This window comes from Mustela nivalis (genome assembly GCF_964662115.1).
Source record: "Mustela nivalis genome assembly, chromosome: 5".
Taxonomy (NCBI): Eukaryota; Metazoa; Chordata; class Mammalia; order Carnivora; family Mustelidae; genus Mustela; species Mustela nivalis.
Window position 1 is genome coordinate 89,091,426 of NC_139024.1, and position 72,089 is coordinate 89,163,514.

Genomic DNA, 72,089 nt, shown 5'->3' on the forward strand with positions numbered 1-72,089 from the left:
GCAGTGAGGATCGTGTGGGATGGTACTCCAGCTTCCTGCTCCCCTGAGCACAGATGTGGCAGAAAGAAGCTCCAGTGCTGTCCCCCAGCTTCAGCATTGTGCCCTGTGTTACCCAGCTCCTCGGGATGGTGGTAATGGGTTGTCAGGATCCTGCAGGAGGGTCCTCCCGGTGGGGCCTGGAAGCTGGTGTAAACAAGACCCCACTTAAGTCGCATGAGGAACATATGAGTTAAGGTATTCATTTGAGAGAGTAATTTTGGGGCACCTGGGAAGCTCAGTCAGTTAAGTGTCTGCCCTCCATTCAGGTCACGATCCCAGAGTCCTGGGATGAAGCCCTGCATCGGGCTCCCTGCTTGGTGGGAAGCCTGCTTCTTCCTCTCCCACTCCCCCTGCTTGTGTTCCCTCCCTCCATCTCTCTCTCTCTCTGTTAAATAAATAAATAAAGGAAGGAAGAGTAACTTTGGTTTTCCAAAAAGGACAATGGCAACCGTCAACTTTAGTATGAAGCTAATCGCTACTTAAGAAACAAGCATGCGTCTCCCCTTCTCCCAGGAGCTGGAGCAGGTGTGCTGGCCTTAGGTGGGAGGTGCCTTCTTATCCCCAGCTGACAATACTTCTCCACTCTGGCTCCACGAGACCCAAAGTTTTGAAATCAGCATCTGAGTCAGTCATGCAGCTTGTCACAGAATGTCAGTGTTTGGAGAAAGCAGCAGGTACATTGGGTGCAATGTCACATCCATGTCAGGATGAGAGGTAAAACTTCTCTTTAACCCCAAACCTCCTGGGCTTTTCTCTTGTCTCTAGTGGAGCCACAAAGTCAAAATGAAGCAGCTGTCAGCAATTTAGAGTGGGTTCAAGAGTTCCTTAGTTTCCCTGGAGGTAGAACACGGCAGAGGATCCCATTTTCTGTTCCTTTCTGGCTTATGAAGGTATTTGGAACATCTCTTTCTTAGGCAATCACTTTGATTAAAAAGAGGTGAGATTTACTCAGTGTATGTTTTTAACATAGAATGTGTTCCTTATTTCTAACAGTGTTTATTCCACTGGGTCTAGGCTGTGGTGGAATGGCTAGCATCTACAGTTAGGTGCCTTTTTGATCAAATAGAGACTTGGATGATGTTTTGTCCCTTGTCAAAGGTGATGTCTCATAATTGATTAGTATTTTCATGCAAAGAGTTAAAATGAGGGCAAATGGAAAATTCAAAATGATTCCAAGGAGCCTTTGATGACTTTTTAAAAAAGATTTTATTTATTTATTTATTTGACAGACAGAGATCATAAGTGGAAAGAGAGGCAGGCAGAGAGAGGAGGAAGCAGGCTCCCTGCCGAGCAGAGAGCCTGATGTGGGACTCCATCCCATGACTCTGGGATCATGATCTGAGCCAAAGGCAGAGGCTCTAACCCACTGAGTCACCCAGGCACCCCACTTTGATGATTTAAAAGGGAAGTTTGACTTTCTAGTTTCACTAAATGGATCATCTAGATAGTTGGACATTGCCACATTTTCTCTGTGGTTACATTGGTGGTGGAGTCAGAAGGAGAGTCTTTGGAAATTCTCCTGGATAGAGGCACGCTGGTGGCTTCAAGGGGCATGGTGTTTGGAACCCTGGGGTGAATTTCTGGAACTGCTTGCCTGACTCTGGGTGAGTCAGGTTATCCCACAGGTTTTCCATTTCTTTCTTAGAAAATTGCTGGTAGGTAATGTTGTGCTTAAAGCGGAACCCTCCTGCACTGTTGGCAGACATGCAGGCTGCTGCAGCCACTCTGGAACAGAGTGTAGCAGTTCCTCCAAAAGCCAAGAATTGAACAACCCTAGGATCCAGCAATTGCACTCCTAGGTGTTTACCCAAAGGACACAAAAGCGCACATTGAATGGGGCACAAACACCGTGATGTTTATAGCAGCATTATTAACCATAGCAAAACTATGGAGGGAGTCCCAGTGTCCATTCACTGAAGAATGGAGAAAGAAGATGTGGGAGATAGATACACAGTGGGATAGGACACAGCTTCACAAAGAATGAAATCTTACCATCTACAAGGATGTGGATGGATCTAGAGTGGATTAAGCTCAGCAAAATCTGTAAGGAAAGACAAATATCCACTGACTTCACTCTTGTGGAACTTCAGAAAGAACGCAGATGAACATAGTGAGGGGAGAAAGATAGGCCAATGAGGAAACAGACTCAACCTTAGAGCATAAACTGAGGGTTGCTGGAGGGCAGGGGTGTGGGAGAAGAGTTCAATAGGTGATGGCTATTAGGGAGGGCACTTGCTGTGATGAGCTCCAGTTGCTCTACACAGGTGAGGAATCACTAAATCCTACCCCTGAAGCAAAGGAATTACCACCGCATGGAAGTGAATTGGAATTGAAGTCAATGAAAAAAAAGAAGACCATGTTCTGCTTCATGAAGAGTGAGGTAAAAATGGAATGATTTGGGATGCCTGGGTGGCTCAGTGGGTTAAAGCCTTCAGCTCAGCTCATGATCCCAGGGTCCTGGAATCGAGCCCCACATAGGGCTCTCTGCTCCACAGGGAGCCTGCTTCCTCCTCTCTCTCTGCCTGCCTCTCTGTCTACTTGTGATCTCTGTCTGCCAAATAAATAAAATCTTTAAAAAAAGAATGGAGTGATTTTCACTTTCCTATTCTGTAGGTGATCATTTTCAATCACGCTGTGGTAGGATATGCTAGTTTCTTACTGCATAAGGAGTCTTCAGAAAGCTGCAATGAAAGATTCAGATCTCAGATCATGTATATGTTCCATTGATACGTTCCTTACAGTTTGCCCAGGTACAAAGGCAAGTGCTGAGAAATATGACAAGAGGAAAGGAGGTGTTAACCATTCAGGAGTAGCCTTCCCCTTTCTCATGAAAGCCTTGGGCCAGGGTAATTTTGGAGGAGGGGGGATCCTGGAGCTTTGCCGCAGACAGGGGAGTTCCAGGTCTGGAGAGAGCTGACATGGGTCCTGGAGGAGAGCAGAGTGCATTCTGCAGGAGGGTGTGGGCAGGGCTGGCTCCAGGGGTGGGTGTGTATCCCCCGTGTGACAGTTGTGACAGATCAGGACTGTGAGCAGGTTCCTGGCTGAGGACAGGGGAGGCCCAGGTGGAGAGTTGGCAGGGCACCTTCTTGTGTGCCACCAGCCTCAGTCAACACACACAAGCTCTTTGTCTGTCCCTGTCCCTCCAGTTGAGACCTCTCCGTGTTGCCAGATGTTGGTTTGGGCTTCTTTCTCTGAGTGTGTGAAGTTTCAAAACCTGGATGATGAAATGACAGGTCATCAGAATATCTGTTCTCTTCTATTTCCTGCTCTTCTTTCAATCACTGAAGTGGATCAGACCTGCTAGTGGAAGGGGCAATCTGTAGTTTTCTTTCCCATTAAACAATGGGAAAACAGTCTTCTGAAATTGTCAAAGAATTCTTTTCCTTGTCAAAGAATCCAAGTTTTTCTGTTCTGTGAACCACCTTCTGATATTCAAAATTATTTTTGAGGGGCACCTGGGTGGCTCAGTTGTTCGGCATCTGTCTTTGGCTCAGGTCATGATCTCCTGGTTCTGGGATGGAGCTATGTATTGGGCTTGCTGCTCTGCAGGGGGCCTGCTTCTCCCTCTCCCACTCCCCCTGCTTGTGTTCCCTCTCTTGCTGTCTCTCCATCTGTCAAACAAATAAATAAATAAATGAATCTTAAAAAAAAATATTTTCTAAAGTAAAGCACAGCTTCAGAGCTGTAACAGGGTGCAGTGCCCTCTGAGAGAGGGACAAATGGAGGAGGAGTGTAGGTTGTTTAGGAGCCTGGGGGAATGGCTCATTGTGCTCCCAATGGAACACAAGCCCCTTTTAGGCTTCCTTGGCAGTGGTGATGGGGTGGCCCATCCTGGGCTCTGAAACCTGACCTAGTGAGTCTCTTGCAACTTGAACTGGGGAATTTATGAAGAAAATGGAATGAACCCTGGCAGGTGCTGACATCCTTTGCACTTGGACAACTCCATGGAGCAAAGGAGCTCATCACCCATGAGGAAGTCTGGATCCCTGAGGGTGTGGGCTTTGCTTCCTGGGAAGAGGTTGTGTCTTCCTCCTTATCTGAACCTGAGCCAAGTTGTCTGGTTATGGAGATTCAGACCTTTATGTGACCACATCATTATTCTCGTTATTTAAAGGAAGCAATCTCATTTCTTTACACCAACAACAAAGACAGAAGAAAGAGAAATTAAGGAGTCAGCCCTATTTACAATTGCACCCCAAACCATAAGATATCTAGGAATAAACCCAACCAAAGAGGCAAAGAATCTATACTCAGAAAACTATAAAGAACTCATGAAAGAAATTGAGGAAGACACAAAGAAATGGAAAAATGTTCAAGCTCATGGATTGGAAGAATAAATATTGTGAAAATGTCTATGCTACCTAAAGCAATCTACACATTTAATGCAATCCCCTTCAAAATCCCATCTATTTCTTTAAAAAAAAATAGAACAAATAATCCTAAAATTTATAGGGAACCAGAAAAGACCTCGAATAGTCAGAGGAATAATGAAAAAGAAAGCCAAAGTTGGTGGCATCACAATTCCAGACTTCAAACTATTACAAAGCTGTCATCCTCAAGACAGTATGGTACTGGCACAAAAATAGACACATAGATCAATGGGACAGAATAGAGGGCCCAGAAATAGACCCTCAACTCTATGGTCAACTAATCTTTGACAAAGCAGGAAAAGATGTCCAGTGGAAAAATGACAGACTCTTCAACAAATGGTGTTGGGAAAATTGGACAGCCACATGCAGAAAAATGAAACTGGACCATTTCCTTACACCACACACGAAAATAGACTCAAAATGGATGAATGATCTCAATGTGAGAAAGGAATCTTTCAAAATCCCTGAGGAGAACACAGGCAGCAACCTCTTTGACCTCAGCCGCAGCAACTTCTTCCTAGAAACATCACCAAAAGCAAGGGAAGCAAGGGCAAAAATGAACTATTGGGACTTTGTCAAGATCCAAAGCTTTTGTACAGCAAAGGAAACAGTCAACAAAACCAAAAGTCGACTGACAGAGTGGGAGAAAATATTTGCAAATGACATATCAGATAAAGGGCTAGTATCCAAAATGTATAAAGAGTTTATCAAACTCAACACCCAAATAACAAATAATCCAATCAAGAAATGGGCAGAGGACATGAACAGACATTTCTGCAAAGAAGACATCCAGATGGCCAACAGACACATGAAAAAGTGCTCCACATCACTCAGCATCAGGGAAATACAAATCAAAACCACAATGAGATACCATCTCACACCAGTCAGAATGGCTAAAATTAACAAGTCAGGAAATGACAGATGGTGACGAGGATGCAGAGAAAGGGGAACCCTCCTACACTGTTGGTGGGAATGCAAGCTGGTGCAACCACTCTGGAAAACAGCATGGAGGTTCATCAAAAAGTTGAAAATAGAGTTACCCTATGACCCAACAATTGCACTACTGGGTATTTACCCTAAAGATACAAACGTAGTGATCCAAAGGAGCACGTGCATCTGAATGTTTATAGTAGCAGTGTCTACAATAGCCAAACTATGGAAAGAACCTAGATGTTCATCAACAGATAAATGGATAAAGAAGAAGTGGTATATATATACAATGGAATACTATGCAGCCATCAAAAGAAATGAAATCCTGCCATTTGCGATGACATGGATGGAACTAGAGGGTATTATGCTTAGTGAAATAAGTCAATCAGAGAAAGACAACTATCATATGATCTCCCTGATATGAGAAAGTGGAGAGGCAACATGGGGGTTTTGGGGGGTAAGAAAAGAATAAGTGAAACAGATGGGATCGTGAGGGAGACAAACCATAAGAGACTCAATCTCACAAAATAAACTGAGGGTTGCGGGGGAAGGTGGGTAGGGAGAAGGTGGTGGGGTTATGGACATTGGGGGGGGGTATGTGCTACGGTGAGTGCTGTGAAGTGTGTAAACCTGGTGATTCACAGACCTTTACCTCTGGGGCTAATAATATATGTTTATAAAATTTTTTAAAAAAATTATTAAAAAATAAATAAAGGACATAATCTAGACATTGACTTCAAGATCCGTTTATCAAAAGGAATAACACAAGGTCCAATATATATATGAGGATGGAACTTGTGGTGCCACTCATTAGTATGGGCAGTGTCGGGCTGCTGGCATGAGAAAGAACACAGAATTCTATTTGGATGGAAGTGTGCTGTGCACAGGCAGTGTTTTATTCTATCCTTTTTCTTACTTCTCTGGAGGGAAAATAGAGTGGTGACAGGAGCTTAGTTTCTGATTTGAAGGAATGGGAGACAAGATATTTGAAAGAGCAGTGTTCATGCTGACGTGGTGCTTCATGCCCAGGGAGTGAGGGTTTGAAGCTTGGACTTGGAAGCATTGGTGTTCAGGGAGGGTGTTGTCTGAGTTTCCTACACACAGAGCCACTCGGGTGTCTGCCTAAATGGACCCATTCCTGGCTTTTGAAGGGCAGCTTAAAGGTGCCTTGAAACCCTAGGGCACTGGATGATCTGGAAGGGACACCTGAGTGGGCCAGTGTAGACAAAGCCAGGGAATTCCAGAGCTAACGATGAACACCTTTCTGAGGCAGGAGTTGGCTTCTTTGTGAGCAGCATTGAGCTGGGGAGGAAAGCAGTCTCTGGGTCTTAGGAGTCACCGTGTCAGCAGGTGTGAGCCTGACAGTGGAGTTAGATCAGATAGCTGGGAGACTCTGAGACCATGGTGGTGGCCTTCACTCTTGATGCATAGGCCAGCTTGCTCCAGGGACAGGGCTCTGCTCCCCAGCCAGCCCTCCTGCTGCAGATGTGGTAGGAAACTTGCTTCCTGTTGGGTTCTCCAGCCCTCGTCTCAGCAGGGGGCTTGGTGGGAAGCAGCTGCAGGCAGCATTATGGACTCTTGTCCAGTGTGCCCCTTGCTTCCTTGGACGAGGCACCACAGGTGTCCTCTGCCTGGTGTCTGTGAACTCAGCCAGCAGAAGCACTTCTTCCAGAGCCATACCCCTGAGAAATCCTCTGCTCCTCTGTGCTCTGTGGAAGAGGCCAGTTTTCATTTGGAACTGAAATCTCAGCCATGAGGTTCCAAGGTCACATGGCACACCAGTCTCCTTGAAGCTCTAGTTCCACATGGAGCCTGATGTGCAAGACTGAGAGCGAACCTGGGCGGCCTGCTGTTGCTGCTGCTGCTGCTGCTGCTGCTGCTGCTGCTGCTGCTGGTTCCTTCCTGAAAAGTGTGCAGCAAAGCCTGGTTTGTGATGTTGTCCCAGGAAAGAGGGACAGGTGCACCATTCTGCCCCAGCACAGGAGATGCCAGATGTCAACCACGGGTGGCTGGTGCAGGGAGGAGAGATGTCTGTTTCCCAGGACCTTGGCCAGAGGGAGATTTGGACCCTGGGATGCTTCTGTGCTCAGCTTTCTCAGGTGAGCACATCAGACAAGGGGAGGACGTGTGTGTGCTCACCTGAAATTGAGCAAGGTGTCTGGTTTCAGGTTTCATGTGCAAGTGGATTCCTCTTATGGCTCATTTTCCTGATGGTCTTCAGGTTGCTATAGGGGGACCCATTGTCCTGGACATCCTGGCTGTGCAAGAGCTCTGGTCACCTTTTCCCCTGAGGCTCCAGACTAGGAGATTGGAGGAGTCAGTGGTGAAACCATCCAAGTAGGCCTCTGTTTCTCCCTTGCTGGGATGGCCTGGTGACTGTGATAAATGCTCTGGAAATAGAAAGCAAGAGACAGGGCTGGGGAGCTGAAGGGGGGTTGGTGGTGGTGCTTGCTATTCACATGGGGCCATGTGGGTCTTCACTAGGAAGGTGATGCTTGAGTCAAGTTCTCTCTTTTTTTTTTTTAATTAAATTTAATTTTTTTCAGTGTTCCAAGATTCATTATTTATGCACCACACCCAGTCCTCCATGCACTTGATGAGGTCCCAAAAGTTCATTTTCGCTTTTGTGTCCTTTGCCTTTGGAGACATGTCTTGAAAGAAGTTCCTGTGACCGATGTTGAAGAGGTTACTGCCTATGCTCTCCTCTAGGATTTTGATAGATTCCTGCCTCACGTTGAGGTCTTTTATCCATTTCAAGTTTATCTTTGTGTATGGTGTAAGAGAATGGTCAAGTTTCATTCTTTTATACATAGCTGTTCAATTTCCCCAGCACCATTTATTGAAGAGACTGTCTTTTTTCCACTAGATATTTTTTCCTGTTTTGTTGAAGATTATTTGACCATAGAGTTGCGGGTCCATATCTGGGCTCTCTACTCTGTTCCACTGGCCTATGTGTCTGATTTTTGCCAGTGCCATGCTGTCTTGGTGATCATAGCTTTGTAGAAAAGCTTGAAATCAGGCAACATGATGCCCACAGTTTTGTTTTTCTTTTTCAACATTTCCTTAGCAATTTGGGGTCTCTTCTGGTTCTATACAAATTTTAAGATTGTTTGTTCCAGCACTTTGAAAAATGCCAGCAGAGTTTTGATCAGGATGGCATTGAAAGTATAGATTGCTCTGGGCAGTATGAACATTTTAACAGTGTTTACTCTTCTGATCCATGAGCATGAAATGCTTTTCCATCTTTTCATGTCTTCTTCAATTTCTTTCACGAGTGTTCTGTAGTTCCTCAAGTACAGATCCTTTACCTCTTTAGTTAGGTTTATTCCCAGGTATCTTATGGTTCTTGGTGTTATAGTAAATGGACTCAATTATCTAATTTCCCTTTCTGTATTTTCAGTGTTAGTGTATAAGAAGCCACTGTACATTTCTGTACATCGATTTTGTATCCTGCCACATTACTGAATTGCTGTATGAACTCTAGTAGTTTGGGGGTAGAGTATTCTGGTTTTCCATATAAAGTATCATGTCATCTGCGAGGAGAGTTTGACTTCTTCATTGCCAGTTTGATTACCTTTTATTTCTCTTTGTTGTCTGATTGCTGTTGCTAGGACTTTTAATACTATGTTGCACAAGAGTGGGGAGAGTGGGCATCCTTATCTTCTGATCTCAAAGGGAAGGCTGTCAGCTTTTCCCCACTGAGGATGACATTCCCTGTGGGTTTTTCATAGACAGATTTTATTAAGTTGAGAATGTTCCCTCTATTCCTATACTTTGAAGCATTTTAATCAGGAACAGATGCTGGATTTTGCCAAATGCTTTTTCTGCATCAATTGAGAGAACCATGTGGTTCTTCTCTCTTCTCTTATTGATTTGTTCTATCACATTGATTGATTTGTGAATGTTGAACCACCCTTGCAACCCAGGGATAAATCCCACCTGGTCATGATGGATAATCTTTTTAATGTACTGTTGAATCCTATTAGCTAGGATCTTGCTGAGAATCTTGGCATCCATATTCATCAAGGATATTGGTTTGAAATTTTCCTTTTTGATGGGGTCTTTGCCTGGTTTGGTGATCAGGATAATGCTAGTTTCATAGAAAGAGTCCGGAAGTTTTCCTTCTGTTTCTATTTTTTGAAACCGCTTCAGGAGAATAGGTATTATTTCTTCTTTGAGTGTTTGGTAGATTCCCCAGGGAATCTGTCAGGTCCTGGGCTCTTGTTTTTTGGGAGATTTTTGATCACAGCTTCAATCTCATTACTAGATATTGGCCTCTTCAGGTTGTCAATTTCTTCCTATTTCAGTCTTGGAACTTTATAGGTTTCCAGGAATACATCCATTTCTTCTAGGTTGCTTAACTTATTGGCACATAACTGTTGATGATCATTTCTATTTCCTTGGTGTTAGTCTTTTCTTCTGGATTCATTGTCAGTGGTTTATTGATTTTTTTAAAGGATTTTATTTATTTATTTGATAGACAGATAGGCAGAGAGGCAGGCAGAGAGAGAGAGAGGAGGAAGCAGACTCCCTGCTGAGCAGAGAGCCTGATGTGGGGCTCCATCCCAGGACCCTAGGATCATGACCTGAGCTGAAGGCAGAGGTTTAACCCACTGAGCCACCCAGGCACCCCAGTTTATCAATCCTAATGACAGAATTAGCACCTAATCTCTGAATCTGCCCATACCTTTACATAATACGTGGTTATAATTTTCAGAGAGGACATCTCTGCTAGGTCCTACCTTAGATGTTGACATACTAGATTGTTGATATTAGGCATGCATTTGTCCTCTGCATCACTGAAAAGACTGGAGTTTAAAATATCTAGAATGTTTTTTTTAAATTTTTTAATTTTAAAGATTTTTATTTATTTGAGAGGGACAGACAGCATGAGATGGGGCAGGGGACACTGGGATCATGACCCGAGCTGAAGGCAGATGCTTAACTAACTGAGCCACCCAGGTACCCCTTTAGAATGTTTTCTAATGATAATTCTATTGAGATTTTAAGTCCTTGGGCAAGGGTAACAGTAATATTTTCTTTTTAAAGCATTTTTATATATAAATTAAGAATTCATATGCCATATAGAGTTTATTGGTTTCCATTTATTCTTCCTTAAAACCTTATTATTAGTTAGCCCCTTTCTTAAAAAAGAAAAAAAAATTGTTTAATGTGGCTGTCTGTCGCTACCTTCATATTTCACTTTTCTTTTATTCCAAACTTCCAAAGTAAGTGGTTTATACCAGCTTCCTCCTTTTCTGCATTATCTTTCCTTTCTCACTTTTTACCAGAAATCAGGAAGCTGGAAGGAAGTGGACACCGAGCATTAGGCTGCATCTTGCTCTTGGCACTCTTCCCTGGTCAGGACACTTAATCTTTAAATCTAGGTTGCCAGGTGTCCAGTACTGAACCCACATAGTCTGATATTGTAGTTTCTTGTTTGGAAGAATGAAACTTATAAACAAAAATGTCCCTTGTTTTTTGTATTTTTTTGGGGGGTGGGGTGGGGTTCCTTAATGGGTTGTTTATGGCTCAGGATTCTCTGAGACCAGACCTTGGTGTTACTAAACATTGGTTAAAAAAAAAAAAAAAAAAAAAAAAAAAAGGTGCCAGGAATTTGCTCCTGGAGGTGCTAAGGATAGAAACCTGTCTGTGTGGGTGCCAGCCCTGCCCAAGAGAGCTTGCTCTTCTAGGTCTTAGGGTCCTGGAGATGGATGCCCAGTGCTCACACTCCAGATATAGCTGGGGTCTCTACTGCCACAACAGAAGACTCTCCATCTAAAACCAGTTGCAAAGTGGCTGTGCCATTGTGCATTCCTACCAGTAAGGAATGGGAGTTTCCATCGCTCCATATTTTCAGCATTTGGTGGTGTCAGTTTCCTGGATTTTAGCCATTTTGATACGTGTGTAGTGGTGTCTTGTTTTACCTTGCAGTAGTATATGATGTGAAGCATCTTTTCACATACTTATTTACCATCTGTATTCTTTTTTGATAAGGTGTCTGTTTAGATCTTTGTTCATATTTTAATTGAGTTTGTTTTCTTTTTGTTTCAATGGTTCTTTATGTATATTTTGAATACAAGTTCTTTATTGGATATGTGCGTTGTAGATATTTTATCCCAAGCTAGCTTGTCTTCTCATTATTTTAAGAGTGTTCTTTACAGACAAGTTTTTAATTTTAGAGAGGGAGGAGGAGGGACAGAGGAAGACAAAATTTTAAGCAGGCTCTATACCCAGTGCAGAGTCCCACATGGGACTCATTCTCACAACCCCAAGATTATGACCTTATGACCTGAGCTGAAATCAAGAGTTAGGTTCTTAACCAACTGAGCCACCCAGGTGCCCCACAAACTGGTTTTCAATTTTAATGAAGTTCAGCTTACCAGTTTTTTCTTTCATGGATCATGCCTTTGATGTTGTCTCCAAAAACTTACTGCTAAACCAAGGTCATATACATTTTCTCTGATGTTCTTAGAATTTTATAGTTTTTCATTTTGCATTTAAGTCTATGATAGATTTTGAGTATAATTTTTGTGAAGGTGAAAGGTCAGTGATAGGATCACATAATTTCCCTTTTCTTCTTTAGCTTGTTGATGTGATGAATTGCCTTGATTGACTTTTGAATGTTGAACCAGTCTTGCATACACAGAACAAGTTCCACTGGTCATGGTGTATAATTCTTTTCATACATTACTAGAAATGGTTTGTTAATACCTTGTTGAGGATTTTTGCATCTCTCTTTATGAGGAATACTGGTTCATAGTTTTTCTTTCTTGCTGTACCTTTTAAAAAAGATTTTATTTATTCATTTGAGAGAGTGGGAACATGATCTGGGGGGCAGGGAGGAAGAGAGACAAGCAGACTCCCCACTGAGTGTGAAGCCCAGTGTGGGACTCCATCCCAGGACCCTGAGATTGTGACTTGAACCAAAGTCAGATGCTTAATCAACTGAGCTAACCAGGCACCCCTTTCTTGCTATATCTTTATCTGTTTTGGTATTAGGTTAATGGTGGCCTCATAGAATAAATTAGAAAGTGTTCCCTTTGCTACTATTTCCTGGAACAGATTGTAGAGAACTGGTATCATTTCTCCAAATATGTAAATATTTTGTAGAATATACCAGTGAAACCATCTGGGCCTGTTGATTTCTGTGTTTGGATGATTGTTAATTGTTGATTTGATTCCTTTATCAGACATAGGCCTATTCAGATTATCTATTTCTTGTGTGTGTTTTGATAGATTGTGTCTTTCAAGAACTTCATTTGTTTTATCTAAGTTATCAAATTTGTGGCATAAAGTTTATATTCTTTTAATGTTTAGGAGGTCAGAAGTGATGCTACTCTTTCATTTCTGATATTAGTACAGGTTTGGTTCTAGATATTGTGGGTTTGGTTCTAGACCACCACAATAAAGTCAGTCAAATAAATTTTTTGGTTTTGCAATGCATATGAAAGTAATGCTTATACTGTACTTTGGTCTGTTAAGTGTACAGTAGCATAATGTCTTTAAAAAAGTACGTACATTAGTTTAAAAGTATTTCTTTTAAAAAATGCTAACCATCATGTGAACTTTCAGTGAGTTGTAATCTTTTTGCTGGTGGAGGGTTTTGCTTGATGTTGATGGCTGCTGACTGATCAGGGGGGTGGCTACGAAGGTTGGGGTGGTTGTGGCAAGTTCTTCTTAAAATAAGGCAACAGTGAAACTTGCCACATCAATGAATTCTTTCACAAGTGATTTTTCTGTGGCATGTAGTGCTCTTTGATAGCATTTTACCTACAGTAGAACCTCTTTCAAAATTGAAGCCAATCCTTCAAACCCTGCTCCTCCTTGGTCAACTTAGTTTATGCAATATTCTAAATCCTTTGTTGTCATTTTAACAGTCTTCACAGCATCTTCCCCAGGAGTGAATTCCATCTCAAGAAACCACTCTTTGCTCATTCACAAGAAGCAGATCTTCATCCATTCAGAGTTTATCACAAGACTGCAGCAATTCATTCCCACTTTCACATTCTACTCCTGATTCCACTTCTCTTGGTGTCTCCACTACATCTCAGTGACTTCTTCCAAGCTCCTGTTAATGGTATTTTGACCTTTTCCCATGAATCACAAATATTCTTCGTGGTATTTAAGAGGGTGAATCCTTTCCAGAAGGTTTTCAATTTACATTGCCTAGATCTATTGAAGGAATCACTGTTTATGGCAGTAATAACCTTATGAAATATATTTCTTAAATTATAAGACTTGAAAGTTGAAATGACTCCTTGATCTATGGGCTGCAGAACAGATGTTGAGCAAGGAGGCAGGAAAACAGCATTAATCTCAAGGTACCTATCAGAGCTCCTGCAAAACCAGATGCCTTGTCAATGAACAGTAATATTTTGAAAGGAACCTTTTTCTCTGAGCAGTAGATTTCAACAGTAGGCTTAAAATACTCAGTAAACCATAGTGTAAATAGATGTGCTGTCATCCAGGCTTTGTCATTGCATTTTCAGAACACAAGCAGAGTTGACTTAGCATAATTCTTAAGGGCCTTAGGATTTGGGGAATGGTAAATGAGCATTGGCTTCAACATAGTTACCAGCTACATTAGCCCCTGACAAGAAAGTCAGACTGTCCTTTGAAGTTTTGAAGCCAGGGACTGACATCTCCTCTTTAGCTATGAAGATCCCAAAAGTCCTAAATGGCATCTTTCTTTTAATATTAGGCTATTTCATCTACACTGAAAATCTATTGTTTAGCCTAGCCACCTTCATGAATGATCTGCCAGATCTTCTGGATAACTTGCTCAGCTTCTGTATCAGCACTTGTATTTCTACATCACTGTGTACTTTTATGTTATAGAAAGAGCTTCTTTGCTTAAACTTCATGAGCCAACCCATGCTAGCTTCTAACTTTTCTTCTGCAGCTTCCTCACCTCTCAGCCTTCATGGGCTTGGGGAGAGTTAAGGCCTTGCCGTGGATTGGGTTTTTGCTAGGGGAATGTTGTGACTAGTTTGATTTTTTATCTAGACCACTAAAACTGTCTCCATATCAGCAGTCAGATTGTTTTGCTTTCTTATAATTTGCTCACTGGAGTGGAACTTTCATTTTATTTTTAATTTTATTTTTTCAGTGGCACTTTTAATTTCCTTCAAAAACCTTCCCTTTGCATTCACCACTCAGCTAACTGTTGTGGTGCAAGAGGGGCCTTACTTTCAGCCTATCTTGGCTTTTGACATGCCTTTCTTACTAAACTTAATCACATCTAGTTGTGTTTTTTTTTTTAAGATTTTATTTATTTGACAGACAGAGATCACAAGTAGGCAGAGAGGCAGGCAGAGAGAGAGGAAGAAGCAGGCTCCCTGCCAAGCAGAGAACCCCATGTGGGGCTCGATCCCAGGACCCCATGACCTGAGCGGAAGGCAGAGGCTTAACCCACTGAGCCACGCAGGCACCCCGCCCCTAGTTTTTTATTTAAAGTAAGAGATGCATGAATCTTCTTTTCACTTGAACACTTTAAGGCCACTATAGGGTTATTAATTAGCCTAATGTCAATATTGTCTATCTCAGGGTATAGGGAAGCCTGAGGAGAGGAAATGAGGCAGGGGAGCTCTTGGTTCGTGGACTAGTGAGAGCACATTTAATAAGTTTGCAGTCTTACATGGGTGAGGTTCATGGTGCCCCAGAACAATTATAATAGTAACCAAAGATCATTGGTCACAGATCACCATAACAAATATAATACTAATATTTTATAAAGTTTTTATAAAACTTTATAAAAGCTTTAAAACTTTATAAAAGTTTAAACACTTTTATACAGTTTGAGTACTTTTGAGAGTCACCAAAATATGGGTCACAAAGTGAGCAAATGATGTTGGAATATGGCACCAATAGACTTACTTTACATGGGGTTGTCACAGACCTTCCAATTTATAAAAAATGCAATATCTGGAAGGTGTGATAGGGCAGAGCATAATAAAACAAGTTATTCTTATTATTGTGTCTTCTCTCTTTTTCTCTAGGTCAGCCCAGCAGGAGGTTTACCAGAAGTATTTTAAAGAGCTAGCTTTTGATTTCACTGACTGTTCTTTATTGTTTTCCTGTTTTCATTTGTTTGTGCTCTAATTTTTATTAGTTCTCTTCTTCTGCTTGCTTTAAGTTGTTCTTTCTCTGGTTTCCTAAATTGGAAGCTCAGATTACTGACTTTACATCTTTCTTTCCTAATATACACATTGAATGCTATAAATTCCCCTCTAAATACTGTTTTTGCTGTATTGCACAAATTTTGGTGTGTTATATTTTCATTCAAATAATTTTACATTTCTCTTGATTTTCTCTTTAACCCCTGTGTTACTTACAAGTATGTTGTTTCATCTCCAAATATGTTGGGATTTTTTTCAGCTAGCTTCCTATTACTGATTTTTAGTTTGATCCCATCATGGTCTGGGGGGGCATTCTTTGTACGATTTCCATTTTTCTAAATTTGCTGAGGTATGTTTTATGACCCAGAATGCGGTATGTCCTAGCAAATGTTTTGTGTGAGCTTAAAGAGAATGCATGTGTGATGAGCACTGGGTATGATATGCAACTAATGAACTAATGAACACTACATCAAAAATTAAGGATGTACTACATGTTAGCTAACTGACTGTTAAAAAAAAAAGAATGTGGGGTGCCTGGGTGGCTCAGTGGGTTAAAGCTTCTGCCTTCGGCTCAAGTCATGATCCCAGGGTCCTGGGATCGAGCCCCACATCAAGCTCTCTGCCCAGCAGGGAGCCTGCTTCCTTTCCTCTATCTCTGCCTGTCTCTCTGCCTACTTGTGATCTCTGTCTGTCAAATAAATAAATAAAAATCTTTAATAAAAAAAAAAGAATGTACATTCTTCTGTTAGGTGAAGTATTCTGTAGTTTAGAACCAGTTCATTGATGGTGCTCTTCAGTTCTGTTATCCAGATGTTATTCTGCTGGCTGGATCTGTCAGTTACTGAGAGAGAGTACTGAAGTCTCTAGCCAGTATGGTGGGCTCATCTCTTTCCTCAGGCGTTTCAGCTCTATCTCAGGGGCGCATACACATGAAGTATTGCTATGGCTTCTGGGAGAATTGATTCCTTCATCCCAATGTTATGCCTCTCTTTATCCTGGATCGTTTTTTGTCTTGAAGTCTGCTCTTAACGAAATTACTATAGCTATTCTAGCTTTCTTTTGGGGTGTTAGCTTGGCATATCTTCTCCATTCCTTTACTGTTAACATTATATGTGTCTTTATATTTTAAAAGTGGCTTTTTTGTAAACAGAATATACTTGAATCTTGTTGTCTCTTATGCTGATCTTTTAATTGATACATTTAAACCATTTATATTTAAAATGATTAGTGACATGATTGGATTAATATCACCATACTTGTAATTGCTTTTAATTCTTCGCACTTGTTCATTTTCTTTTTAAAAAATCTTCTCCATCTTCTGCCCTTTCTGGTTTTAATTGAGCATTTTCTGTTCCATTGTCTTTCCTCTCTTGTCATATTGATCATACTTTAAAAAAATATATTTTCTCGTGGTTGCCCTCAGGTTTGGCAGTATATATTTACAACTAGTCTGGGTCAATTTTCAGATTGCACCATACACTTCACGGGGGGGGGGGGATTGGGGGCACAGATTCCTTGTGGCAAAACATTACCATTCCTCCATCCTGTCCTCTGTAGTACTGTTGTCATTAATCAGGATTTAATCCACAAGCTGGAACCACTCTGTATGTTGTTGCTATTATTACTTTGAGTAAAGAGTTATCTATTAAGAATAAGAAACACAAAGTTTAATTACCTTCATTTATTCCTTCTTTAATGCTCTTCATTGATGTCAACCTTAAAAGTAAAATAGCCAGCAACATTAGTTTATTTGGGAATTGCAATTTGGGGTGTGCAACTATGACAAATCATAGGCAAATGCAGAAAACAAAGGAGGAGAGCTTGCTTTTACAGAGGAAAGGAGGAAGTTAGGGGCTGTGGGAATGAAAGCCCACTGAAGGAGGGAGAGAGTTCAGGGTTATGGGGACTTTTCATGGCTGAGCTGTTGCTGGGCAGGAGGACATCTTTCCTCCTCCTGGAGTGGTAAGCTGTTTCTTGTTGGGAAATACAAACATACTGCTTTTTTCCTGCTGAGGTCTGTAGATGGTACAAGTGCTGGTGCATAGTAACTCCCCCTTCAGAGCTTTCTGACTCCCTTTGAAATGAGTCTTCTTTTGTTCATTTTCATTTCTTTATGGAGATCCAAGTTTCTGGCCTATATAATTTTATCTGTAAGAACCTCAAACTTCAGTTTTCCTCTGATGTCCTTGTTTTTATTTCCCTCTACCTCCTCTCGTCTTTCAAAAATCCTTCCAAATGAAGTCAGATGTCAACCTTGTTGATGGGTGATATAAATAGTAAAGTAATTGAGGAAGGGGATAATTCTATAATTTTATATTTAATCTCCATTTTTTTGTTCTGTGGGGTATTCTTAGTTTTTAGTGGGTCATGGTACCTGGGATATGACCTTCAGAAGAGTTTCTTAGCCTTCATCCCCCTGACCCCCACCCCCCCCTTATTTGAGACATGAAGGCTAGAGAGCTGGATTTAGCTAATTGTCCTTCTTCAGGTCAGATGAGGCTTTAGTAAAACAGTTTTCTCTTGAAGGCTGGCCTTCCTTGTACAGGAAAAAACAAGAGCAGAACAACATTGGGCAGATTTCAAAATGGTTATTTTCCCCCTCTCCTGCCAGAAGCCCCAGGGGAATTTTCTCCAGTCTTCATAGTAAGAACTTGGTGGGGGCTTCTAGCAGTAATAGTCATGAAAGTGTGAGACTCCCCTATAAGACTGAGCACCCTGGAATTTTTAACTGAAGCTTCTCCAGGATGAGCCTCCAGCAACCATCAGTTACAGGTGAAACTATAGTACTAGCCCCAGCATTGGTTTCTGCTGCCAGTAAACTATGATTCTCCATATTGCCTATCTCTGGTTTGGGGGGCATATCTTTACCTATGAACCTAATTTTCTAATGAATCTAAGAAGCACTTTGTTTTTCAATTTCTTTGGCTTGTTTCTTGATGTGGGTAAGAGAGTGATGATTTCCAAGCTTTTTACATGTTGGACCAGAAACTAGAAGTACTCTCAGTGGTTCATTTCTAACCACCAGTGGTTACTCAGATGTGTCTGTTCTCTAATGGGTCATTCTTGGTACAGTTTAGCTATGGATTGTCAGTACTTAAAACTGAAGTGCCAAGTATTTTAATAAAGGGAAAGGCTATGAGGTGGAGGAAAGTAGAGTATACTGTGTGTGTTCTTTTTTTGATAATAGGAGATGGACAGTTTCTCTTTTGGGGACCCTAAGAATGGAGGAATAAACATAAGAGGAGCACTGAGCGGAGCTTAGGAGAGGTAGGCGAGCTTTGTCTTTTTTTGTTAAGTTTTAATTTGAGTTAATTTAAGGTTTAATTAAGTTTAAAGTTTAAGATGTTTAAATCTGAAACATTTTAAGTATATTAAAGTATTTGAAAGAAATACATAGATTTGTGTGTATATATATATAAGGAACAAATATGGAAACAAATGTAGTAACTAGTTCTAAGTTGATGCCTCGTATGTGGAGTTTATTTCTAGAAAACAAGTACTCACCCAAAAAGAAAGCCATATGGGTCTATTATTGGGTATCATGCAGATTGAACTGGTTTGGTACTCATGTCTGGATGCACACACCTTAACCAGCCACTATTTCTCTTCAGAGCACAGGAAGACACTATACTCACCAACCTGTGAAGTAGATATCCTAGTTATCATCATACAGCTGAGAATACTGATGCTCCTTGAGGTTACCTGGAGAGAGGAGGTGAAGGAACTTACCAGAGGCTTGTCTGGCACCATTGCATCTTCCTGCAGATGCTCTGACCTTTGCCCAATCTTTGTGCCCCTTGAGTTCTCTGTGGGTGATTACCGTCCAGAGCACCCACTTTATGAAAATGCTTCCAATCTTTTTGCTTTCACAGCACCCTGTTCTTTTCCAGTCTCCTTGACCAGCCTTTCATTTTCACAAGTTCTTCTTCCTAAACATCTTATGTTTGTCATTGAGAGATCAGCAGTAGCTCCTGGCCTTTTATTACAAAAGAACAATGTCCTTTGGGCCACCTGTTCTAGGCCAATATATAAAAGTTCATTTGTTCTGTGTCTAAAGAGACTCCACTTCTCTCCAGGAAGGGAAGAATGTTTAGATTTGTAGCTACAACCCTTTGTTTGGCTCACAGAACTCAACATACTTCTTCAACCAGAACGGGATAGACCGTCAGAGGAAGATGAAATAATTTTATTCTTCAAAAATAAATAAATAAAGGGGCACCTGGGTGGCTCGTTGGGTTAAGCCTTTGCCTTTAGCTCAGGTCATGATCTCAGGGTCCTGGGATCGAGACCTGCATCGGGCTCTCTGTGCAGCAGGGAGCCTGCTTCCCCCTCTCTCTTTCTACCTGCCTCTCTGCCTACTTGTGATCTTTCTCTCTCTGTCAAATAAATAAATAAAGTCTTCAAAAATAAATAAATAAATAAATAAATTTAATACTGGCTGAAGAATTGGTAGGAAATAAACCTGTATCAGAAACCCTAAAAGGGGATGTATTGTCAGGAACACAAGATCTTACCTCTGAAATGCGAGGTCTTTGTGATTAGATCCAGGTAGATTCTTGGCTAGAATGCTAAGTTATTTTGTGTCCTGTGAGTATCAAATCTGGGTATAAAGGGTTCATCTGCCTCTCATTTGTTACACTGATTTTGATTGCCCAGTGAAGGGTTTGTCTGATTTCTCCACTGTAAAGTTAATGTTTTTTTTTTTTCTACTACTGTTACTAATAAGCTATCTGGGGGAGAAAACTTTCAGACTATGCAAATATCTTATTCCTCATTAACATTTGTTCCTTAGATTTAGCATCTGTTGATGAATTTTGCCTGGGGCCAGTGTTTACTTGTTGCTGAGTGATGATTTTCTAACTCTAACACTCCCTCTGTGTTTACCAGTTGGCACTTGGCATTTTACTTTTAGCAGGAACCCTGCTTTCTTGCCTTTTTATTTTTTGTTGTGGACCCATGGATTCCAAGATTTTTTTCAATGATGTATAACTTATTACTGTCCTTAATTACTTTGGTGCTCAAATGCTTTTTTGCTTTTTCCCTCCATGAATGTTGTTTACGGGTATAGTACTAACATTGACCAGAGGAGAGCACCTCTGACTGCATCTAGGGGCTGTGGGTGGGCAACTACTGAGGGCTATTCTTAGATGCTGGAAAGGCCTTTCAAGTTTAGTCACATGTTCATGGTTACTAATCTGCCTCTGTACTAATTCAGTGCTGGTGACTCTAATCTGTAGGATACACGCTTGTGTATTTAACATATCCCATCTGCATATAGTTTGCTTTTGCCTCCATTATATTTTCTCATCACATTTGATATTTTGAGAATAGTCAGAAAAAAATATCTCCTTTTTCTAACTACATTTTTGGTCAGGTTTACTTTAATTCATAGAGTATAACTTTAGGCCCACAGTTGGTTGGCTTCCACCCTGTCATTTTTTGTCTGATTCCACTTGAAGTAACATGGAGGCAGGAGTGTGTGACTCAGTCAATGCTCTGTGCTTTCTGGAAATACAATATTCTGATTATCCGTGATTGAATATAGATGAAAATATGTATGCCTACATGTTCAGCACCTGTTCTGTGCTATTCATGTCCATTAATAATCTCCATTCGGTTTCTCTAAATTTATACCATGAATTGATGAAGAATTATCTAGTAGAAAATATATTAATAGTCCAATGACTAATCTATACATCAAATGAAAACTTTCTATGTGTTCTTACCAGTAATACTCTAATTTTATTCAACTTTTTAAAAGGCCATTCTGCTTATTGACTAAATTCGTATCTTTATATAGCATTGTCCAAAATTTTGGACATGTTTGTTCATAGCTCCTAAAATTGGAGTGATATCACTATCAGCTATTTGTATGAATTTTAGGGAAGAACTGTTGGTAGACACTGACTTTTAGCAATGTCAAGTTCATGGTTTTGAAATATGTATATATTTAAATTCCTTTAATATTGCCATTTAAGAATGTAATTTACTCAGACTGAGTCATACTACTGTACTTACTACGGGTTTCTTCCCAGAATGTCTTCTCAGAACCTAAAAGGGAAAAAGGAAATGGTTGATCCAGTACATACAGTGATATGATTTCTGAGACCAGCACATTGGTTCCCGTTTGGGTGGGTATTTAGTTCTGCTCCACCCTCTTGAAAAAAATTTTTTTCTTCTCAAATGTAGTTTATGAAAAATTAGATTACAGGGCTAGAAGTAAATAAATGTGTGTGATGCCACATTTTAGACATATTGCTATATTTAAGAATAAACTTTTGTAGATTGTAGGCTGTTTTCATTTTCCGTTTCAAGATACACTTTTGGCAGCTCCCTAATCACAGTAAAGATGTTTTCTAATCCTTCTTTTGACAGAGGACTGCTGCTGCTATTAAGTCAGCATTTAAATTCCATGAACTGTGAGAGACAGGAATCACAAGGATAAGGCCAGGTGTTCTGTTCCTGCCCAAAGAGTGAATGAGCTGTTTCGTGCCTGAAGGGAGAAAACTCTGGGTGGGGAGGAGCCTCAGGACCTAAGCACCAGGTTCAGTAGTGCCTGCTTTTACTAGAGAGCCCCGCTAGCACTTGCTTTTGTTTTGGCAACATGCTTCCCAGAGATCCACATGATAAAAGGTTGTAGTGATAAAGTTCATGATGGTCTTGGGGGGGGCGGGGTGGTGGTGGGATATGACTGCCTTGAATGTAGCCTGAATCACTCTGATTTGAGCACAATTATTTTTAGACTTTTTTTTTTTTTTTTTTTAAAGTAGATCTGACTTGCCAAGAGTGGAGTCCTTAATTTTCAAGTAATTGAAGTGGGGTTTTTTTGTTGCTGTTGTTTTTCATCTCCAGCCAGGAGTTATTTATGGGTTTAAAATGGATGTGAAAGTAACTCAGACTATTTCAGTGTCTGAAATCACTAAAAGATAAAATGATATATTAATATAATCATATTCTTGATCATGTGAAGGTTACCTTTGTGAAGAACTCTGATTTGTTTCACGTTGCTTTAGGAAAACTTAATTATGGGAGAAATGAAGTCAGTGTCATTAAGGATGGAGGGTGGGTATCTTGATAACTTGGTGTGGTGTGGGTAAGTGCTGGGGATGTGTCTGCCCTCGCTCTCAGGTTTGTCCAGCAGGCTATTCTGTTAGAGGTTCCTAGAATAACAGGCTGCTTAGGGACTTACAAGTTATGCACCTATAACCTTCTGAGGAGAGTCTCTGTCCCCACCATGCCATGGTTATTTTAAGCAGCATTGTTCACAGTAGGCTTCACGCTGAGGAGTTGGGTTTATTTGGGATACCATGGGGGCTAGGAGAATGACCTGGTACTTTTGATTTTCAAGGATCCCTGGCACCTCGGAGGAAGAGGGTTTGGAAGAGAACAAGCTGGGAGTCAAGAGAAATGATAAGAGCTTGAGGGGCAAGACCTAAGAGGTCCAAGTGGTGAGTTTGACTGTATTGTTGGGGACAGACTAGGGAGACTCATCCCCCACCCCTCATGGGACAGATGATTGGGTCCACAGAGACGTCACAAGTCATTCCCACATACATTCTCTCCTAGGCAGGGAAGGACTGGCACATTTGTTGCCCAAGGAACCAGGATGAGTAAGGGACATGATTTCACAAGGAAATGAGTCTTTGTCATTGAGCGTGACATATGGGTAAAGTGTCAATCAACCCCATGGAACTGTCTGTGAGCTGGCAGCCAAGAGCTGGGATTAGAGACTATGGGATGAATTCACTTTTAGACATGTTGAATGTGAGGTACCTAATGAGATATCCAGGTGGACATTTTCAGGACGGGGATGAATTTCGTAGTCTTCAGATGGGGTAGGGAGATTAGACTGGCCATTTGAGAGTCATGTGTCTTTTTTAAAAAACATTTTTATTTATTTATTTGGGGCGCCTGGGTGGCTCAGTGGGTTAAAGCCTCTGCCTTCGGCTCAGGTCATGATCCCATGGTCCTGGGATCAAGCCCCTCATCGGGCTCTCTGCTCAGCAGGGAGCCTGCTTCCCTTCCCCTCTCTCTATCTGCCTCTCTGCCCACTTGTGATCTCTGTCTGTCAAATAAATAAATATAATTTTTAAAAAGATTTTTATTTATTTATTTGACAGATAGCAAGAAGAGGAACACAAGCAGGGGGAGTGGGAGAAGGAGAAGCAGGCTTCCCAATGAGCAGGGAGCCAGATACGGGGCTCAATCCCAGGATTCTTGGATCATGACCTGAAGGCAGATGCTTAACAACTGAGCCACCCAGGCACCCCGAGAGTCACATGTCCTATTTCTAAAACAGGGCACCGTAGTATCATTTGTGTAAAGTTGATAGCTGAAGTCATAGTCTAGTTGGTGTTCTTTTTCTTTCTTTGTATCTACAATGGTCTTAATTTTAATTCTCCTTCAGCTGCAGCCTTTCAGTTTACCCAAGGAATTCCTACCAGGCTGTGGGAGGATCTACCCAACATATTTTGTTATTGTTTATTATGGTCTGGTGGTTGTTTGAAATGATTGTTTTTTTTCCAGTTCTTAGGTCTCAGACCCCTTCGGTTTCTGCAGATAAGTGAACAGGGACAGGCTCTTGTTCACCTTTATCAGAGTTTAGTAGCAGAGATGCATCACACTGCCTCAAACTGTAAGAGATGTACTTTGCATATCAGGTGGTTTTGCATATCTTGCTGCTTTTGGAGTTAAGCTCAGAACATTCTCCATGTGACTGTACTTGTTTCAAAGAATTGGTGTAGTCCCTGGAGATATGAGGCAGAGTACTGCCCTTGCTACATTTTCCTATGGTATTAATATTTTCCAAAATGATACAAGAACTAATATGAGATAAAATAACCTTTATCTTTTATTACTTGACAGATAATCAGATTACTCCGGGGATTAGATAAAAATAAGTCATTTATTCTTATAGTTACTATAATGACCATGGTAATCTTGCATAAGAGAATTTAAAAATTGGATAAACAAGATTCAGCTTAGGGAATGAGAAGATACGGAAAGCATGATGTGAATCTGAAGACAAAGTTGGCATTCTTTGGATGAGCAGTGTTGTAGAGTAAGTTTGCTGGTGCCTGGGTCCCTCTGGCACCAACCCTGCCACGGACACACTGTCGGTATTTCCAACATGCCACAGGGCCTGATGCTTCAAGGTACCAGAGGGTGGCAGTAGATTGTGCTTCATTCCGTTATTTTAATTTATTTAATATCTTTACAAAATCCACACAGTGACTTTTCCCCTTCATATCTGGTTTTATTCCAGGCCGTGTTCTCATAAAGATTTCAAGTGCCTACAAGAAACTCAATGAGAGTCTTGATGAAAATGTATATAAACTATTTTTATACTTATAAAATAAAATATATTCTATTTCTAAACTTTATGTTGGTTAATGTCTCTAATCTGGTATGGCTTTTTAATTCCTTTTGTTAACAGTTTTAAAAAATCCCATAAAGAGATTATACATGAGCTGGAGAAGAACTTGATGTGAAATGGAACTTGATGTAAAATATATAAATGTGAGTACATTGTTTTCTCCACCTCCATGGTTGGACATGGGTATGGGGCATGGGGGCCTGGCATTCCGGGAGGCTGCACTTGCCTGATTTCTGAGCTGGAAGAGAACTTTCTTTCCCCATTTATCCAGCAGCAAAGAATGTGGACAGAGCTTAGTGTTGAGTATATATACAGATGCATGAAACTGACAAGCTCTCTTGAAGCTGGGTGCCCTGTTTGCTTTAACACCTGAGATCTTTATTAAAAAGCAGAGAGGAGAATATTGCAAGGAATCCTCCTGCTCCTCAGAAACACTGTTTTCAAAGGACACATATATGGGGACAACATCCACACCTGTATGAGTGCAGCTGCACTGTTGCTTTCACAAACCAGCACTTCAGGATGTAAGACATGGGTGGAAGAACACCATCTAGGGCTCGCTGGAGACCCCAGGTCCATTTATCAGAGACTGCTCCTGTCTGGTGTCCCTTGCCTATCACCCACTATTGAGGACTCCAGCAGTTTTCTCCTTCTGCCTGACCCTCCAGCCCTGTCACATATCTCTTTCATCTCCCTTATCTGCTAGGGAATACCTGCTTTCCTTGCCATTCAAAGTCCCCTCCTCACCAAGACCCCCCATGTGGCAGTAAGCAGTATAGTTACCCTGAAATCACCCCATTGCCCCTGTGTGCATGTGCTCTCTACACTGGAGGAAGGTGGCAAGACCATCGACAACAGCTTAGGGGGATGTAATGACAAGCATTTTCCATATATTGTCAGATTTTTATCCCTACAGAAACTCCATAATGTAGCTACTCTTATTGTTACTGTATGGATTAAAGGGAAAACGTGAAATTTAGAGAAATTAAGTAGTTGCTGAGATCACATAGGAAGTGAAGGATTTCACCAGAATTCTAACTCAGGTCTGTGAAGCTCCAAAAACACTGCTACACAGCAACTAAAATAATCTGAAGTGCTTGTACTTGCTCATTCTGTTTTTAAAAACTGGAAGTCATAAAACAGGAGCATGTGACTTAGTATTGTTTGTTTATTTTTATTTTATTATTATTTTTTTAGTATTGTTTATTTATTCACCAAAGAACTTAACACTCAGTGTCCTAAGAAAACTGAGAAAATGAGGAATAAAAGACAAGACATTCTTATCTTCTAAGAGCTGCCCTTGGGGCCAGTAGCCCCTTGTATGAACAGGGGACTTTAGGTCAGACAGCTACACATTGAAGGGAGGGACCAGTATGAGGTGAGGGTGCACAGGGCGACACCGAGGGGAAATGTTAGTCAGTGTAACTGCCCAACAGCTGGGATGGTGCTGCACTCAAATCTGCGTAATGTTTAACTTACAGGCAACTCTCAAAAGACACCAAACAGAAATCTCAAGCTGAGTTGAAGATCAGAAGGAAAAGTCAAGGAGGATGACATGCACTCAAATAAGAACACAAAGAAATCGAGGTGAACTTTTTAGTACTATTTTGTTGTTGACAATTTGTACAATTTACAGGGCTGCTTACTTGGCTCAGTTAGCCTATACTATACTACACTACGCTATACTATACTATACTATACTATACTACACTACACTATACTACACTACACCTATGCTACACTACACTATACTAAACTACACTATACATCCACTCAGTGCTGTGCTGCTATTGAAGTTAAAAATGAGCATTTTTGACTTGGTATGAGCTCAAAGCTACAGAGTTTTCCAGAGTTAAGAATAATTAGTAGCCTCCTAAAAACATTGGCATTTTCTCCTGATTTGGGGGCGGTAGGGGTGGGGGGTGTTGGCAAGAGATGTTGCATGATTAGCATTACTCTCCCCATGTTACAGATGAAGAAAATGGGGTTTGGGCCAGGTCACGTGGTTGTTACTTAGAACTAGGGTTTAAATATGAACTTAGAACTAGGGTTCTAAGTAACTAGGGTTACTTAGAACTAGGGTTTAAATATGAACTTTCTGGTTTCAAATCCCTTGATTTTCCAATAGAACACAATCTTATCCCTGAAACATGAAGTAATATTTGGTGCAGATTGCCCTGTGCAGAATGTAAGGCCTTTGGCAACATCCTTGCACACATGAGTCAGGGATCTTAATGAGAATGATGATACCTGCTCAGATCAGATTTCCACTTTGTTACTGTATCTCATGTTTATCTGCATTTAGTGTTTACTCCATTTCAAAAGAAACCAAGTATAAATATGGCACAAGAGGAATGTCTGGCTGTTCAGCTATTTGATTACTCATGACATACTTGTATAATTATTACTTATCTTCCTAGTATGTAGAAACTGCTACATCTCACCAGAGCGAAATCCAGAGATTTACTGCAGATGGTTGCAAAGAATCTCTACTTGAAGAGAAAAGGCACTTCTGCTTTCTGGTCGACAAACACCGTAGCTTTGCAAATCACTTAATTATTATCATTTATAGGTGGGTTTGTGATAGCAAGTTTTTTTGCATTATTAATAATTTAATTTCATACTCAAATGCCCTTGGAATGCCTCACCTTCCACATGTGTCTCAATGTAAAGTGGGGGGCCTAGTTTGCCGATGAGAAGAGATGCCCACTTGGATATGTAAACTTTCAGAAATGTGGATGAAATGGTCAAATATTGCTTATAAGATTAATTTAGTAGTATATCCATATTTAACATCTTTCATAAAATAACACTTAATGATCGAGAAGTAGCACTTTTTTTCTTATCTCACCTATGAGTCAGCTGTTCTCAGACTCTCTGATGCGTCCTCAGCTCAGTGCCTTCACGAGAGCCATGGGATGAGAGTCCCAGTGGGCCCCAGGCCCACCCCAATTGGGGAGTTCAAGTGTTCACCTTGGGAGTCCATGCACAGAGGTGTCCCTGGAAGTTCCTGCGTCTGGGACATGCCAGCCCTCTCTGATGATTGAGAGAAGCAGCGTGGTAGGGATGGGTTCTCTCCAAGATTTCAGTTGTGTATTTACTGATAGGACTTGGGCCAAATTTGCACGAAGAATGAAGGTCTTTGGTGGTGGCAGTCACTGGTTCTCTCCTCTTCTAGGGCCTCCCTTGGCTCACTCTGATCCCCTTACCTTTAGATTTGACATTAGCTGTGCAATGCTCAGCCCTGCATAGTGTTGTGTTATGGTTACTGTTTTTAATTGTAATGATTCAATTTTGTTAAGTTTATTCCCAGTGAAGGAGGCATAGGTGTCTTAGAGAATAATTAGCAGAACTCTGGTGCCATTCATCACAACATAAGGCACTTCAGAAAAAAGTAGCCACCAAAGTATTCAAGGTAATGAAATCAAGCATTGCAGTTTGCCACTCCTTGAGCCTCAGCTTTATTACTTTTCACAAACATGGAAATTTGGATCCTATGGATAGTTTATACACGTGGGTCCACTCTAACCTCTGAAATGAAAGCAAAGATGCTAAAGGGCAGTTGACAACCTACAGGATAGATCTGAAACTGCATAGGGAGTAAGAGAAGGTGCTGTCATTGGGCCAGAAACACTGAAGGAGTCTCAAAGAGAGAAAGGCAAGATCAGTGTGTGGAGAATCAAGAGAGAAGAAAAACTCAACCTCAAGCATGTGCAGGGCAAGACTACAGCAGAGGGCAGAGCAATGACCTCAGAGCCAGAAGGTATAAGAGGAGGTGGAGAATGGTACGTGGCATTCCTGTATGTGGTCAGTTCTAGACTATTTGCATCCTCTAAGATCGTTGGTTTCTTCCCCCGGTCCCACTTGCACTGACCAGTAGGCAACAGGGACTTTTGTCCAGTGGCCGAAACTGTGTGTTTCCACAGAAGCAGCCAGGCACACTCCTGGCTGTATCTTCCCTGTCCCCACCTCACTGTGAGTAGTCTGTGATAATGAGAATAGGTGAAATATAGACGAGGATAAATAGGCAGAAGACTAGGGAATGCTGTACAATACAGAGATGGACAGATAACCAGGAATCCCTGAACAAGTGAGGAAAACCGGTATCATGAAAAGACACACTGAAAGAAAAAAAATGGGAATGACCAATATTGGAGGCAACAGAGGCAGTAGGGCTGAGAAGAAATCTTTAGAAAGAAAATGAAGATACTACGTCCCCAGGAGAAAATCAACTAAAAATTTTGGAAATTAAAAATGAATTATTATTCACAATTGAAATGTATGGAATTTGCTTAAGCAAATTCCAGGCACAAGGGAAGATGGATGTAGCATATATGAAACAATACTGGTGATGAGTTCTTAATTGTTGAAGCTGGGTGTTGGGTACAGGGAGATTTACTGTGCTGTTTCTCCTTAATACATGCTTGAAATTTTCCCCTCCCCTTCTCCCCTTCCACAAAGAACATAAACAACAAAAACCCCCACACCAACGGACGGGCTCATTAACAGAATGGAACTGCTTGGAAAATTAATCCAAAGACCTCTCCCAAAACACAGAACGAAAATGGAGAGAGGATGAAAACATAATGTTAAATTGGAAATACCCAACTGCCTTCTCAAAATCATCACCAGATATCTAATGGGGATCTCAGATTCAACTTGTCTAAAACCAGATGACTGATTTTCTCACTCTAAATGGGCTTCTCTAGTTTCCCCATCCGGGGAGATGGCATCTCCATCCTTTCAGTAGTGTGGGCATAAATGTGAACTTCTCTCCCTCCCCCTACCCCGTCCCCCACAGCCAACCCCTGGGCATGCCCTGTTGTTTCCAGCTTCAAAGTATATCCAAGTCTAGCCACTTCTCAACCCTCCACTGCCCTGTGGTCCCTGAACTGTAGTTGACTCTGCCTAGTCTTTAACACAGCAGCCACAGTGAGCCTGGACAAATGAAAAAAACCCAAAACCTTGATAGATTTGTGGTCAAGTTGCAGAAGGGGATAGAGAGAAAATTTTAAAAATTTACAGAGGGGGTGGGGAATAGATAACTTACAAAGAGAAGAGAACTCCACTGGCACCAGATTTCTTTTTACTAAAAGAAGATGTTAGAAATCAATGGAGCAATGCACTCAAAATTCCTTGGAAAATTGATTTTAAATGTAGAATCCTAGAGTACCTGGGTGGCTCAGTTGGTTAAGTAATGGCCATTGGCTCAGATCATGATCCCAGGGTCCAGGGTCCTGCTTTGCAGGGAGTCTGCTTCTCCTGTCCCTCCTCCCACTTGTTCTCTCAATCTCTCAAATAAATACGATCTTCTTTAAAAAACAAATAAATGTAGAATCCTGTAGGTAAGTATTACCTAGGAGGGAGCCTAAAATCCACAGAGACAGAAAGTAAATTAGTGGTTGCCAGGAGGTGGTAGGAAATGGCGAGTAACTGCCTTTTAAAAAAATAAAGACCAAAAAAAAAAAAAAAAAAAAGAGAGAATGTGCTATTCATGAAATAATAAGTATGGGACATTGCCATCCAACCAACAGAACTTTGGGAAGAAGGTGGAATTTAAAGCATGTTGAAATAGCCCTGGGAATCTCTAATTCCATCACTGTAATACACTAATATTAAACTAATAAGGAATTTTTTACAGGTTGGGAAAGATGATGACACTTTCTAAATATTCGTCAAAGGTGCCCCCAGCTCCTTCAGCCAGTGTGTATACTAGTCTTTTGATCAATATGTTTAATAACCTAGCAACACATGGATAGAATTCAGAAAGGATGCAGAACTCAACAGGTAAGATATTTGATTTCTTTAAAAATACCTTTTTAGAGGTATCTGGGTGGCACAGGCTGTTGGGTATCTGACTTTTGGTTCTGGGTCATGATCATTGTCTTGGATCATGATCACGGGGTCCTGGGAATCAGCCCCAGTCATTCTCTGGGCTCAGTGGGAAGTTGGCTTTAGATTCTCTTTCCCTCTGCCCCGCTCCCTGTTTGTACCCCTCAAATAAATAAAGGCTATAAATTAGCTTGGGTAAAAAATTAAAAAGCACCTTTTTAATTCTTTAAATATTTTGTCTGTTACCCTGAGGTAGAAGTAAATAAACATCTGTGGTAACACACATTTAACCCTGTGTTGTTGAACAAATTTTTTTTTAACATTTCATTTATTTATTTGAGAAAGCACAAGCAGGGAGAATGGGCAGAGGGAGAGGGACCCTGATGTAGGGCTCAATCACAGGACCCTAGGATCATGACCTGAGCTAAAACCAGAAGCTTAACCAACTGAGCCACCTAGGCATCCTGTCTTATTGAAACTTATATTTCAAAGTAAATAAACATCTGGTTTATTATAAAACCATAAGACATTTTATAAGTGACACATTTCTTTGACAAATTTTAATTCCATGTCCTGATTGATGTTTATAGGAAGGAAATGTACTATGGAAAGGAGTTCACCTCAGCACTGGAAAATTGGGCCTGTCATGCCCCTAGGCCCTAACCTCAATGCTAGGTTGGACTTTGAGCCTTCTGTCCCGAGAGGCCTCACAGCCAAGTTCTACATATTGGGGATATCTGAAAAATACCAAGGAACATGCCTGCCCCCCTCGTCCCCAGCCAAGGGAAACCATACCATTTGGAACTCTGGAAAGAATTCAGGGCAGGAAAGAGATATCTGCATGCCCAAATGAGGCCACGCCCATGTTTAGTGGCCCCCTGCAGTCTATCCAGAGTCTGACAGTCACCCTGACACAGGCCCTCCACTCTGCTGCCTATAGAGTTCACCTCAGCACTGGATATTTGGGCCTGCCATGCCCCTAGGCCCTAACCCCAACCCTAGGTTGGACTTTAGGGCTTCTGTCCCCAGAGGCCTACACATTGGGGATATCTTAAAAATACCAGGTCTTGCCAGGCACCCAGAAAGATACTGTGGCATATGGACCCATGGAAAGGATTCCGAGCAGGAGAAGTCTGCGTGCCCACATGAGGCCACCCCTACATTCAGTGGCTCCCTGTTCTCGATCCAGAAGCCGGCAACTCACCTTGATCCAAACCCTCAACTCAGTCCCTGGGCAGTTGTTCGCCTCAGCACTGGCTTATCAGGTCTGCTATATCTCTAGGCCCTCACCCTAACCCTTGGTTGGATTTGAAGCTTCTGTCCCCAGAGGCCCGGCCACCAAGTGCTACCCATTGGGGATACCTGAAAAATGCCACTGGACTCTATCTGTCACCCAGAAGGAAACCCTGCCATTTGTTTCTCCAGAAAAGATTCAGAGCAAGACAAATCTGCATGCCCATGTGAATCCACCCCACATTCAGGGGCCCCTGGACACAACAGGGAGCCTGACACTCCTCTGATCCGCACCCTCAACTCAGTCCCTCTGAAAGTTCCCTTCAAGGCCTACAAACCTCTGCCATGCCTCTAGGCCCTAACCCTGAAAATAGGTCTAGCTTTGGGTCTTCTGTCCCCAGAGGCCTGGCTCCCAAGCCCTAGGGACTGTGGACACCTGAGCAATACAAGGGGACCCATCCTGCCACCCAGAGGGAACTCGCGTCATTTGGAACTCCGGAAAGGACTCAGAGCAAGACAAATCTGCATGCCTCATGAGGGCACACCCAATGTCCATGGCCCCCTGGACACAAACTAAGAGACTGACACTCCCCTGACCCAGGCCCTCAACTCAGCACCTGGGGAAGCTTGCCTCACTGCCTGCAGATCAGGCCTGCCATGCTCTAGTCCTTTACTGTAACCCAAGGTTGGACTTTGAGGCTTCTGTGTCCCGAGGCCTGGCTCCCAAGCCCTACGTTGGGGAACATGAGCAAAGACAAAGAACTCTGCCTGTTTCCCAGAAGGAAACCATACCATTTCAAACACCAGAAGGGATTCAGAGCAGGAGAAATCTACATGCTCACCTGAACCCACCCACCTTCAGAGGCCCCCAGCTGATGAGGGAACAGAAGGCAAGCTGAGGACAAACCAGAAGCTGGCACCCTACAACCCTGCCCCCATGGGATATTGTGACATTCCTTGGGCCTTCCTGGCTGCCCTAAAGGAAAAACAAATAGTTAAATTGTAGAGATCAAAATCCTGCAAGACCTGAATTTCCCTCAGTTCACAAATGTCCTAGTGATTTATAAGGAAGAGGCTTCCTTATCAATAGCCTAACTTGCAAAGACCCATAACTCAGTTCTTAAAGCCCTAACATCCTCTTCCCCACCCTAAAATTGAGGGGGGGCTGAGGCAGAGGGAAATGTAAACAAAGTTAAATTTCTTCTAAACCTAAATTTCTTCTCTTCTTTGATAAGGACATGTGATAGCATGTCATTGATAGCATGTCCTGACATTCCTCCAGGAAGCTGCCAACTATTTTACTGTTCATGCCTTACTAAAAGCAAAAACACCGTAACCTGACAATGGCAGGACCTCTGGTATCTTGTAGGTACTCTTTAGCATAGGAAAGTGCTTTTGAAACCTCCCTTTTCCTTACCATCCCCCCCATAGTATATAATCAACCAGCCCTTACAATCCCAGTGTAGCAGCTCTTTCTGCCCACAGGTCCTGTCCCATACTTGAATCAAATCACCTCTCTGCACCAGAGATGTCTTAAGAATTTTTTCTCGGTTGTCAGCTCTGGACCTCACTTCTATTCTAAACCTCATCACAGCTACATACACCAGAGCCTGACACCCTCAACTAAGCCCCCAGGAAGTTGGCCTCAGTTCGAGCAGATCAGGCGTTCCATACCCCTAGGCCCTAAACCTAACCCTAGCTTGGGCTTTGAGGCCTCTATCTCCAGAGGCCTGGCAACTAAACATTGCACTTTGGGGATACCTAAGCAATGCCACAGGAATCTGCCTGCCACCCATAAGAAAACCATGCCATTTGGAACTCTGGAAAGGATTCAGAGCTGGAAATATATACATGCCCACATGAGGCAACCCCCATTTTCAGTGGTCCTCTGGACACTAAGGCAGAGGCTGAGAGTCACCCTGACCCAGGCCCTCAACTCTGTGGCATAAGGAGTTTGCCTCAGCACTGGAAAATCTGGCCTGCCATGCCCCTATGTAGGCCCTAACCCCAACCCTATGTTGGACTTTTAGGCTTTTGTTCCCAGAGGCCTTGCAGCCAAGCTCTAAACATTGGGGATATCCGAAAAATAATGAAGAGCGGGCCTGGCACCCAGAAAGATATCATGGCATTTGGAATTGCAGAAAGGATTCAAGGCAAGAGAAATCTGCATGCCCACTTTAGGTAACTCCCACTTTCTGTGGTCCCCTGGACACTAACCCGGAACCTGACAGTCACCCTGACCCAAGCCCTCAACTCCACCACCTTAGGAGTTCACCTCAAGACTGGAAAATCAGGCCTGCCATGCCCCTAGGCCCTAACCCCAACCCTAGGTTAAACTTTCAGGTTTCTGTCCCCAAGAGGCCTGGTAGCTGAGCTCTACACATTGGGATATCTGAAAAATAACAGGTCTCACCAGGCACCCAGGAAGATACTGTGGCATTTGGACCCACAGAAATAATTCAGAGCTGGAGAAATCTGTGTGCCCACATGAGACCACCCCCATGTTCCTTGGCCACCTACACTTGATCCAGAAGCCAGCCACTCACCCTGACCCAAGCCCTCAACTCAGCACCTGGGAAGTTGTTTGCATCAGCTCTGGGTGATTGGGTCTGCCATGCCCCCAGGGCCTCACACTGACCCTCAGTTGGAATTTGAGGCTTCTGTCCCCAGAGGCCTGGCCACCAAGTACTACACATTGCGATACCTAAAAACTGCCACAGGACTCCATCTGCCACCCAGAAGGAAACCCTACCATTTGGATCTCCGGAAAGGATTCAGAGCAGGACAAATCTGCATTCCCATGTGAATCCACCCCACATTCAGGGGTCCCTGGACACAACAGAGAGCCTGACACTCCTCTGGCCCAAGCCCTCAACTCACTTCCCTGGAAAGCTCATGTTAAGGCCTACAAACCTCTGCCATGCCTCTCAGCCCTAAACCTGAAAATAGGTTTAGCCTTGAGTCTTCTGTCCCCAGAGGCCTGACTCTCAATCCTTAGGATATGCCGACACCTGAGCTATACAAGAGGACTCCTCCTGCCACCCAGAAGGAACCTGTGCTATTTGGAACTCCAGAAAGGATTCAGAGCAAGAGAAATCTGCATGCCTACTTCAGGCCACACCCATATTTAGTGGACCTCTGGACACAAGCCCAGAGCCAGCAGTCACTCTGACCCAGGCACTCAACGCAGCCCTTGGAACACTCCCAAAAGTACCTTTAGATCTGTCATTCAATGCCTCTAGGCCCTAACCCAAACCCTTGTTTGGGTTCTGAGTGGTCCATCCCCAGTGGTCGTGCTCCAAAGAGCAGGAGTTTGGGATACCTGGGCAGCAGCAGAGGACTCAGCTGGACTCTTTGAAGGAAATCTTGCCCTTTGGAACTCTGGAAAAGATTCAATGCTGGAGAAATCTGCATGGCCATCTGAGGACCCCCTCCCCCATGTTCAGCGGCCTCCTGGGCACAAAGCTGGAGCCTGACACTCACCCTGACATTTTGTGTCAACTCATCCCCCAGTAGAAATCTAACAGCCTGGGAAGTTCACGCCTGACATGCCCTTAGGCCCTCACCTTAACCCTAGGGTGGGTTTTCAGGGTTCTGTCCCGAGTCCTGACATGAATGCCCTACATGTTGGGGACACCTGAACAATACCAGAGGACTCCGCCTACCACCCAGAAGGAACCCCTGACAATTGGAAATCTGATAAGGATTCAGAGTAGGAGAAATCTGTATATCCACCTGAGGCCACGCCCACATTTAGTTCACCCTTGAACACAAATCTGGATCCTAACACTCATCGTGACCCACACCTTCGACTCAACCCTCCATCCCCCTGCCCCAGGAAACTCACCGATGCACCCTCAGTTTGGTCCAGTTAGGTCCAAGGCCCTAACACTTAAACTAGGTTGTGTTCTGAGAGGTCCATCCCCAAGGGTCTGCCTGTAATGCCCCAGGGAGTGAGGACAGCTGAGCAATATCTGAGGACTAAGCCTACAACACAAGAAAACCCTGCCATTTGGAACCCCAGAAAGGATTCAGGGCAGGAGAAATCTGAAAGCAAAGCTGGGCCCATCCCAGCAATCCCCCCACTTTCATCAACCCCCTGAACATGAACTCTGAACCTGACCCTCACTTTATCCCTAAACTAACCCTAATCCTAAATCCTAAACCATAGCCGTATACTCCTAACCTCTAACGCCTAACCCTCACCCTAACCAGAAGAGACCTGGAGAATAGTGAAAGATATTTCAGACAGTCGGGTGGGTAGACACAGTTTAAGTGGACATATGGTCATTTTATAAGGTGGAATCTGTAATGATCTCCTCATTTCAGGTTATATGGTGGTTCCATGGGACAGTGTTCCTGTTGGGGGGTGAAATGCACTGAAGTATCCCCTGTGAAGTGGCAAACATGGTAAAGAAATGACAGCTGTGGAGTCTGAGTGTGGAGATATAGTGTATTTGTGCTGTTGTATCAAGTTAATGCAGATGTGCAATCACCGCAGAGTAAATGACTCTTCCAAACATCCACATTAGCATGTCACAGAAGCAGAGAGGACATCAGACTTTGGGATGGAGGCCAAGCCTTCCCAGATCCAGTTCACCCACTGTGGAGAGGCCACTCGCCCTTGGAGGAGGCCACATGTTAGCAAGAGACTTGTGGGAGGATTAATTGGGCTCCCCCACGGTCTCGGGTGCAGTAGAAGCAGTGGGATTCAGAATTCCAATTATCCACAATGTTCCACCACAACCTGGTTAGAACTGTGGAAAAAGCATGAAGGGAAGCCTCAGTAAAGTGGACTGGGGAAGCTGGAAGGGGGCACCTGCCGGTCAGTGTCCATTACAGACCCCACAATAAAATCCCCACAGTAGACACTCATCCATTCCAGGCCCCATAGGAGAAGCTGGAGGGTTCATCTCCTACAAGAAATCCACCATCCCCACAGCTCAGCTGGTGAGAATCCTCCATCACCCCAAACCCCTGCCTTTCTCCAGTGGACTTTCCCTCCAAGCAACCCTCCCAACTTTTTCCTTCTCCATGAAATAATGTTCCTCTCCTTTGTTTCTTGCACTTGCATGTGATGTGACCATAGTTTGCTCATCCCAGATTGTGATTCTCTGCTATTCCCAAATAAACCCATTTTGCTGGTCAAATAACTGGCAGTTTGAGTTTAAGGCAAAAAGAACGAATAAATTCAAGAAACTTGCAAGAAACAAAATCAATATACACAAATCAGTTGCATTGCTACGTGCTCCAAAGGAACCATCAGAAAGAGACTACAAAGAACAATCTCATTTACTACTGCATCCAAAAGAACAAGATACCTAGGAGTCCTCTGAACAAAGAGGGTGACAGACCTGTCCTGACAGCCATGGGACACTGATGACAGACATGGAAGGAGACACACAGAGATATGAAGACACTCTGTGCTCAGGGAAGAACCAACACTGGGAAAATACCTGCTCTCCCCCCAAGCCATCTACAGAGTCTGCACCGGTGCTCCCAGACTTCTAGACTCTGGACCAGCCCTGAAGTGGGTGTGGACACGGGAAGAATCCTGCAGGGCACAGGCGGGGGGAGCATGAGCACCAAGACAGGCAGGTGCTCCCTGACTGCAGACTGTCTGAGGAGCCCCAGGAACCAAATCCGTATGCACACAAACACAGATGCAGGGACCTGGGGAGCACCTCTGAGCCCCGAATGGGGAGAGCCCAAGGCCCTGCACAGAGCACCGTGGGAGGCCACATCACCACACACAAAACCACAGAAGCACCAGTGTCTACACAATGTGCCCTTCCTCAATGGGGTCCTGAGACCACGCACCCCCTCGCCAGTCTTCGCTCAGGCGGTTTCTCCTCACCTTGTCCTCCAGCAGCTGTCTGGTGGGGGCTAGACTGCTGTCAGTGTGAATGCAGCCCCACATCCACCACAGCAGGTCCTGTCAGTGTGGATGTGGACCCACATCCTCCCCAGCTTGTACTCTCAGCTTGGGAGTGGCCCCATGTCCTCCAGAAGTCTCTACAGTGGTCCTGAGGAAGCCAGTCTCCTGTCCCAGCTGAGGCTATGCAGGCCAGGCTGAGGAGGGAGCTGGGGTCTTGCACCCTCCGAAGGCAGTGGAGGCAGTGCAGGATTAGGGGAGCTCACCCTTCAGTAGAAGCACTTGCTCCCTCCCAGGTTACAGCTGAAGCAATTTAATTTTGGAAATTCAAGCTGTATGGAGCTCAATATCCCCCAGCTTCTCCAAAAACAGCTAAGGAACAATGAATTGGAAACAATATGGAATGACAATAGTCTCTAACCCAAAAAGTGGCACTGAACATGACCCTGGCCCTAATGTAGACCCACACTCTAACCTCAGCTTGCTCTCAAGCCTGGTCCTGACCCCAATCCAAGACCCTTACCCCAGCCCCCAACCCAAACAGTGTTCACAAGAATCAAAAGGTAGAATCTGCAAATATCCATCAATGGGGAATACATAAACAAAGTGTGATGAAAGGTTTGAATTTGGGTTCAGGTGCACGTTTTAGTCAGAGTTCTAGATCAGGTTTGGGTTTAGGATCAGGGTGAGGATTTAGAGTGACGGGCAAGGGAACAGTTAGACTTAGGGCATTAGGTTTATGATTTAGGGTTTAAGACTCAGGGCTTATGGGATAAAGTTCAAGGTCAAATTTGGGGTTTGGGTTCATGCTGGGATTTGGGTTCAGGGTTCAAGACTCAAAGTTCTGACTTAGGGTTTGGGTTAGTGGTTCAGGGCTTGGATCCAAGACTCAGATTCAGAGTCCAGACTTCGGGTTCAACTTCAGGTTTGGGATTCAGGGTTCCAGTTTGGGTTTCAAGGTCAGGTTAGGTTTTAGCATTAAAGTTAGGGGTTAAGGTTAGGTGTAGGGATAACACATTTTCTTCAGTTGCCATCATGGACACAAAATTCTATCTGAAGTTTCTTAACCTGAAATGTATTTCATCTGGGTGTCAGGAGCTGGTTTGGAATTTAGGATCCCCGTAACTCCCTACTGACAGCATTCTGGTCCTAGAGTCTCCCAGTCACCCAGAAATGTCTTTTTTCTTGGCCCAAACATACCCTTGGCAGAGAAGGGTGAGCCAGTACCAAAGTTGGGATGATTTCACAATGGTAGACGTGTGAAACCAAATACTGTGGAAATGTTCATGGAAAATGAAACAGGAGACAAATAATTGGTTGACTCGTGATTCTTCCACAGTAACAAAGACCAAGTTTCCAATAGAATCTGATAATGTTCCCTAGGAAGGCCTATGGTACTCATTACCACTACCCAAAGAGGGGCCCCTCTCCTGGTTTAAACTAAGAATCACAGCAGGATACATCCTACTTTGTGTCAAAAATAGAATTTTATTATCTGGCTGTTCCAATGTACAATTTGTGGAAGCACTGACAACATTTTCCTTTCTCAAATCCTCATCAATGCACATGTAAAATGCAGGCAACGTTGTAATGCACTGCTCATTGGAATACCAAGTACAAGGAGGGCTATGAGAAGCAATAAAAAGATATGAAATATGAAACTCAGAAAAACCACCTTTTATGAGCACTTAATGAGGATCCCTAACCATAAGATCTAACATCTCAACCTACAGAATTCACCCATAAAAATTATCAATACCAATAGCCTGCTGGCCATTGTAACTGCCTCCCCATTGACCTCTAGGCTTGTAATACACACTCAAACTGCTAGAGACACACTTCTCAGCAGAACAGGACTTGCCCACTCCCGGTGGACCAACCCTTACGGGGAAGCCAAAAAATCCCACTCCTTGGAAATCCCAGCCTTTAGGACAAAGTCACAGAAACCACACCCAGCACTCAATAAAGGACAGACATCTCTTGAAGCAGATGCTGCAGCTCACCACCACTCCCACAAAGTAACACTACTACAGACTCCAAATCTGTCCCCTTCCTGGGATTACAAAGGGCACCACATTCTTCCAATACTCCATCCTCAGAACAAAACCGTGAACTGTCCTCATCAGTCCTGTGTGCAGGCAAAAGCCAGACACTTTCTTTAGAGCACTAAGCCACTCACACCTATCCTAGCAGATGGAGGGTGCCGCTCTCCCTGACTTCCATTCCAACTATACAATACTTGGAACATGTCTTGCCATACTCCATGCAAAAGGCATATTCTTCATCTGCAAAATGATGGATAGTGAAACACCACGGATTTCCCGAACCTTCTTGAACCTAGATAATATGGAGATACAGCTTGGCCAGAGCTATTATCCCCAACCCCCTACACACAGACACACCCTTGCCTTGTGCACTCCAGATCAGTTTCCATCCGCTTTGCTCATTCTCAGCCGTTGTCTCTGTAGAGTAGTACAGTAGTACCGAGGGGCTGGGACTGAGGTGCTAGGTGCTAAGCCAACACCTTGGACCCACCTACTATCAGAAATTAATATTTGTTTTATTAAAAGATGCATCCCAGAAGGTCTTGCCACCACTGCCATTAGAAAAGTCATTACAACAGAGGTCCTAACAACCTGTGCCAATCTCCACTGCTCCACTTCCTGGCTCCAGGGATTGGCTCATCCATGGGCATGGGACCTGGTCCCAGCCAATGAGGTGGGAGGAACCTCAGGTCTCAGCCTGCACAGCCAAGCACAGTGTGGACCCCCAGACCAGGGACTTTTCCATCATGACTGCAGAAGTGGTATAGGCCAGTCCCGTGCCAGTGCCATAGAGGGCCCAGAAAGCCGGGCCATAACATTTCTGAGTGCTGAATCAGACTTGTCCTGAAGCCCACACATGCTAAATCCTCTGCTACTTCAGGAGAACCCTAAATGTGCTCATGGTCTTGGCCTGAACAAGATGACCATCTGTGTGGTATATCACCCACATGATATACCCACCAACAATGGGGACTTACTCAGCCAAACAATACCTACATAGAATTCAACCACAGACAAACATATTGTGGGAAGCTCGAGGCCTACAGAGAAAGGGTGGGGGGGGGGGTTCCTGAGGACTTAATTGTTCACCAATCTAAGTATCTTTTTTTTTTTTTTTTTCAAGTGAACTGGCCAGGGTCACGCAGGATAGATCCCGGTGTACTCCCACTCTGCCACTGGAAAAGAAGAGCCCTCACCTGCATCCTCCATCATGTTGCAGATCTGGAGTGTGGGAAACTATCACCCATGGGCCAAATGGGACCTCCCACTGTATTCTGTCAATCAGTTGTGGCTGGAACATGAGTTATGGATGGTCTGTGGCTACTTTCATGCCAAAATGCAGGAGTGGAGTCATTGTCAGAGAGACCACATGGACTGAAACACCTAACAGAAAATCTTTACAGAAGACTTTACAGAAAGGTCTGTGCCCATCCCTGGTCTCTAAGATCCTAGGATCACATCACTTCTTTGAGTAGAATGTAGCGCCTTCTGGGTCAAATCTAATTTCTTCACCCCCAGAGGCAAGGACTTCCATCCTTTTAGCCAGAACTCCATCTCCATCCTCCTCTATGGACACCTTGAATGGCATGTCTACAGGTCTGCAGCCCAATGGGAATTCACGGTAGTTTCCATGGTAGTGGTGCTCAGGAATGGAGATGTATGTGTGAACTTGTGAGTATGAGTGTGTGATTCCTCTTTGGTAGCCACAGTGTACAAGGAGAATAAATACAGCAGCGTGCTTTCTGTCCCACAGGAATGGCCATGCAGTGTGGTACCATAATGATCTCAGAAGGAAGCCACCTTCATAGAACAAACTTCATCTGGGAGGACTCCCAAATCCCTTGTCCTGCACTCAAAGTGACAGAGAGCCCCCCCTCCCCCCCGCCCATCAGGGTTTTGAAGGATGCCTGCTATTTCAGGAGAAAAGATCCCAAATCATTCCTCCACCTGTCATCCAGCCAGGCACCTGTGAGAGAGATCTACTCGAAGTCTGACGTGCTGCATCACACCCTGCCTCAACTCAGCTCCTGGGGAGTCTGTCTCAGTGCTGGCAGATCTGGTCTGTCATGCCCAGGACTCTACCTTACACCCAGGAGGAAACCATGTTGCTTGGAGCAGCATAAAACCATCACAGTGGGAGAAACTTGCATAACACCTGAGGCCACCCTCACATTCAGCAGCCCCCTTCCCCACAAACCCAAAGTCTGATGCACCGACTGACCCTCCCTTCTCAACTCAGCCCCCTAGAGAGCCTGGCCCATGCCAACAGATTGGGCTTGCCATGCCCTAGGAACCTTACACTAACCCTAGGTTGGGTTTAGATGCTTCTGTCCTCAGAAGCCTGGCTCCCAGGCCCTCTAGGTAGGGGACTCCTGAGCCACACCCGAGGACTCCGCCTTCCACCCAGGAGGAAACTGGGCCATTTGGAGCTGCTCAGAACTCTCAGAATGGGAGAAACCTGCATGCCACCCTGAGGCCAAAGCCATTAACAGCGGCCACTCTGGCCACAAACCCAAAGTCCTACTCTCTGCTTGACCCACCCCCTCAACTCTGCCTCCTAGAGAGTCCACCTCAGTGTAGTAGATAAAGCCTGCCATGCCCCAGGCCCTAACCTAAACCCTAGATTGGGTTTTAAGGATTCCATCCCCAGAGGCATGGCTCCCAAGCTCTCCAGATAGAGGATCCCTGAGCCTCTCCCCAGGGCTCCGACTGCCACCCAGGAGGAAATTGTGCCCATGTGAGCTGCGCAGAACCCAAGAGCAGGAGAAACCTGGATACCACCCTGAGGCCAAGCCTAACATTGGTAACACCCCTGGTTACAAACCCAGAGCCAGACACAACACCTGACCACCTCCCTCACATCAGCCCTCAGGGTAGCCTGCCTCAGCACCCAGATATCAGGCCTGTCATGCCCTTAGGCCCTAACCCTAAATTGGGATTTCTGGCTTCCATCCCCAGAGGCCTGGTCCCCAAGCCCTCCAGGTTGGGGAACCCTGAGTCACTCACCAGGACTCTGCCTGCCACCCAGGTGGAAACTGTGCCATTTAGAGCTACACAGAACCCTCACAGTGCAAGAAAACTTCATGCCCCCCTGAGGCCATCCCCATCACTAGCAGCCTCCCTACCAGAAGTCCTACTCCCTACCAGACACACCCACAACTCAGGCCCCCAAAGAGCCCACCTCAGTGCAAGCAGATGGAGTCTGCCATGCCCCTAGGCCCTAACCTTAGCCCTAGGTTGGGTTTTCAGACTTCCATCCCCAGAGGCATGGCCCCCAAAGCCTCCAGATTGGGGACACCTGAGCCACTCCCCAGGACTCTGCCTGCACCCAGGAGGAAATTGGGCCATTTGGAGCTGCACACAACCCTAAGAGAAGCAGAAAACAGCATGCCCCACTGAGGCCATCCCCAGGATCAGCGACACACTGGTTACAAATCTGTAGCAGGAAGCACCACCTAACCACCACCCTCACCTCAGCCCTCCAGGTAGCACACCTCAGCACCTGAATATCAAGCCTGCCATGTCCCTAGGCCCTAACCTTAACCCTAATTTGGGATTTCAGGCTTCCATCCCCGCAGGCCTGGCCCCCATGCCCTCCAGGTTGTGGAACCTTGAGCTATACCCCTCAGGGTATACAGGACTCCACCTGCCACCATGGTGGAAATTGTGCCCTTTGGAGCTGCACAGAACCCTCACAGTGCGAGAAACCTTCATGATCCCCGTGAGGCCAACCCCATCAGTAGTGGCCACCATGGCCACAAAGCTAAAGTCCTACTCCCCGCCTGAAACACACCGTCAACTCAGCCCCCCAGGGAGCCTGCCTCAGCCTTAGCAAATGGGGCCTGCCATACCCAGAGGCCCTAACCCTAGGTTGGGTTTTCAGGTTTCCATCCCCAGAGGCATGCCCCCCAAGCCCTCCAGGATGGGGAAACCTGAGCTACTCCCAGGACTCTGCCTGCCACCTTGGAGGAAACTCTGCTGTTTTGAGCTGTGCAGAACCCTCAGAGCAGGAGAAATCTGCATGCCCCCGAGACCAACCACAATCAAGAGCAGCCGCCCTGATAGTCCTACTTCCTGTTAACCCACACCCTCAAATCAGCCCCCCAGGGAGCCCACTTAGTGCTAGCAGATGGGGCCTGCCATGCCCAGAGGCCCTAACCCTAAACCTAGGATGGGTTTTCAGGCTTCCATTCCCAGTGGCATGGCCCCCAAGCCCTCCAGTTCGGGGACCCCTGAGAAACACAATAGGACTCTGCCTCCCACCCAGAAGGAAACTGTGCCATTTGGAGCTGTGCTGAACCCTCAGAGTGGGAGAAACCTGCACACTCCATTGAGTCCAACATTGGCAACCAACCTGGCTACAAACCCGGAGCCAGACACACTACCTGACCACCACCCTCAGCTCAGTCCTCTGTGTAGCCTGCCTCAGTGCACCCAGATCAGTCCTGCCATACCCCCTAGGCCCTAACCCTAACTCTAAGTTGGGATTTCAGACTTCCATCCCCAGAGGCCTGGCCCCAAAGCCCTCCAGTCTGGGGAACTTTAATCCATACCCAAGGACTCCAGGGTCACCCAGGTGGAAATTTTGCCATTTGGAGCTGCACAGAAACCTCACAGTGGGAGTAACCTACATGACCCCCTGTGGCCAACCTGGCTACAAACCCGAAGTCCTACTGAAAGACCCCCCCCTCGTCGTTAAGTAATTAACTGCTCTTTTGTTGTGTAAAAGTACCCCTCCTCCCCTTGCCATGAAAAGACCCTTCCCCCAGGGTTGAATTCAATGTAGCTGCTCTTTTGCTTTTCTGTAACCGCTTGGCTTTTAGGACATGACACTTGACTCCTGTTTGAACAAGATACCCTCTCCTAATAGCCGGGGCATAGTCACGTAGGCAAGGGGGCTGCATAGTCACGTAGACAGGATGCCTTTCTGCTGAAGTAATAAGATTAACCTCCCCTCTTTGTTCCCCTTCCCGCCACTTTCTTCTCGCGCGCAGGTCCCCAGAGCCAATCAACAAAACCCAAATATGCCTTTTTCAAAAGTTCAAACTGTTAACCAATCAGTTGCACCCCCCCAAAAATTTATGTGTACCCTTCTATAAAAGACCCTGCTTCTCTCCGGTCGGTGTGCTCGGTTTGCTGGAGCTGCCGACCACCCGCCGGTACCTGCGTAACAATAAACCTCTTGCTGTTTGCATCCAGTGGCAGTGTTGGATTCTTGGGTAAGGGGATCCGCGGGTCTTTCACTACTTCCCACCTGACCCACTCCCTCAACTCAGCCCCCCAGGGAGCCTGCCTCAGCACTAGCAGATGTAGCATGCCATGCCCCTTGGCCCAATCATAACCCTAGGTTTGGGTTTTCAGGCTTCTGTCCCCAGAGGCATGGCTCCCAAACCCTCTAGGTTGCGGATCCCTGAGCCACTCCCCCAGGACTCCGCCTGTAATCCAGGATAAATTTGTGCCATTTGGAGCTGTGCAGAAAACTCAGAGTGGTGAAACCTGCATACCCCACTGAGGGTATCCCAAACATCGACGACCCTCTTGGTTACAAACCTGGGGCCGGATGTACCACCTGACCACTGCCCTCATCTCAGCCCTCCAGATAACCTGCCTCAGTGCCTGCAGATCAGGCCTGCCATGCCCCTAGGCTCTAACCCTAACCCTAGCTTGGGTTTTCAGTTTTCCTTCCCCAGTGGCATGGCCCCCAATCCCTCCAGGTTGGGGAACACTGAGCTACTTCCCAGGACTCTGCCTGCCACTCTGGAGGAAATTCTGCTATTTGGAGCTGCATAGAACCCTCAGAGCGGGAGAAACCTGCATGCCCCCCTGAGGCCAACCCCATCAATAGTGGTCACCTTGGTCACAAACCCAAGTCCTATTGGTCCTATTGGTCCTTGCCTGACCAATGCCCTCAACTCATCCCCCTTGGGAGCCCACCTCAGCGCTAGCAGGTGGAGCCTGCCATGCCCCTAGGCCCTAACCCAAACCCTAGGTTGGGTATTAAGGCTTCTGTCCCCAGAGGCATAGCCCCCAAGCCCATGAGACTGGGGACACCTGAGCCACTCCCCAGGACTCAGGAGGAAATTGTGTCATTTGGACCTGCACAGAACCCTCAGAGCGGGAAAAACCTGCATACCCCACTGAGGCCCCCAACATTGGTGACCTCTCTGGATACAAAACTGGAGCTGGAGGCACCACCTGACCACCGCCCTCACCTCAGCCCTCCGGTAGCCCACCTCAGCACCCACAGACTGGTCCTGCCATGCGCTGAGGCCCTACCCTAACCCTAAGTTGGCTTTTCAGGCTTCCGTCCTGAGAGGCCTGGCCCCAAGCCCTCCAGTTTGGGGAACCCTGAACCATACCCATGGACTCCTCCTGCTACCCAGGTGTAAATTGTGCCATTTGGATCTGTGCAGAACCCTCACAGTGGGAGAAACTTGCATGGTCCCTGAGCTACACCCCAGGACTCCACCAGCCACCCTGCAGAAAATTCTGCTGTTTGAAGCTGCACAAACCCCTAGAGCAGTGAAACCTGCATGCACCCCTGAGGCCAAGCCCATCAATAGCTGCCACCCTGGCCACAAACCCGAAGTCCTACTCCCCACCTGACCCACGCCCTCAGCTCAGCCCCCAGGGAGCCAGCCTCAGCGCTTGCAGATGGGGACTACCATGCTCAGAGGCCCTAACCCTAACCCCTAACCCTATATTGGATTTTCAGGCTTCTGTCCCCAGAGGCATGGCACCAAAATCTGCTATGTTGGCAACTCCTGAGCCACTCCCCAACTCCTCCTGCCACTGAGAGGGAAATTGTGCTTTTTGGACCTGTACAGAACCCTTAGAGCTGGAAAAAAACTGCATACCGCACTGAGGCCACCCCTAATATTGGCAACCCCCCTGGTTTCAAACCTGGAGCAGGACGCACCACCTGACCACCGCCCTCACTTCAGCACTCCAGATAGCATGCCTCAGCACCCACAGGTCAGGCCTGACATGCCCATAGGTCCTAAACTTAACCCTAAGTTGGAATTTCAGGCTTCTGTCCCCAGAGGCCTGGCCCCCAAGCCCTCCAGGTTGGGGATTCCCTGAGCCACACCCAAGGCTCCGCCAGCCACCCAGGAGGAAACTGTACCATTTGAAGCTGCACAGAACCCTCAGAGTGGGAGTAACCTGCCTGCCCCCCTGAGGCCAACCCCACAAACAGCAGCCAACCTGGCCATAAACCCAAAGTCCTAAACCCGCCTGACCCATGCCCTCAACTCAGCCCCTCAGGGAGCCCACCTCAGCGCTAGTGGATGGAGCCTGCCATACTCCTAGGCCCTAACCCTAACCCTAAGTTGGGTTTTCAGGCTTCCATCCCCAGAGGCATGGCCCCCAAGGCGTCCATACTGGGGACCCCTGATTCATTCCCCAGGACTCTACCTGCCACCCAAGATGAAATTGTGCCATTTGGAGCTGCACAGAACCCTCAGAGTGAGAGAAACCTATATACCCTACTGCGGCCACCCCTAGCATAGGCGACCCCCCCCCCCCCGGTTACAAACCCAGATCTAGACGCACCACCTCTCTACCTCCCTCACCTCAGCCCCCCCGGTAGCCTGCCTCAGCACCCACAGATTGGAACTGCAATGCCTGTAGGCCCTAACCCTAACCCTAGAATGGGTTTTAAGTCTTCCGTCCCCAGAGGCATGACCCCTAGGCACGACCCCTAAGCCCTCCATACTGGGGACCACTGAGCCATACCCCAGGACTCCACCTGCCACCCAGGAGGAAATTGTGCCCTTTGTAGCTGTGCAGAAACCTCAGAGCAGGAATAACCTGCATGCCGCCTTAAGGCCTGAACAACCATGGGCGGCCCCAATTATTTCATGGATGATATGCAGAATTTAAGAAATAAGACAGAGGGCCCTAGGGGAAGAGAGGAGAAAAGGAAGCAAAATGAAACCAGAGAAGGAGACAAAGCAGAAGAGACACTTAAACCCAGGAAACAAACATGTTTTCTGAAGGGTACAGGGTTGGGGGACTGTAGTGGCTGGTGATGGGCATGGAAAGGGTATGTTCCGTTGTGAACACTGTGTATTGTGTAAAACAAAAGGATCACAAACCTGTACCCTAGAAACAAATAACATATTACATGATCTTTTTTTTTTTAAAGTGAAGGAAAAACATTTAGAATACAAATGTAAAGTAAGTAAAAATAAATAAATAAATAAATAAATAAATAAATAAATAAATAATCTCCCTGAAAAAAAGAGCAAGCAAGCAACTAAGTGACCTGGAGTTACCACACTCCAATTTCAAGCTAGTTTACAAACCTACTGTTAAAAAAAACGGTATGGTACTAGCATCCAAAACAGACACACAGGTCAACTGAACACAATAGAAAATTCAGAAACTGGGCGCCTGGGTGGCTCAGTGGGTTAAGCCGCTGCCTTCGGCTCAGGTCATGATCTCAAGGTCCTGGGATCGAGTCCCGCATTGGGCTCTCTGCTCAGCGGGGAGCCTGCTTCCTCCTTTCTCTCTCTGCCTGCCTCTCTGCCTATCTCTGCCTACTTGTAATCTCTCTCTGTCAAATAAATAAATAAAATCTTAAAAAAAAAAAAAAGAAAAAGAAAATTCAGAAACTGATAATCATAGTACCTTTGGCAAGGTTTATTTATTCATATATTAAATGAATACAGAGCTAAGGCCAGCCCCGCGGGGACTGTAGGGGGACCTGGGGCTGGAGCTGCGGCAGGGGGCACGGGACCCGTGGTGGCGCGGGCCGGGGAGCCAGCCGAGCGGCGCGGGGCAGCTCCGGTGTCGGCTAGTGGCGTGGCGTCCCCGGAGGGGGCCATGTCTAATGGGGTTTATGTACTGCCGAGCGCGGCCAATGGAGACGTGAAGCCAGTGGTGTCCAGCACGCCTCTGGTGGATTTCCTGATGCAGCTGGAAGATTATATGCCTACGATCCCAGACGCAGTGACTGGTTACTACCTGAACCATGCTGAATTTGAGGCTTCGGACCCACGCATAATTCGGCTCATCTCGCTAGTTGCCCAGAAATTCATCTCAGATATTGCCAACGATGTCCTACAGCACTGCAAAATGAAGGGCACAGCTTCTGGCAGCTCCCGAAGCAAGAGCAAGGACCACAAGTACACTCTAACCATGGAGGACTTGACCCCTGCCCTCAGCGAGTATGGCATCAATGTGAAGAAGCTGCACTACTTCACCTGAGCCACCCAACCTAAATGTACTTGTCTGTCCCCTTTCCCCACACCAGCCTGTTTTCATAATAAACTTTATTGTGACAGGCAAAAAACAAAACAAAACAAAAAACAAAAAACAAAAAAAAAATGATGGAAGAATTTAAACTTAGCTCTGAAGAATTATTAACATTGAATGGGAATTAATAATATTTATATCCTGTTCCAACCGTTGCTTCCAATAAATGCATTTCTTTAAACATGCTGTTTCAGGTAAATATATATTATAAGGATGATTTAGAATCCACACTTTTAAGAGAAAGTAATTTCACTTGAATAAACCTACCACAGGGTTATGGACATTGGGGAGGTATGTGCTATGGTGAGTGCTGTGAAGTGTGTAAACCTGGCGATTCACAGACCGGTACCCTTGAGGCTAATAATACATTATATGCTAATTTAAAAAATAAAAAATATTAAAATAAATAAACCTACCACGGAAAAGGAAATATAGATATACATCATCAGAACTGAGAACATCACAAAAGAAGACAAGCAGACACAATCTGGTGTCTGATGGAAGAATAGAATACTACTTCAGTAGTTCTGCCCAAATGTTCAACCTGTTGAAAGCAATAGATTCATCTACTCATCTACAAAAACGCAGATGACAGAGAAAAGTCCTACCAAAGTGTATGAAGACATCATCAATGAAGTCCACACTGCATGTATGCCTACAGGAAAAATATTTTCCCAACAAATAAACTGTAAAACCAGAAAGGAAGAGAAAGGAAGGGAGAAGGGAGGGGAGAAGGGAAGGGAAGGAAAAGAAAAGAAAAGAAAGAAACCTCAGAAGCTAACCCACACATGTATGGTCTTAACTTATGACAGAGCAGAGAATATACAATGGGGAAAAGGACTTTCTCCTCAGTGAACGGTACTGGGGAAACTGGACACGAAATGCAGAACCATGTGACTGGATCCCTTTCTTACACCACACATCCAAAACATGAAAGGATAAATGACTTGAACATAAGAACTGAATCCATAAACCTCCAACTAGAAAACACAGACTGTAAGTTTCTTGATACTGGTTTGGGGGAAGAGACTTTTACATGAGACACCAAAAGCAAAAATAAACAAGTGGAAGGACATCAAACTGAAATTTCTGCATGACAAAAGAAACCATCAAACCCTTAAAGGCAACCTCCCCAATGAGAAAAAATATCTGCACATTGTATGTGTGAGAAGAGGCTCATATCCAAAATACACAAAACACTCCTACAAATCCACACAAAAACTGAATAAAAACTGGGGAGAAGATGTGAATAGATACTTTCCAAAGATGGCATCCAGGTGGCCAACATGCTCAGAAAAAGTTGTTCAACATCGCTAATTGTCATCAGGGAAACAGAAGTCAAAACCGCAATCAGCTATCACCTCACAACTGCTAGAACAAAAATCGTCCCAGAGACAGACACCAGGTGTGGTCAAGGGTGTGTGGACAAGGGGACCCTGTGCATTGTTGGTGGGAATGGAAACTGGTGCAGCCACTGTGACACTTGCTATGGAGGTTCTGGGAAAAATGAATACAACACATGACCTGGTAATTTCTCTACTGAGTATTTCTTTGGTGAACACAATAACACTCCCACCAAAAGAGAGATGCCCTCCCGTGTTCATGGCAGCCTTATTCACAATAATCAGACATGGAAACATCGACATTGGGAGTATCACGCTAAGTCACTCAGACACAGAAAAACAAACGCCAGAGGCTCTCATGGACATTCCACATGGAAAAAAAAATACTGAACACATAGATAATGAGAACAGATTGGTGGTTGCCAGATTCAGGGAAAGGGGGAAAGGTGGTCAAAGGTGCCATGTTTGAGTGATAAAATCCGCAGGTCATGGAATGTTCTGTGCAGCATGGAGATGAAAGCTAACCCTACAGGATGGGGTACAGGGTCCCCTGCTATTCGGAAATACAGTGTTCCTAGGAAAGCTTTCCCAGCAAAAATGATGTAAACAGAAAAAGGAATGACCACTCATTTCTACTGAAAAATAAGTGAGCATGTTCAGACACCAAAAGTTCCCTCTCTTTGGCTCTTCTTGGGCCTCGGGACACAACGCCCTAATGGATGCCCAAAATAAAAGGAGATAAAGCACAGCAGATGCTCACAGACACAACTCAAAGTGCTGGTGGCTGGGGCACCTGGGTGGCTCAGTGGGTTAAGCTGTTGCCTTCGGCTCAGGTCATGATCTCAGGGTCCTGGGATCGAGTCCCGCATGGGGCTCTCTGCTCAGCAGGGAGCCTGTTTCCTCCTCTCTCTCTCTCTCTGCCTGCCTCTCCAACTACTTGTGATTTCTCTCTGTCAAATAAATAAATGAAATTTATTGCTGGTGGCTGGACACAGAGAGCAGTGCCCAGGAAGGAGCTGTTTGGGGTGCACGCCGCCTCTGTAGCGGCTCCCCACAAAATAGATGCTGAACACGATCCCACTTTTTGACTTTTTTCATAGGAGGGAAATCCTCCTCAGGTTTCTTCTAGCTACTGGAGCTGGGTAATAACATAGATCTTTCCAAAATGCCAAGTGTCTTACCATGAACTTTGAGAAAAGTGGGGGAAACTGGTACTTGAAAGTTGCCAAGGGGGTAGATGTTCTCCCAGACACAAATATCAGCAGATCCACTGTGAAAGGCACCTTCCTCAGCAGGCAGAACACGGACTACCTCCCACCCCAGAAACCTCTCCTTTGCCTCACATGGGACAACCAACAAGAGCTGGGAGTTAGCTCAATTCCTCCTTTCTCTCACTCCCAATATCAAACCCATCAGCAAATCCTGTGAGCTCCATCTTTGATAGGAACCCTGAATAGCACTAACCCCTCCTTCCAAGCCTGCCTGTCTGGTACACACTAGAGCCCATCTCTTGCCTGAGTTCCTGGAAGAGTTTCATCATTGACCTCCCTTGCCCATCCTCAACTCTGTGTCCTCTGTTCTCAACACTGTAGCCAGAATGGCCCAGTGAAACAGGGTCCCATGGGGTCATGGCCCTGTAATGGTTTCCTGTCACTGTACTATCACCTCCCTGAGGTCATGTCCTAACTGGTCTCCTGTGGTCAGGCCTTCTTGCTGCTCCTAGACATACCTGGTATGCTCCTGCCCCAGGACCTTTACATATACTTTTCCTTCTATTTAGAAGACTCTTGATATGGTATCACTCACCTTCTTTTGAACTTGACTCAAGCATCACCTTCCTAGTGAAGACCCACCTGGCCCCATGTAAATAACAATCACCACTGCCACCCTCTCTTCAGCACCCCAGTCCTGTCTCCTGCTTTCTATTGCCAGAGCAATTATCACAGTCACCAGGTCATCTCAGCAAGGGAGAAACGGAGGTCTACTCAGATGGTTTCACCACTGACTCCCTGCAATTTCTTAGTCAAGAGCCCTAGGGGAAAAGGTGACCAGAGCTCTCGCACAGCCAGGAAGCCCGGGACAGTGTGTCCCCCTATAGAACCCTGAAGACCATCAGGAAAATGGGCCATAAGAGGAATCCACTTGCACATGAAACCTGAAACCAGACACCTTGCTCGATTTCAGGTGAGCACACACACGTCCTCCCCTTGTCTGATGTGCTCACCTGAGAAAGCTGAGCACAGAAGCATCCCAGGGTCCAAATCTCCCTCTGGCCAAGGTCCTGGTCCTGGGAAGTAGACATCTCTCATCCCTGCACCAGCCACGTGTGATTGACGCCTGGCATCCTCCTGTGCTGGAGCAGAATGGTGCACCTGTCCCTCTTTCCTGGGACGTCATCACAAACTAGGCTTTGCTGCACACTTTCCAGGAAGGAACCTGCAGCAGCAGCAGGCAGCAGGCTGCCCAGGTTTGCTCTAAGTCTTGCACATCAGCCCCCATGTGGAACTAGAGCTTCAAGGAGACTGGTATGCTCTGTGGCTTTGGTACCTCATGGCAGGCACTGAGATTTCAGTTCCAAATGAAAACCAGCCATTTCCACACAGCACAGAGGGGCGGAGGATTTCTCAGGGGTGTGGCTCCGGAAGAAGTGTTTCTGCTGGCTGAATTCACAGACACCAGGCAGAGGACACCTGCAGTGCCTCATCCAAGGAAACCAGGAGCACACTGGGCAAGCGTCCAGAATGCTGCCTGCAGCTGTTTCCCACCAAGCCCCCTGCTGAGACAAGGGCTGGAGAACCCAACAGGAAGCAAGTTTTCTATCACATCTGTGGCAGGAGGGCTGGCTGGGGAGCAGAGCCCTGACCCTGGAGCAAGCTGGCCTGTGCATCAAGAGCGAAGGCCACCACCAGCTCTCTGATCTGACTCCCCTGCCAGGCTCACACCTGCTGACACGGTGAGTTCCAAGACCCAGAGACTGCTTTCCTCCCCAGCTCAATGCTGCTCAGAGAAGCCAACTCCAGTCTCAGAAACATGTTCATCATTAGCTCAGGAATTCCCTGGGTTTGTCTACATTGGCCCACTCAGGTGTCCCTTCCAGATCATTCCTCCAGTGCCCTAGGGTTTCAAGCCACCTTCAAGCTGCTCTTCAAAAATCAGGAATGGGGGCGCCTGGGTGGCTCAGTGGGTTAAAGCCTCTGCCTTCGGCTCAGGTCATGATCTCAGGGTCCTGGGATCGAGCCCCGCATTGGGCTCTCTGCTCAGTGGGGAGTCTGCTTCCTCCTCTCTCTCTGCCTGCCTCTTCACCTACTTGTGATCTCTCTCTGTCAAATAAATAAATAAATCTGTAAAAAAAAAAAAATCAGGAATGGGTCTGATTAAGCAGACCAGCCGAGTGACTCTGTGTGCGGGAAACTCAGACCACATCCTCCCTGAACACCAACGCTTCCAAGTCCAAACTTCAAACCCTCACTCACTGGGCACGGAGCACCACATCAGCACGAACACTGCTCCTTCAAATCTCTTGTCTCCCATTCCTTCAAATCAGACACCAAACTCCAGTCACCACTCTATTTTCCCTTCAGAGAAGTAAGGAAGAGGATAGAATAAAACACTGCACGGGCAGAGCACACTTCTATCCAAATAGAATTCCCTGTTCCTTCTCATAGGGGCAGCCCGACATCACCCATACTAATGAGCGGCACCACAAGTTCCGTCCTCATGTATATACTGGACCTTGTGTTTTTCCTTTTGATATTTGGATCTCAAAGTCAATGTCTAGATTGCTTTCTTAAAATAACAAGAATAATAATGACATGGTCATATAGAGGTCTGAGTCTCCATAATCAGACAATATGGCTCTGGTTCAGATAAGGAGGAAGACATAACCTCTTCCCAGGAAGCAAAGCACACACCCACAGGGATCCTGACTGCCTCACAGGTGATGAGCTCCTTTACTCCGTGGAGGTGTCCAAGTGCAAAGGATGCAGGCACCCTCCAGGGTTCATTCTGTTTTCTTCATAAATTCCCCAGTTCAAGTCACAAGTGAATCACTGTGTCAGGTTTCAGTGCCCAGGAAGCATCACCAAGTAAGCAGCCACTCCCCCTGGGATGGGTAGATTTTCTCTGGGAGCACAATGAGTCCCTCCCTGAGCTACTCAACAATATACACTCTGTCTCCATGTGTCCTCCTCACCAAGGTCACTGCATTCTGTTAGGGCCCTGTGGTGGTGTTTTACTTTAAAAAATATTTTCTAATATTGGAATGTGATTCACAGAAGAGAAAAACATGAACACCCACAAAAAATTCTTTTAATATTTCAGAAGGTGTGTTTCCCATTATTTAATTAAAACAGGAAATAAAAATGCACAGTTCGCCCGTCCCACTGGCATGTATGATTCACAGCGGTGACTTAAAGGAAAGCAGGAAATACAAGAGGAACAGATGTTCTGATGACCCATCATTTTATCATCTAGCTTGTAAAACTCCACACATTCAGAGAAAGAAGTCCAAACCAATGTCAAAGCCTGACAACGTGGAGAGGTCTGAATTGGAGGGACAGGGAGAGACAAAGAGCTCGTGTGTGTTAGCTGAGGCTGGTGGCACACAAGAAGGTGCCCTGCCAGCTCTCCACCCGGGCCTCCCCTGTCCTCAGCCAGGAACCTGCTCACAGCCCTGACCTGTCACAATTGTCACACGGGGGACACAGACCCACCCCCGGAGCCAGCCTTGCCCACACCCTCCTACAGAATGCACTCTGCTCTTGTCCACTGGCAGCTCTACCCAGACCTGGAACTCCCCTGTCTGCTGCAACTCTCCAGGATTCCCCACTCTTGTCAAAATGACACTGCCCCAAGGCTTTCATAAATTTGTCGTATTTCACTCTACTTACCCTCCTGCCCGTGCAAACTGTCAGTCATGTATCAATGAAACATGAACGTGCTCTGAGATCTGAGTCTTTCATTGTAGACTTCTGAGGACTCCTTGGGCAGTAAATACCATAGCCTATGACGGGGGTTATGAAACTATTCTTTACAGAATAATACAGCCCAGATAACATCATTTTTAGTTGCTCTTCATTAGCCCAAAATTTTCTGTGTAAAAAGCCTTTCCACAGACATTACTTTCCAACAACTTCCTGAGGAGAAACAAACTCTGTGGGATAAGCCGACTCACCCAGCATCAGGCAAGCAGTTCCAGAATTCACCCCAGGGTTCCTGGAGTCCACCAATCTCCTTGAAGCCACCAGCGTGCCTCTATCCAGGAGAATTCCCAAAGAGTCCCCTTCTGACTCCACCACAAAGAAACTACAGAGAAAATACAGCATGTCAAAATATCTAGATGATACATTGAGTCAAACTAGAAAGTCAAGCTTTACTTTTAAATGGTAAAAAGCCTACTTTGAATAATTTTGAATTTTTCCTCTACCTTAACTGGAACTCTTTTGATGAAAACACTAATCAATTATGAAACATCAGTTTTGACAAATGACAGGACATCATGCAAGTCTCTATCTGGCTGCAAAAAGCCACCTACCTCTAGATGGTGGCCATTCAACCATCCCCCAAGCCCAAGGAAATAAATGCTGTTAGATGAAGGATCCAATTCTATGCTAAAAACACACAAAGAGTAAATCTCATCTTCCTTCTCTAATACAAGTGACTTCCTAGGAAACAGAAGTGAGATTACATTTTGCAAGCAGTAAATGAACAGAGAAAATGGTATTTATTCCCTGCGATGTTCTACCTGCAGGGAAACTGAGTAACTCTTGCACCAAAGCCAGAATGTGGACAGCTACTTCAGTTTGACTTCATGGCTCAACTAGAGAAAAGAGAAAAGCCCAGGAGGTTTTGGGTTAAAAAGAAGTTTTACCTCCAGTCCTGACATGTAAGTGACATTGTGCCAATGTCCCCCTGATGCTTTCTTGGAACACTCACGTCCTGCGATGAGATGCATGACTGACTCAGATGCTGCTGTTCAAAACTTTGGGTCTTGTGGGGCCCAATCAGAGAAGTGTTGTCAGCTGGGAATAAGAAGGCACCTCTGACCTAAGGCAGGCACACCTGCTTCTGTTCCTGGAAGAAGGAAAAACATATACTTGTTTCTTTTCTTTTCTTTCTTTCTTTTTTCTTTTTTTTTTTTTTTTTGAAACACATATTTCTTTCTTAAGTAGTAATTATCAACATTCTAAAGTAGACCAATGGCTTGGTCTTTTTTGGAAAAGTAAAATTACCCTTCCAAATGAACACCTAAACTCACCTGTTCCTCCTGCAACTTGAGTGGGGTCTGGATTCCTCCAGCTTCCAGGGCTCCACCTGGAGGACACTCCTACAGAATCCTGATAGCCCATTACTGCCATCCCCTGGGACTCGGAGCACAATGCTAAAATTAGGGGATGGCTCTGGGGCTGTTACCACCACACCTTGTGCCTGGGGAGGTCAGGAACCTGGAGGACTCTCCAGCGAGATCCTGACAGTCCATCACCATGAACCCCAGGGAACACAGGGAACAATGCTGAAGCCGGGAAACTGTTCTGGGGCTTGCTAGTGCCACACCTGTGCTGGGGGTGGAGGGCAGGAACCTGGGGGACCCTCATGCACAAACCTGACAGCCCATTACCACCAACCCCACGGACAGGGCACAAAATGCTGAAGCTGGGGAACTGTTCTGGGGCTTCTTCGCGCCACACCTGTGGGGTGGGGGACAGGGGACACCCTGCTGAACTCGGGGTGCTGCTCAACATCCATTACCTGCACTGTGCCAGGGGATGGAGGCACGCCACGAAGTTGGGGACTGTGAGCTGTCTTTACATGCACTCTTCCTGGAGAACATGGGAAACCTGAAAAGTCCACAACCCATCCCACAAAAGCCTGGGTGAGTGTGAGCTCTGGAGTTCAGGGGTCTGGGGGATACAGCCAGTTGATGGACATCAGACAGAAGAGACTTTCAAGGGAAAAATAAAACCCATCTGAGTCCCCACAATGAACTCTCTTCATGTGCCCTTCAAGGACCCTACCTCCTGGACCCCCACACTAGTGCACAGCTGGCAATCACCAAGCCAGGACCCGTCCAGGTTCTCTCCCAGTGCCCCTTTGCCTGCCTTGCCTCTGCATCATAAGGAAGCTCTGGTCTGCCCACAGAGAACATAGTTCCAACCCTACCTGCTGATGGATCAGGAGGGTGGTGCCCTGAGCCCATTGGATGCAGCTCCTGCCTGTACCAGGCAACCACCTTACACCCACACCTCCCTGCTTTTGCAGGTACTCCGGGAGGTGGTGCCTCCTCCCTCTAACACCTGGCTCCTTGGGGCAGCCATGGGAGGGTGGTAAGCAGGGTCCCCCTCCCCAAGACATCTGGCCCCTTCCAGGGACCCCTCTGGCTGCAGACCACCCTCAGAGCCCTGCCTCTCCCCTTCCTGCACCAGCTCTGCCTGTGGAGCTGTTTTTGGCTCCTGGCAAAGTTAGCTGCTCTCAGACCTTCCCAGCCTTGGGCTTTAGGAAGTGCGATGACTGGGGTGCCTGGATGGCTCACTCATTAAGCTTCTGCCTTCAGCTCAGGTCATGATCCCAGGGTACTCCTACTGAACCCTGCACCTGGCTCCCTGCTCAGCGGGAAGCCTGCTTCTCCCTCTCCCACTGCCCCTGCTTGTGTTCCCTCTCTGTCAAATAATAAGTAAAATCTTAAAAAAAAAAAAAAAAAAAGGAAATGCAGGGGTTCCCCACATTTCCAAGGCAATTTTAACACCCCAAAATTAATGCTCCAAACAGGAGCATCACCTTCTGGTCTCACCCACGGAGTGGATAGTGCTTCTCAGACATTCCAAGGATCCTTCTAGGATGAGCCCATTTGTGCTGGAAAATATATTCATATGCTTGGTTCTGCAGGGCAGCTCCAGGATGAACCAGAAAAACCACCCTTCTGTGCTGTTGGAGGTGTGAACCAGGAACATGGATTTTTCACTTAAAAAAAAAAACATATTGTTATTGTCAACAGTAAAGGAACAAACCCTTTTAAACATTTTAGAGAGAAAGGAAGATGGTTTTTTTCAAACCAAGTCAAGACGACCTGGGAGACACAATCTTCACAAGGAAGGGAGTGCTCTGGGGAAGGAACATTTGGGGCAGGTTTCTATATTACTTCAGTTTTGCTTTAGGTACTGTTACACATCATCATGAGGAAGAACATTCCGAAAGTTACAGACTTTTTCTTATGTTTTCAGTATGCGCAAGTCAGTATAATTTTAATCTATGGGAGCAGGAGAGGTTCTTTTCTTTTTTTTATCTTTGTGTTTGCAGTGGTATTTTTTGGTTATCCTTTTCTTCTTGAAGCAGATGTATAACATGTGCTTGTGGCAGAAATAGGGCCTGTGCTCTGAGGTTTTACCCAGTCATTTTGAGCTTGGTAAAATGTTAAAGGAGAGCTTCCCTAGGAGCCCAGGAGTCCATGGATGGTAAAAGATAAAAAATTTCAATTATCATTCTAATTACTACTAAAGGGAGGAACTTGAGACAAAAACACCTTTAACAATATTACCAAGAAATCAAAATGATGCCTACAGAAGTTTACCTGTTCCATGCTCAACACAGGTAACAGAGGTGTTCACAGAAGCTGGGCTCCTCCCTTTCTTCTGCCCAAATCTCTGAAGCACACAGATAATTTAAAGTCAGAATTTTAGAACCTCCCGCTATCTTAGAGATGTCTGGCACCATTCCCTTGGACTACAGAGTAAAACAGAGTAGCTCATTGTCACAACACTAATTTAAACATTAAGTCCCCCTAAAGCTTGGATACATTGTCTTCATTCTTTTCCTGCTGATTTTGACTAATGTAAGACACAGTCATACCATACAAACACTACGATGGTTGGGAAGTAAGTAATTGTGGGTAAGGGAATAGTTTAGCAATGTTTATAAGCATTGTCTCACTTTGTAGAAGAGGCTGATCCAAGTGTTTTTAAATGCTGTTTCAGACCTGTCTTACAGCATACTCTGAACATACCAGAGACTGAATCAATTTTTTAAAAAATAGTTCTTTCAGTAACTTTAACATCAGAAAAATATTATAATGTGTCTATTCCTAGGGATCTTTGGGATCTTACTCAGAGGTCCTCCATTCTTAGTGATCGTGGTGGGCAGAGGTAAAAAGGCCAGCTGAATTCATTCCAGTTGACCACACAACAAGAAAATCCTTGATGGGACGCCTGGGTGGCTCAGTTGGTTAAGCACCTGCCTTCGGCTCAGGTCATGATCCCAGTGTCCTGGGATCGAGTTCCACATCGGGCTCCTTGCTCCGCAGGGAGCCTGCTTCTCCCTCTGACTCTGCCTTCCACTCTGTCTGCCTGTGCTCGCTCTCGCTCTCTCTCTGACAAATAAAAAAAAAAAAAAAAAAAAAGAAAATCCTTGAGATGTTTCCAGATTGAGAAGACCAGAGATAAGAGGGAAATAGTACCATATATGGAATAACAAGGGATTTGGAATCAGTTTGGGGATCCCAATTGTGTTTATGACGCTCAAATCCTCTGTGACTCGAATCATCTCAGAGGCCCTGTCTAACCATCTAGAAAATGTGACCAATAATATCTACATCATAGTTCGGATGTTTAAGAGGGAGAATTCCACAAAGAGCCACTGTGATGGCTCTCAAGAGCAGGTGCTCAGGAAGCCATGATGACTTTTTGGGTCTATTTCTTTTCCAGAAGAAAGAACACATATTGAAAATTATTTTCAAACCTTAAAGAAGGTCAAGAACCTGTCATTGTGTCATATTTCATTAAGAAAACAGGCTGTTGGACTGGTGAGGATGATACAATAGCACTGTCATCACTCAGGACGTGGAGCTTCTCATTTCCATACGGCCATGTTGTTCCCTTAGCTCAGGGCCACCAGAAAGGGATGCTTGGGTGGGGGTACCATCATCACTAGGAGTGGGGAGCTTCCCATTTCCATATGGCCCTGTTGTCCCTCTTAGCTCAGGACTACCAAAAAGGGCAGCTGTGGGGAGGGACCACAAGTCAAGGCTCCCAGGTGAGGCTGGGACAGGCAGAATTCTGACTTAAGGCTCAACTCCTGTCTAGCTAATGACACTGCTCTTCACAGATAGGGTGGCATTGCCTGCAAGCTCTGATGTAGGAAAGGTTGAGAATTTCCATTGTGATTCCTTCTCTGACCCTTGGAATATGTAGCAAAGTTACATTTAATTTTTAAACGTTGAGGGACTTCCTGGTTTTCTTTTCATTATGACTATGGCTCAATTCCCCTGTGGTCTAAGAATATAATCTAGTTAATTTCAGGCTTTAAAATGTGTAGACTTGCTTCATGGCCCAGCATTTCCTCTACTTGAGTAAATATCCTCGGAGCACTTGATAATAATGTATTTTGCACTTAATGTGTAATGTTCCATATGTCAATTAGGTCATATTTGTTACCAGTGTTTCCTCTGCTTTTTCAATCAGATATTGAGAAAGGTATATTAAAATCTTCAAACAATGCTACTCTAGTCAGCATTGCCTTGGAGAATCTACCAAGTGTTATAAGGCAAGAGAAACAAAAAGAATAAGAATTGGGGGGATAATTGTGACTATGCACAGATAATATGAGAGTGTAATAGAAAATATAAAATAGTCTATAGATATACATTAGAATTCAAAATGGAAGACTTGCAAATCTTAGAACCAAGAATGCAATCCAGAAAGCAGCCAGGGGGAAGAGATTTCTTATGTACAGAGGCAGGAACATCAGAATAATGTCAGACCTAGCCACAGAGACCTGGTAAGCCACAAAGGGTTGGCAAGACATATTCAGGATATTAAATGAGAAGAACATGCAGCCAATGATATCTTATCCAACATGGCTTTCATTCAAAGAAGAAATAACACCTGTTCTTCTAAGCTGTTCCAAAAAATAGAAACAGAAGGAAAACTTCCAAAGTCAATCTATGAGGCCAACATTACCTTAATCCAAAAACAGGCAAAAACCCCATCAAAAAGGAGAATGACAGACGAATATTCCTGATGAAAATGGGTGCCAAAATACTCAACAAGATCCTAGCCAATAGGATCCAACAGTACATTAAAAGGATTATCCATCATGACCAGCTGGAATTTATTCCTGGGATGCAAGGGTGGTTCAACATTCACAAATCAACCAATACAATAGAGAACATTAATAAAAGAAAAGACAAGAACCATAATATCCTCTCAACTGATGCAGGAAAAGCATTTTACAAAATAGAGCAAAATACAGATAAAACCCTGATTAAAACTCTTTGGAGTATAGGGATACAGGGGACATTCCTTAGCTTCATAAAAACCATCCATGAAAAACCCACAGCAAATACCATTCTCAATGGGGAAAAGCTGAGAGCTTTTTCCTTAAGATCAGGAACACAACAGGGATGCCCTCTCTCATCACTATTGTTCAACTTAATACTAGGAGTCCTAGCCTCAGCAATCAGACTACAAAAAGAAATAAAAGGCATTCAAATTGGCAAACAAGTCCAACTCTCTCTTCACAGATGACATGAGACTGTATGTGGAAAACCCAAAAGACTCCACTCCCAAATTACTAGAACTCATACAGCAATTCAGTAATGTGACAGGATACAAAACCAATGCACAGAAATCTGTTGCTTTTCTATACACTAACAATGTAACTGTAGAAAGAGAAATTAGGGAATCAATCCCATTTATAATAGCACCAAAAACTGTAAGATACCTTGGAATAATCCTAACCAAAGAGGCAAAGAATCTATACTCTAGAAACTACAGAACACTTAGAAAAGAAATGGAGGAAGATGCAAAAAAATGGAAAAACCATTCCATGCTCATGGACCGGAAGAATAAACATGACTAAAATGTCTATGCTTCCCAGAGCAATCTACACTTTCAACCCCAACCCTATTAAAATACCATTGGCATTTTTCATAGAGCTGGAACAAACAATCCTAAAACTTGTATAGAACCAGGAAAGCCTCCACAAAGCCAGGGGAAGGTTGAAAAAGAAAACAAAGCTGAGGACATCACAATGCCTGATTTCAAGTTATGTTACAAAGCTGTGACAGCATGGTATGTGCACAAAAACAGACACACAGATCAATGGAACAGAATAGAGAACCCAGAAATGGACCCTCAACTCTATGGTCAGCTCATCTTTGACAAAGCAGGAAAGAATATCCAAAGGGAAAAAAGACAGTTTCTCCAATTAATGGTGCTGGGAAAATTGGACAGCCACATGCAGAAGAATGAAAGTCAACCATTCTCTTATATCACACACAAATAAACTCAAAATGGATGAAAGACCTCAATGTGAGACAGGAATCCATCAAAATCCTCAAGGAGAATATAGGCAGTCACCTCTTTGACATCAGCCACAGCAAATTCTTCCTAGACACATCATCAAGGGCAAGGGAAACAAAAGCAAAAATGAACTATTGGGACTTCAACAAGATAAAACGCTTCTGCACATCAAAAGAAACAGTCAACAGAACAAAGAGGCAACCTGTGGAATGAGAAATGTTTGGAAATGACATGTCATATAAAGGGCTCATATCCAAGAACTATAAAGAACTTCTCAAACTCAACACCCAAAAAACAAATAACCCAGTCAAATGAGCAGAGACATGAACAGACATTTCTGCAAAGAAGACATCCAAATGGCTAACAGGCACATGGCAAAATGTCCAACATCACTAGCCATCAGGGAAATACAAATCAAAACCACAATGAGATACCACCTTACACCAGTTAGAATGGCCAAAATTAACATCAGGAAATGACAGATGTTGGTGAGGATGTGGAGAAAGGGGAAACCTCCTACCCTACTGGTGGGAAAGCAAGTTGGTGCAGCCACTCTGGAAAACAGTATGGAGCTTCCTCAAGATGTTAAAAATAGAACTACCCTATCACCCAGTAATTTCACTACTGGGTATTTACCCAAAAGATACAGACATAGTGAAAAGAAGGGGCACCTGCACTGTAATGTTCATAGCAGCAATGTCCACAATAGTCAAACTGTGGAAGGAGCCAAGCTGACCTTCAACACATGAATGGATAAAGATGTGGTTCATATACACAGTGGAATATTACTCAACCATCAGAAAGGATGAATACTAGGGCACCTGGGTGGCTCAGTGGGTTAAAACCTCTGCCTTCTGCTCAGATCATGGTCTTAGGGTCCTGGGACTGAGCCCCAGGAGAAGCCTGTTTCCCCCTATCTCTCTGCCTGCCTCTTTGCCTACTTGTGATCTCTATCTGTCAAATAAATAAATAAAATCTTTTTAAAAAAGAAAGAAATGATGAATACCTACCATTCGAATCAACATGAATGGAACTGGAGGAGATTATGCTGAATGGAGTAAGTCAGGCAGAGAAGGACAATTATCATATGGTTTCACTCATATAATGGAACACAAGGAATGGTGTGGAGGACCAGAGGGGCAGGGAAGGAAAAATGAATGGGAAGAAATCAGAGAGGAAGACAAATCATGAGAGACTCTGGACTATGGGAAACAAACTGAGGGTTACAGAAGGGAGGGGGGTGGAGTAACAGGGTGATGGGTATTAAGGAGAGCATGTGTTGTGATGAGCACTGGGTGTTACAACTAATGAATCACTGAACACTACATCAAAAACTAATGTACTGTATGATGACTGACTGAACATAATAAAACATGTAAATAAATAAATAAATATGCTTTCTACATGAAAAACACATAAAAATGGGTACAGAATTTTAGATTTGAATGATGAAATATTCTGAAGATATGTTTCACAGCAGTGTAAATATGCTTAATACTACCGGACTTTATACTGAAAATGTTTAAAATGGCAAAATCAATGTTGGGATTTTTTATTTTTTTTTAAGATTACATTCTGTATGACTCCATTTTTATAAAGATTTTAGTAATTTATTTTAGAGAGAGAGAGCATGGCATGAGAGTCGTGGGAGAGTCCGCATGGGGAACAGAGAATCGTGAGCCCACACTGCACTGAACACAGACCCTACATGGGGCTCGATCCCACACCATGAGATCACATCCTGGGCCAAAATCAAGAGTCAGTGTCTTAACCGACAGAGCCACCATCCATGTCCTTGGGCATTAGTATTGGCGCATTCCCTGCTCTCTCCACCACTGCAATTCTGAACACCTCTGAAAATACATCTATGAAAAATCATGCCAGAGTTTCCTGGAGTGAGTACGAGCACTGCTAGGTGATGGGTGCACCTGCGGCCTGGGGTGGGTGCTGCTCACTGCTCTCTCAGACCGGGGTGCTCATCACCCTTCTCTTCAGTCCTCAGGCATCTGAGGGCCACCCGGCCAGGAATTTACCTTCTCTCGCAAAGGACAGATAGAACTTCTTTCTCTGGGCAGGAATATGAACCCTGATCCTGGGAAAGGAGAGCTCTCCTGGGACTCCTGGCCCAGCCGGGCAGCCATGGCCACCATGTATGTGACAGAGCCAGAGAAGCTGGGCCATGGAGGGAATGAGTGCCTTAAACCAGCCTTGCATGGGGCATGTGGGAGCAGCAGCCCATTTCTTGGGGAGCAGTGATGTGTGCAGAAGGAGGAAGGCTGGGTGGAGCCTTCTAAGCCACACCACAGTCCCTCCCTTGGTCCTGAAATCAGCAGGAAGGGAGCTCTGAGGGCAGAGACTCCAGGAGGATTCCCATCCAGAGAAAGGGGGCCCGCTGGAGGGCACTGAAGCCACCAACCCTGCTGGCCACAGGCCATTTGCACAGAATCGCCTATGGTGCTCCCTCAGCATAGTCTCTGTTCATGTCTGGATGGTGATTGGCCCACTCAGTGCTGGTGCACTTGCAGAGGCAGACTAGAACCCTTCCAGGGCCTGCTAGTGGGTCAGAGGACTCCCACCCAGAGAAGCAGAGGATGTCCCTCTTCCTGTGGAGCTGGGGAAAGCAGCCACCATCCTGGGACAGGTCCTGCTCCAGGCATGTGTTCTTTCTGAAGCCCCCACGTTCAGTGGGCATTGTTGTGCCTGAGAAAGGCTCCCTCAGCCCTAGAGTCAGGAGCCATGAGAGGCTGTCTCCCATCCTGGTTCAGAATCATGACCTAAAACGATCCTATCTTTGGTTTTTGGAGGTTTAGAGGAAAGCAAACTGCACCCAGACCTCCCTCTCAGAGAGAAGCCTCAGTCTGTTCCCCTCTGGGTGCTTCAGCGCACATAAATTCCCCCCTTGGCTGCTGGCAGAGCACGTTCCGAGTTGCGGTCTCTGGGGACACAGGAACTCCCGCTTGTACCCAAAACCACCACACCGGCAGCTGTCTGGGCAGCTCTAGACTACCGGAGAGGTTCCAAGCAGTGATCGCACACTGAGATTTTCCCGCTGGCCTGGGCTGGGAGTACTCAGGCTTTCTGGGTCTGACAGCATGAGACTGGCACCTTCGCGCATCTCTCTCAGGGGAGGGTGTGGGGGGGGGCACACATCTCAGGCTCTGATAGCACGGCTTGGTGCACACATGGGGACTGCAAAAAGTCTGTGCTTCTGCCAGCTAGCAAAGCTCCCAGCCCCTCACAGGAGCCGGACCCCATGCACTCTCAGAAGCGCTCGAGGCTCAGGGACCAAGACCTGGTTTCTCCGCTGCACTCTCTCTGGCTCAGTGCCAGGGGTGGCTGTCCTTGGTCTGGGGACTTAAGCCCCTGTCCCTAACCTCCCTGATTCCCATAATTTCACCCCAATCCTTTGCTCTTTTTGAGTGCTTTCAACCAGACTCCCAAGTTAATGCTGGTCCCAGTCGCAGGGCACTCTTGTATTGGGGTATTACTTTCCAATGGGTCACTTCTGGTGGCTCCCTCCCCCTTTTGTTTATCTTCTGATATCAGTCCAACGTTCCCAATCTGCTTTACCTGCCCACTGGCGTCTTCTGCCCCCATAGAGATCCAGATGTGTATAATTCTAATCTCAGGCTGATTTCATGGGTGATCGGAGTTCTTTGGTAGGTAATGAGCTCACTTTAGTGTACAGGTTGAAAAGGTGCCTCCTCCTACTTCCCCACCACCTTGTCTCCATGATCCTGTCTTTGGGAGGACAGGTCTGCTTCAGGAGCCAGGGAGGGGACAGGCCCCTCTCCCCTCCCCAGGTCCAGGATACATGGGACCCTCCAAGAGCTCTTCATTTGAGGATGAGTCATGGAGAGTGTGTGTGTCTCATTGGCCCAGCAACTGAAAGAACCAAAGCCCAATGCTCAGGTCCTAACAGAAGCAGAATTTCAATGTCCTGTTTGGGGGCAGCCACCTCCCCTTTTATATGGTCTTGGGGAATCCCAGAGAAAGTCTTCCTTGCTCTTGTGCCCTCAGAGAGAGGAGCTGACCCCATGTCCTGGGGTCTCCACCCTGCCCCACTGCTGAGGAAGAGCCATACACAGGGACCTGATGTCAGGAGTGTGGCCTCCTAGGGACCTGGTAGCTACATGGAAGAGCTGGATTGATTTTGGGGAAAGGAGTGCTCACTGGTGACACCATTCACCATCCCCCAATGCACTCTGCAGTCCAGGCTCTGTGCCCAGCTTAGATCAATCACCAGAACCCCACATGCTCCTGCCATGGGAGCGATCATTCAGCATCACCACATTGCACAGAGGCAGAAAGCAAGGCCCAGAGAGGGGAGGCAAATGGCTCTAGTCACAGGGCTGGTCAGCAGAGGGGCTGGAAGGCCAGCCCTCCCGAGCCCCTGTGAGCCCAGCCAGGGACACCCTGAGCCCAGAGTGAGCCCTTCCCTCTCTGCCCAGCCACACCCTGGCCCCTGAGCTTGATGACAGACTGTTCTCCTTGGCCCTGAGGGTTTTCCTAGATGACTAGGAAAGGGAGTGCTGCTGGTGGGACAGGCTGTAGCTACAGGACAGAGTGACAGGTCTGAGTTAGCAGGAGACACACTCTGGTCTCCCTCCCAGAGCCTGCCTGGGAGCTGGAGTCTGGGTGCCCGAGGGGCCAGCACACAACAGGGCCTGTGCTGACCAGGGAGCCATGGCACCCAGGGGGAGTCCACTCTGCCCTCTCCCCTCTACTGCCCCGTATAACCTCCCCTCACTGTGGGGCTCCAGGGCCTGGAACCAGGCCCCATAGGGCTGACTCGGTTCCAGCTTGTAATGAGTTTGCAGCCCCCAGAGCAGCTGGATTCCCTGGGGCTGGAGGGAGGACCGGCTGCAGACAAGGACTGGGCTGGGGGAGATGCAGGGCCTCATGGAAGATGAAGGATGGGGCAGGGGACGAGTCCTGGGGTCACAGCTCATGTCTAAAAAGGGCTGAAATCCCTGAATGCCCATGGGGTCCCTCATTACAGTAACAACGCCCTCACACTCGGACATCCTGGTGGTGGGCCCCTCCTCTCTCTCCTCCTTCCCACACCTCTGACTCTGGCTAGGGCTACAGCCAGGGACAGGCTGAACCTCTGTCCCAGGATCCTACCAGGAAGACAAAGCAGAAGGAAGAGGAGAAGGGGAAGGGGTGCACTGCTCCTCCCTGCCCTGAGTCAGCCTCCACTGCTGCCTCCAAGTCCTCTAGCCCAGCCCTGCACTTAGCTGGACTCTGGGAGGGAGTATGAATTCCAGCCCAGCTGGCAGGGGCCAGAGGTTATCCAGTGACCTTTGCATCCCCAGATGTTCAACACACCTAGCCTTGCACCCTGAGGCTTGCTGCCCAGGATAGGCATGGTTCCAGGGCTAAGCAGACTTTGGGGTTACAGAGCCCTTGGTGGTGGTGAGGAAACATGGGGGACAGGTCAGGTGCAGAGCCATGGGTCTCATGCACATGTGCTGCAAATCTGGGTCATGGTACAGGTATTGTGTCCAGGTCCCCTGTGCACACCTGGCCCTCTTGGGAAGGATGCCTGTGTACCTGTCCTCCACCTACGCATGGAGGAGTGGCCAAGTTCAAGCATTTCCATGTCCAACCCTCAGGGACAGCTGGGAACCTGGGGTCAAGAGAGGCAGGGACAAGACAAATGAGGGGTACTGAGTCCAAGGTGCGGGGCTGCTCTCCAGTTCTAGGCCAGCCCCAAACCTCCCATGAGGTTCACTTTGGGGGTGAGAGCCCCTCAGATCCCGTCCCATGTGGGTACATGATCTTGGGCATCCCCAGACAGGTAGAGGCATGTGCGCCAGCACGCATGCACACACACACACACACACACACACACACACACACCACTCTGACTACCCAGCTGGAGGTCAGAAGGGGCAGACACCCTGGGAACAAGGGTGGTGACAAGGGAGAAAGAAGAAAGAGGTCAGAGACAGCTGGGCAATAGGGCAGGGGCATCAGGACCCCTGGCAAGAACCCAGATCCATAGCATGGGGAGGGCCAGGCTGATGGTCAGGGGGCCCCAAAAGGCCCAGGGGAATGGCCAGGGCACTGGGAGAGTGCAGGGTCTGGGGTCTGGGATCCATCACCATCCTGAGCTACTGGAAGTAAAAGAGATATCCGCCCACCCCCCCAAGTCCAGAAGGGGCTACAACACAAAAAGCCTCAACTCACTTTTCTGTCAATTGGGCTGTGGAGATGGGGTGTCCCTAGAGTCCCACAGGCTTGTAGAAAAGTCTGTTGGCCTTGGATCTTCCTCCCTGACCCACGGTGCTCCCAGTCCTCGGAAAATGCTTTGTACTCCCTTGAGGTCCTTCTGAGCAGAGGATAGCCTGGGGGGTTGGGGGGCTGAGGACATGGGTTTGCCAAACATGGCAGAGCACTGGACCACTGGTCTGGGGACCAAGGTCAGTACCCTCCTTGTTGCAGCCTCAGGGTCCCTATTTGGAAGAGGTTCCAGAGTCAGTGCTCTGGTCAGGGTGAGGAGGGCTTAGGAAGGAACCAAGCACCAGAACAGGAGAGGGAAATGGGAAGAAGATAGGCTTCTGAGGTTTCTCACATCGCTCCCAGAGCCCCCAGGTCCTGCTCCTGGGAGAGACACAGAGACACACAGAGAAGACAGAGACAGAGAATGAACACAGAGAGAGAACCAGGAGAAATCACAGACTTTCTTCCATCAGGTTGGAAACAACACCCCGTCATTTTGCTCCATTCCATTCCTTAGAGTGTAGTCACAGGGGCCATCCATGCTGGAGGGGAGAGAATTCCACAGGGATGTGTGACCAGGATTCAGGAATGCCAGGAACCACTGGGGGGACTGCCCAGCACATGGGTGCAGATGAGGCCCTAGGATCTGGGCCTAAACCTAATGGGAGACCCTGGAAGTCTGTGTCACGAGAGGACAAGGTCGGAATCAGTTCACTGCGACCTTCCCACAGGGGCTGGGAGACAAGCAGGAGGAGAGTGGCTTTGCCTGGACCCTAGAGCAGACTCAGGCCCCTCCAAGCTGTGTTTTATGCCCTGCTCAGCCCCCAACTCATCCTCACATGCCATGTGCATGTCCCAGGCTCTTGGGATAGCAGGAACATATGTAGAGGTCTACCCCTGATGGCATCTGTAGAAGTAGAAGACCCCACTGTGCAGACAGGGAGCCTGGGGAGGTCCTGAGATGCACAGGGTCTGTCCAGATTCATAGCCCTGCACATGAGCAAGAACCTGGTCTGAACCCAGCTCTGTGTCCTCAAAGCGGGGCACTGGCTGCACCCAGGCCTCACGGGGGTTGTGGGTGGGCTGTGTGGGTGTCACTGTATGGATGGGGCATGGGGTAGAGGGTGAGCATTGAGTACCTGGCAGGGGGGCCCTCAGGATCATTCCAGGATCTCCAACGAAATGAGCTGAGCAAGGGTGTGTCTCTGGAATGTGGGTGCCTTGGTTACCTGGTACCACCTCTGAAGAGCCAGAATGGGCCCCAACTTCATCCACAGCTCCAGAGGGAGAGATGGTAACTGGAGAGACTTCTTCAGGAGACCAGGAGCCTGCAGGTGACCAGACACCTGCCCACAGAGAGCCTGATGCTGTCCCAGAAGAGCTGGTGCCTGCTCCCACCCCTGCTGTGTCCCTTCCAGAGCCACTCCCCCTTTCCCTGCCCCACCCAGCCTGTGCTCCTGCTCTTGCATCTCTCCCAGCTCCTGTCCCTACCCCTGTCTCTACCCCTGCCCCTACTCAAGCCCCTGCAGGGGTCCCAGAGTCACATCCAGAGCCCATAGCCCTGCTCCTTGTACAATTATCCCTTGTTCTATCCCCCAACCCTGACAGCCTGCAGGAATGTTCCATCCCCAACCTGTATATTCTTTCTCTCTGGTACATATTAACTGTTATTTTATCTTTCCATGGTCTGCATACTGTTTATTATTTGTTTTAAATGAAATTACTTGTTTTCACTTGAATACGTCACGAGCATTAAGCACGTTGCCAACACTGTGCCACCATACCGCAGAACACTGCTGCAGGATATCTCCTTCCCCCAAAGGAGACCCTGAACCCAAAGCCCTCCCTGCGCATTTCTCCTCCAGCCCGGCCCCTATGCTGCTTTCTCCCTCTGTTCCTTTACCTGATCCAGATGTTTCTATATGCGGAATCACGCAATAGGTACCTTTATGTCTGCCCACCTATCTTCAAAGTGGACTCACTTTTTTCTGTGTTTATTTGGCATAAAATTTCCCTTATTCAATATTGAAATGCCCAATGAGGTGTAATCATAGAGTCCCGTTTAGGAATTATGGGCACAATCTCGGGGCTAAGACCCGTGTTCCTGCTGGGACACCATAGCCTGACCCCAGAGGACCTGGCTGGTTCCTCCTGTGGCCCACACAGAAACCAGGCAAATGCAGAAAACTGGCAGACACACCACGGAGGGCAAACACATCACTCACAACCCAAGGCCAGAGAAAAGTTTCACCTGACTCTGCTCCAAACCAGGCTCCAAGTCACACTGTCTCACAGGGACAGACCAAACACACGCAAGTCCAGGGGGAAGGATAGGCATGCGGGAAATATATGTCAGAGATGTGGGAGCTCCCAGGGAAGGACTCTGGCAAAGGAAACCTATGGGGACAGCACTGGTCACCCTCAGGCTAGCAGGTGTCTGGTCTGGGAACCAGCAGCCCTGGGGAGAACGTGAGGACACCGAGGTCCAATGCAGGTCCCCTTGAGATAAGGGTGACATGCATCCCTGTCTGGGAGAACAGTGAGCAGCGCCCATCCCAGGCCACAGGTGCACCCCTCACCTAACAGTGCTTGGCCTCAGACTTAGCCTCAGCCCCAGAAACTCCGGCATGATTTTTCACAGATGTATTTTCAGGAGTGTTCAGCACAGTGGTGGAGGAGAGAGCAGGGAATGGAACAACGCTAATGCTCAAGGAGATGAATGGGATCCTCGGTCCCAATCCTCATGATAGGATGTCCTATAGCTACTGTCACAGGGTCATCCAGGGCACAGGATCCAGGAAACCCCTCCTGAGACGCCCCCCTCCTGCCGCCCTGCTCCTGGGAACATTCAGAATTGTTTGAGGTGGAGGAGAAGATCCAGGGTGGCAGCAGGGCAAGGAGGAGGAAGGTCAGCACTGGGAGGACCAAAGGATGTGCCCTGAGCCACCATCCAGGGCCCAGGCTGTGATGCCCTCAGACCTCACCCCAAATAATGACTCCTGATATATGGACCAGACTTCTCTTCCTTCACTCCCTCCTTCCTTACCTCATTTATTCTCTCATTCATTACTCCCTCCCTCCTTCCCCTCCACACCTCCCCTCCCTCCCCCACTCCATCTCCCTCCCCTCCCTCCTCCCTCCCTTCC

The 72,089-nt window shown here is 45.9% G+C and overlaps 1 pseudogene across 1 annotated transcript; it reads left to right on the forward strand.

Annotated features, from left to right (window-relative positions):
- Positions 1 to 26,209: 26,209 nt before the first annotated feature.
- LOC309864127 (transcription initiation factor TFIID subunit 10 pseudogene) lies at positions 26,210 to 49,154 on the forward strand (annotated as a pseudogene). Its single transcript has 2 exons — positions 26,210 to 26,214; positions 48,497 to 49,154. The product of its transcript is annotated as a transcription initiation factor TFIID subunit 10 pseudogene (transcript).
- The last annotated feature ends 22,935 nt before the right edge of the window (positions 49,155 to 72,089 follow it).